The sequence below is a fragment of the Nicotiana tabacum genome, chromosome 9, assembly GCF_000715075.1.
Source record: "Nicotiana tabacum cultivar K326 chromosome 9, ASM71507v2, whole genome shotgun sequence".
NCBI lineage: Eukaryota > Viridiplantae > Streptophyta > Magnoliopsida > Solanales > Solanaceae > Nicotiana > Nicotiana tabacum.
The window spans coordinates 100614604-100686692 of NC_134088.1; the positions used below are offsets into that span (position 1 = coordinate 100614604).

The 72089-nt window shown below is 39.5% G+C and overlaps 2 protein-coding genes and 1 non-coding gene across 3 annotated transcripts; 1 reads left to right on the forward strand and 2 right to left on the reverse strand.

Moving 5' to 3' along the window:
- Window positions 1-649: 649 nt before the first annotated feature.
- On the reverse strand, window positions 650-756 carry LOC142164469 (small nucleolar RNA R71). The gene has a single exon (XR_012695237.1). It is a non-coding gene; the product is annotated as a small nucleolar RNA R71 (small nucleolar RNA).
- Window positions 757-45717: 44961 nt separating this feature from the next.
- On the forward strand, window positions 45718-52163 carry LOC107808427 (putative calcium-binding protein CML48). Its single transcript, XM_016632949.2, has 5 exons — window positions 45718-46217; window positions 47011-47057; window positions 47686-47861; window positions 47950-47968; window positions 51883-52163. The coding sequence occupies exons 1-5, from the start codon at window positions 45794-45796 to the stop codon at window positions 51988-51990; spliced, it is 774 nt and encodes a 257-aa protein (XP_016488435.1). The 5' UTR covers window positions 45718-45793; the 3' UTR covers window positions 51991-52163.
- A 407-nt stretch (window positions 52164-52570) lies between these two features.
- Window positions 52571-55013, reverse strand: LOC107808423 (biogenesis of lysosome-related organelles complex 1 subunit 1). The gene is made up of 3 exons (XM_016632944.2): window positions 54854-55013; window positions 54493-54698; window positions 52571-52779 (listed from the first exon to the last, which is right to left on the reverse strand). The coding sequence occupies exons 1-3, from the start codon at window positions 54957-54959 to the stop codon at window positions 52690-52692; spliced, it is 402 nt and encodes a 133-aa protein (XP_016488430.1). The 5' UTR covers window positions 54960-55013; the 3' UTR covers window positions 52571-52689.
- Between the last annotated feature and the right edge of the window lie 17076 nt (window positions 55014-72089).

A 72089-nucleotide genomic window follows, 5' to 3' on the forward strand; every position in this document is an offset into this window, starting at 1 on the left:
CGTAATTGGAAAAACACCTGCGGCAACTGAGGAAGGAGAAAGAGTTCACCTTAAAGTTCTCGGGGAAACCTTCAACCCAAGAACACATGGCTAATAATGGTAACGACGAGGTAGAGGCAGCTGCAAGAGAGGCAGCGCAACCTAGAGAAGAAGCTGCAAGGATAGCAACTGAGGCAGCCCGTAGAGCTGCTGAGGAAACTGTCGAAGACAATAGGGGTCAAAGATTCAATCTAAATCAACCCTTGATTGAAGACCAGTTCGAGAATGCGGTACCCAGGCCTGGTAGAGTATTAGGTGATTATGCCAGACCAGTCTACAATCAAGGATTGTCAAGTGTTAGACCACCTCCAATTGCAACGAATAATTTCGAGTTGAATCAAGGTTTGCTTCAAACCATTCAAAACAACTGCATTTTCATATGGAAGATGAACGAAGATCCAAACACGCATCTGATGGACTTCGAGGAGATTATGAATACCTTTCAATACAATGGGTGTCACAAGATGCAGTGTATTTAATGGCATTCCCCTTTTCACTTAAATATGATGCGAAGTAGTGGCTTCGAAGCTTGCCAAATGGGTCAATTAGAACATGGGAGGAAATGACTAGAAAATTTCTTGATAAATATTTCTCCTCAGCTAAGATGGGCAAGTTTATAAGAGAAATCCATAACTTCTGCCACAAAGAGAATGAAACTATTTTTGAAGCATGGGAGAGGTTTAAGGAGATAGTTAGAAGGTGTCAACATAGCGGAATTGAACTCTGGATGCAACTCCAGGATTTTTGGGATGGATTGACACCGACCTCGCGTAGAACATTGAGCAATGCAGTTGGAGGCCCCTTTATGAAGAAGACTCCAGAGGAGATAGTTACAATTCTTGATGAGTTAACCGAAGATGCTAATCAATGGCCCTCTGAGAGTGTGGAAAGAAGAAAATCAACTGGTGTTCACCAAATTGATGCTACTACATCTGCGCAAGTACAACTTGATGCTATGGCTAAAGAAATATGAAAACTAATTGTAGCTTCGATGCAAAATGTACACTGATCTCTTCCAAGTCACACCTCTATTTAAGGTTATGAAACAGTCGATGCAATAGTAATAACCAATAAGGAGTCGGGGTCGATTTTTCACAAGGAGTTATGAATGGGACTTAGGGGTATATATTATAGTGTATGAGCTTGAAATATCTCAAATTACATTTCCACAAACTTGGGTTGTTTCTAGGTTTAATTTAAACTAATATTACAAACTAAGAAAGTATTTTTGTTGTTTTTCAGTTGATGTAAAAGGCCTAGGGCTATGACCTTCACCTAGGTGTTTGCCTAACGGGTTATAAACTTTAAAGCTTATTTTATTGGTCGGGGTGTATTATAGATATCAACACTCGAGTACCCACTCAATACCTCTCGGTCAGAGAGTGATTTTGCCCAATTTGGCTTTCTCAAGTCCAAATGGGTATTGAACAAAACAGTTGATACAAAGCTCAAGTCGGGTTTTACTATCTCTAGGTTCAACCCTTTAATTGGGACTATCAATCTCTCGATTTATCCAATTTCTTGTTAGCCAAGTTTTCCTAGACTAAGTTTCTCTTTCTCAAGTAGAGACCAAGTCAAATAGGCATGAACTAATATTTGCAACCATTAATTCTACAATTAAAAGCAAGAACAAGGCTAAATAATAAACACACAACCATAAGCAAGCAATAAATCAAACACCCATTATAATTACACTCCAGGGTTTGGTCACAACCCTAGTGAAAATATAGCTACTCATGCTTAAGATAGAAGAGATAGAAGAACAAATGATAATTAAACCCATATTGATAATTAAAATGATGAAATCAATATTCAAAAAGCTCAAAATAGCAAAAACTACTAAAAAGAGTAAAAAAAACCGTCTACTGTAGCAGCTAATGTCAAAACTTAACCTAAAAAAGTAAAACTCTTCTATTTATATAGGGCTGAAATTTTCGGACAAAAATGCCCTTTCGGAGGTTCTGCGGCCGCACAATTCCATGTGCGGTCCGCACTTTGCTTCAGCCTGATAGGATTGGAAAACATGCGGCCACATAATTCTGAATTGCGGCCACACTTCTCTCTTTCTGCGGTCCGCACAAATGTGACTGCGACCGCTGTTCTTCTGCGGCCGCACAATAATTGTGCGGTCCGCACTTTTGTTGAACTTGAGATGCAAGTTCTCTGAACTTTTGCTCTTACCCAATTTCTGCGACCGCACATATCATGTGCGAACCACACTTTTCACACTTCTCTGATGGGCATTTCTTCACATCCTACGACCGCATATGATAATCTGCGGTCCGTATTTTTGAGCTTTTGTGCCTGTTTTTGTCCTTAAGTTCAGATCACTCCTTCTTGAGTTGGATTTCATCTTGGGAGCTCATCTTCCAATATTCCTGCAATTAAGCACATTTCATCAATTTACGGGAACACAATTAAGAGCTTTTGGACTAAAATGAAATAAAAAGACGCTAATAAGTAGTCAAAATCCCCACTTATCATACACCACGCAGCTTGCGATATATGTAGAAGAGGACACCCTACCTATGAATGTCAAGCCTCAACCGAGGAAGTGAATGTTGTAGGAAACTATAATGCAATAAGTCAGAGGCACCTCGACTTTTCGTGAAGTTCACTTGGGGTACTGCAAATGCATGACAACAAAACAACCCTAGATTCCATGAACAAGGAGCTATAGGTTTTCAAAATCAGTAGAGGCAGCAGTATCAATCTCCACAGTCGAATCAATCCAGCATGGAAGATCTTATGAATACCTTCATTATCAAGACAGGTGAGAGGCTTGATGCCCATGATGCAGCTATCAAAGAATTGAGTACATCTTTTTGAAGATTGGAAAAATAGGTTCGACACTTAGCTACTCTAATGTCGGAGAGATCCCTAGGAACACTTCCCACTGATACTGAGAGAAATCCCAAAGAAACAGTGAATAATGTAAATCTGAGAAGTGGGAAAATGTTGAAGGATCCCACCCCAATCCAAAATGATGTGAACCTTGAAAAAGAAAGTGGGAAGCAGTTGAAGGGTGATGTTGATAAAAAGAATAAAGGCCCGATGAAAACTGAGAATAAGAATGAAGAAATATCAAGAAGGGAGGAACATGATGAGAGCAATCATATGCATGCACTGCCTTTTCCCCAAAAGCGGAGTCGAGAAAAGCTGGACAAGCAGTTTGAGAGATTTTTAGATGTGCTGAAACAGGTTCATGTAAACCTATCATTCACAGAAGTGCTCTCACAAATACCGTCTTATGCCAAGTTCTTGAAGGAGATCCTGACAAAGAAAAGGAAAATAGAGGAACCCTCAGTGGTAAAGCTCACAGAGCATTGCAGTGCAATATTGCAAAACAAACTCTCACAAAAGTGTGGAGATCCAGGGAGTTTTACCATACCTTGCTCTTTAGGCACTACTAGTTTTGATAAGTCTCTATGTGATTCTGGTGCCTCAATTAATTTAATGCCACTATCTATTTACAGGAAACTGGAGAAGGAGATTGGAGAGATAAGGTCTGCACCAATATCTTTGCAGCTGGCAGACCAAACGACTCTAATACCCGAGAGAATAGTTGAAGATGTCTTAGTTCGGGTAGATAAGTTTGTGTTTCCTGTGGATTTCATAGTGGTTAATATGGAAGAGAACAAGGAGGCCCCCCTCATCCTAGGAAGACCATTCCTAGCAACAAGTAGAGCAATATTAGATATACATTAGAGAAAACTCATGCTTAGAGTGGGCGAAGAGACTGTGACTTTTGAGATGGATGTAGAAACGGGGGTAAAAAGTGAGAAGTTAGCTACTAGTATTATATGGAAAGTAAAGGGCGTGAAAGAGAAGGTTGCAGTGAGTGAAAAAGATAAGTGTGGGGTGTACCCCAAGAAGGCCGAGGAGAAGCTATCTGCATGTATGAGTGCTCTAGTTTGGGCGCGAGGGATGTAGCCCAACTTCGACTTAAACCCCGACTAGATGTTCAGGTAAGTTTTCTTTACCTCTTGCTTTTTATTTGTATGTCATGGGGACATGCCACAATTTAAAGTGTGGGGTGGGGATGTAATTATGTAAATAACTGTTTGTTTTCGTCTCCTATGTGTGTTTTTGTTTAGATTAAGTCAAAAGTAAAATAAGAAAAAAGATTTTCTTTTGTAGGTAGTGTACTAATTTCCCCTTGGTTTTTCTTTGTGCCGCGGTTCTTTTCCAAGGGTTTTATTTGAACCGGGTGTAGTTAGTTTTTAATTTTTTTAGGAGTAGGAGACCTTGTGCTGTGATCTTAAATAAAAGCAATATCTCTTGACTTCATTATGCCTTTAGAATGGTAAGTGCTTTAGTTGTGACGCTTAGGCTCAGTTTCTAACTCTTGTATAAGCACCTTAAAATGTATGATCTTAACTTTGCTTAACTGCTTTGACTAGAGTGTGGTGATAGTCCAATCTTGAGTGAGTTATGATCTTGTGCTTTGTGTTAAATTGTACGATCTTGTGCTTTGTGTTATTCTGTGCATTGCATTTGATGTCTAGAACTGGCCCCGTGTATTTACAAAGTGAAATAGTAGCTTAGTTTAGTCTTGGAAGTGATATAGGCATTTCTTTGTTGAGCCAGCTATATGCTTTTACCCACCAAATTGTTATGTATCTTAGTTAACCCCCTTGAGCCCATAATCTTATTTCTTTGGCAACCACATTACAAGCCTTACCCTCGTGTTTGAATTGACCATCTATTTGAACCATTTACCTCTCGTGAGCACTTGAATTGGGTATGAACTTTGTAAAAGTTGAAGTGTGGGGTGGTTGGTTTGGCTTTTGAGTGGAACTATTGAAATAAGAAGAAAGGTGCATTGTTATGAAAAAGTATGAGCCACTTGAATCGAAAAAGAAAATGAAGAAAAAAATAGTTTATATTCATTGATAGTGGTAACTCTTGATGTATTTGTGCTTAGAGAAGTTGGGAATTGACATATATTGATGTAAAGGTGGAGTTATGGTTTGACATAAGTGTGGTGTTTTGAACGATCAATTGTATGTATTAAAGTGTTTAGGGAGGTGTAGTTATCTTACCCGTCCCGCAGCCTACATTACAACCAAATAAAGTCCTATTTGATCCTTGACTGAATAAGCTCAATTAGTAGAGTAGTACACTACAGGCAAGCTTATGGTACATCTTTTGTTGCACATGAATGTTGTTCTGAGAGTGAGTGAATTCTTCCTATCTTGAGCTCTTAATTGTTCTTAAACTTTATTGCTTGTGGAACTACTCTCTATTCTTGTGTGAGGGCATTTGATTCATGAAGGAATGGTAATTCCATTGACATCTATGTTAGAGTAAGTGAGCGAGTTGTGAAAAATGCGTGGTGCTGTAAAGTCAACTCTTGAGGCAAGGATGTTACGAACTTGTGCTTAATCTATTCTATTATCCTTGGTGTGATGAGTTAGGAGAATTGTTTAAAAAGGTCATGGCTATGTGATGTGTAGTTTGATTGCTCGAGGACGAGCAATGGTTTAAGTATGGGGTGTTGATGGTAGGCTATAATCCCGTATTTTAATCGCTTGTTGCACTCTAATTCACTGCACTTATGTTGAGCTTTAATTAGGCGTGTTTTGCACTTATTATGTGTTTTATGTCATGTAGGAGTGATTCCGAGCTATGTAGATGTTGTGGCATGAGTTCATTCTATTTTGGAGCTTTGAAGTCTGAGTAAAAGCCCAAGGATTAATTTGGGATCGTGTTTGGTGATCAACAGATGATAGTGTACTTTAAGAACGAAACGAAGAATCGAGCAGGCATGCTGCGCATTGGCCAGTAAAATGCATATAACATTTCACTCATAAATCCGTTTGGAATTCACAATATATCGTTGGAAAGATATTTAAAAGGGCTACAACTTTCATGTTTTATGTTTGCCCAAATTCCCAACTGATACCACCCAGGTGCGCGACCAAGTGCGCGATTGCGCACTAGGCGCACACTTGGGGCAGAGCAATGTGTAAAATGCGCGACCAAGTGCGCGAACAGATCCCCATGTGCGAGACCACGCATGTCCTGTATGGAAAAGTCCTATTTCGCTAGGAAAAGGGTAGTTTCATCCGGGGTTTGTTTGGGGGCGGCTTAAATACACAAAAACACCTTTTTAGAGGATGTTTTGGACAAATTTGGACCTAGGAAGGCCAAGGAGGCTAAGGAGGAGTTGGAAGAACACAAGAACAAGGATTTCCTTCCTCACTCAAGATCCGTGTTTGGATTGAATTTATGTTTTCCTACACTTTAGTTTCATTTGTGAAGAACTTCTCCACGTCTATGGAGTAGAACCTTTTGGGTTTTGATGGATTTGGTGTATTGATGGTTGTTTGTGGATTATAACTCTATTTTTATGTATTTGAATCGTTTTGGGAAGATTAAATTGTTGCATTTATGTTCACTTATTCTTGTAATCGAGAGAGGCATAACTTATGATATATTTGCACTATATTGTTGGTTGAATTCATAGATTCTTTGAAGTAATCAAAAGAGGCTAGTTGAATCCTTGATTAAACCTAGTTAGGAGGATAATCGAAAGAGGTTCTCCTAAAGACCAATCCATTACAAATTCTTGCATATCTTTACCCAGCTTAAATTGGTTGATATTGTGAGGTTGAGACTTAATCGAGAGAGGCATTTCTACTAAACGAGTGTGCTGATAATTAAGTGAATTCGAGTGACGCACTTGAACATTAGAAGTGAATTATCTAGAGTTATATCCCGAACAGTTATCTTGCACCTATCCTATCAGCCCATATTTTATCCCATTGATAACTTCCTTGCTTACCTTTGTTGCGATTGTCATTTGTCAATAAATTTAGATTCTTAAGTTAATTATAGTTAGAATTCATATAGATCTCCATTGTTGATCTTTCTGGATAGCAATCTAGCAACAAACTACGATAATACTGTTTAACTCCAATCCATGTGGATACGATAATTATACTATACTATCTTTGACTAGCGAGCTTAATTTAAGTGTGTGTTTTGTGCTCGTCAGAGTCCGGGACGGTAGTGCAACTGATAAACTTAGTCCTGCATACTGATGGTTACTATGAGGTAAATTCGACTAGTCTGGTTTGGGACTGGAGAAATGAAATAATCGACTATCTCAAGCACGGGAAGTTGCCCGAAGACCCCAAAGCTTCACGGGCGTTACGCGCCAAAGCTGCATGTTAAAGCTTCAAGTGAGGCCAATTGTATAGAAAATCTTTCCAAAGCACGCTTGCTCGGTGCTTAGGAGCATCAGAAGCTAATTATGTCATGAGAGAAATCCACGAAGGGATATGCGGCAATCACTCGGGTGCATATTCTTTGGTGCTCAACTTGGTACAGGCAGGATATTACTGGCCTCGCATGGAACAAGACGCCAAATACTTCGTACGGAAATGTGATAAGTGCCAACGCTACACACCACTAGTACACCAACCGGAAGAACCCTTACATTCGGTTCTGTCCCCATGGTAGTTTATGAAATGGGGGATGGACATCGTCGGACCATTGCCACCGGCTCCCAGAAAGGTAAGGTTTCTTTTAATTTTGACTGACTATTTTTCTAAATGGGTGGAACCAGGTCCTTATCAGAAGATCGGAGAACTCAAAGTGGTGGATTTCCTGTGGGAAAATATAATTTGCAGGTTCGGAATACCAAAAGAGATAGCATGCGACAATAGGCCACAGTTTATCAGTGCAAAAGTTACAAAGTTCCTTGAAGAGTTGAAGATAAAGAGGACCACATCTTCTCCTTATCATTCGAGCGCAAACGATCAAGCGGAGTCAACAAACAAAGTGATTATTCCAAACCTCAAGAAATGGTTGGAAGCAGCAAAAGGCAAATGGACTGAAGAATTGCCCGGAGTTCTATGGGCCTACCGAACAATGGCCAAATCGATCAAAGGAGAAACTCATATTTCCCTTGTGTACGATGCTAAAGCCCTAATCTCGGTGGAAGTGGGCGAACCCGCTTTGAGATATTTTCGGGCAGATGAGGAATCGAACAACAAAGCAATGTTAATCAACTTGGAACTGCTCGAGGAGCGCAGGGACTTGGTGCATGTAAGAATGGCAGCTCAAAAGCAGAGAATGAAGTGATATTATAATCGAAGAGCCAACCTCTTTTATTTCAAAGTAGGATATTTGGTATGAGGAAAGTAACCCAAAATACTCGGGAGCTCAATGCGGGGAAGCTAGGTCTAACGTGGGAAGGTCCCTATCAGATTTCAGCTATCACTCGGAAAGGTTCATACGAGTTGGAGAACCAGAATGGAGACAAGTTGCCTAGCAACTGGAACGTGGCACACCTCAAAAGATATTATTGCTGATGAACATTACTCAAGCGGAAAGTTTGTGCTACACTCTTTTTTCCTTCGTTCAGTTTTTGTCCCAATTGGGTTTTTCTGGCAAAGTTTTTAATGAGGCAGCGATAGAAAGCATACTACGAAGACAACAGTAATAAGACCTTTGATAGCAAGGCAAACAAATAAGTTTTCACTTGGGGACGATTAGATAATATTTGGTTCGATAGCAAATTTTCACTGAGAAGTTAAGTTTGCTACCAAACAGAGGTTACCTGACCGTTCACGAGCACAAACCGCTAGAGGATTGTTAGATATTCTTTCGCACAATAACATGGATTCCTAAGGGGAAGTAAGGTATGTTGCCGAGTTAAGGATTATCTAGCAATTCATTGGTGGGATCTTTGAAGACACAAGACTTCCAGTGTTCCAATTCGCATTCTTCGCATTCGAACACTGGGGGGAGGGGGAATGATATGAGGATACGACAACATTGACTTCCACGTCAACCAGGAAACGAAAATTCAAAAACCAAATGCATCATCGAGACCGGAGACTGCGCAACCAGCCTCGTAGAAACAAGTTGTACAAGATAGCCACATGTAATGGCAATTTATTTTTAGCATAATAAATGCTAGCCACAAGTAATGGCAATTTCTTAGCATAATAAATGCTTGTGTACTTTTGAAAATAGAAGGAATTATATGAAAAGAAATCCTTTTATTTTTATCTTGTTTCTTGTCTGAATGATGAACTAACTTTGTCATTTGAAAGTTAAATAAGTACTTCAAATGTTAGTGCCGTAATGAACAGGAGACGCCCTCTTCAAGATCACCGTAAACATAAGAGGGACCTCTCTTATGATAACTCTCACGTTAAAGGGTTGGTTTCAGAAGAAATTATGCCCGAAATCAAAATGCCTTCGAGGAAAAATGCACCAGAAGACATACACGGAAGGACGCAAAAAGTAAACTTGCGCAAATACTTATAGAAACCCTCACGTAAAAGGGATAATGCTCGAAACCAAATTGCTTCGAGGAAAATGCATCCGAGACTACACATAGTAAAGAGCGAACAGAAAAACGTGCGCATAATTCTTAAGCAAATACAAAGGTTAAAGACCTGCATGGATATTCAAACAAAAGTAAGACTCAAACAATACTTGAGCAAAAACATGTCTTTACTTACTAGGATGTTCCAAAACGGTAAAAGTACAAAATGGGAAAAAGAAAAGAAAAGCTAAACTGCAGTGCCTACAGAACCAGGAGGAAGAGAAGTGTCCGCATCCCCGAGAGAAGTAGGTGAGTCCACCGGTGGCTCAATATTTTCCTCAGTTTGGCCTTCAGCATCGTCATCTTCTGATTCTTCTTCAGTTCCCGAAAACTCGAAATCAGAACCAGAAGGGCCAAGTACATCAGGCCTCGATGGGAGTCCACTTTTAGCAGCAAACTCAAGCTCGTGTGCCTTAACAATTTCGGCATCAAAGTCAATGACACCAGCTTTGGCCTCTTACAAGGTTTTTCACCTCATGTTGTACATGGCATAAGTTTTTTCAACAACGAGGGAAGCCTCTTGGCATTTGAGTTCTTCTTTGAGTTGGTTACCTCGGCAGAAAGGTTTTCCCATGCGGACCTAGCAGATTTGAGGCTGATATCAAGGTCGCGGGCAATTGAACTAAAGAGCCTATTATGCTCGATAGTTTTCCTGTACTTCTCTTCTAGCTGGGTGTGTTTTGACCCCACAACACCAAGCTCTTTAATTTGGAGTTCAAGGCTTCCTCTAAGTTAATCACTCTTTCAGCGGAGGCAGCCTCACGCTCGGTTGCAGCAAGAACGACGTCCTGGACTTTAGCCCATTTGGCCTTGGCTTCATTAAGTCTAACCCTTAGCAAGCCAATTTCTTGGCTAAGGGTTACCACTTCTTGCTCGCTTTGCTGTAAACGAGCCTCCAAAATAACGACCTCAGTTGCTTTGGTTTCCAGTTCCGAGAGGCTTAGAACAGTTTGGTCACGTTCCACCAAAAGCTGATTCCGTTCAGAAGTAAGTTCCTCCTTCTCATGAATCAACCTCTAAAGGCCCTCAAAGGTTTATGCATGGTGTTGTTCAACAAACACTCTCCCGAGAGTGCCTAGATCTTTTCCTAGTCTTTCTTTAAAGCCAAAGGCTTCAGATAATTAGCAAGCTCCACCGGCTGGGATAACAAGTTGCATCCGGTAGAGACCGAAAGAGTAACGTTCCTCCTCCTTTTTGGATCTTCAGATGGGGCAGCATAGTTTTACCCAAAATTCCCATGAACTAGGGACTGTGGAATAGGAACACCCTCTTCATGGTCAGGTACGACCGGTGGAGGCGATGTAGCAACTGCTGGTGGAAGAGTGGATGAAGATGGAAGTGATGTAGAAGTTGCTGGTATTGGTAAAGATGGAGATGAAGCTGATGAAGTTGAAGAGAGAGAAGCAGCTACATCAAATGAAGTGCTAGTTGTTGGATTCTTGCCAACCAAAGACGGCAAGGACCCGGTACTCAGCCTCGTAGTACCGGGCACAACAATTGGGGTCCGAAAATAGGAGTTGACATTATCTACCAAATCAAACTCTCCCCAAAGTGCTGAGGCATCGTCCTTGGTTGGTATAACTCTCTCAATAGGTCGAGCATCATGTTGAGATGATGAGGATCGCTGTCTTCTTTTTCATCATCATCAATCATCACAGTGTCTATAACCGGCCCGGAAGGAGGACCAATCACCATCAGAAATGACTCGGGGACATCAATCTTTGTCCTCTTATTCTTTTTCCCGGCCGCGGAGGAACATTTTCTCTTTGGTTGTTTATCTTCCAGCCGAGGACTCCGTAAAAAAGTGTTTGCGCTCGAAACAGGCTCAGAGATACCTGTTCGAGTAAGTGCCTCCTGAAGCAGCCTCGCTGCATTAGTAGGATCGGCCAAGACGTCCTCCTCGGGGACATCAACAGAGCCTGCAGGTAGACCTAATTTTGTGAACAAATCAGAAGGTTTTAACCAAGTTCTCCAGATATAAAAAAACATGGAAGCAAGATAAGTTAAAATTACCATGATTTTTGGCCTTCCACCCATATTTAAGGGCCAGTTCTTCCCACAAATGAGTTTCGGGCGTCGTGACATCCAAGATCTTTTTAACCCACCGGTCCAAGCCTTCCATCACCGGTGGGATCCATCGAGTTGCTGAAATAAATGAAGGATCAATACGGTTATAGAAAAATATTTAGTAAAAGGAACTACTAAACAAAGAGCTTATGAGTGCGGTTCCAAGTGACCAGAAAGGATGAAGCCGTTGCCGGAATGATGTCGTTGGTGGCGACTGCAATGAACTGTTCCATTCACCCACGGTCTTTGTCATCATCCATGCTAGACAGAAAGCATGATGGCCACGCTTGTAGAGATTTTTCATTAACCCACATAAGATTTTGGGAGAATAAAGATTCTTCATATGAGCTAAGGTTAGCTCCTCTCCAATCTCCTAGCACAAGCGTCGAATTCAGGCGACCGTCCTCTACACTGAAGGACTTACCTGTGCCAAACACACTTGGTAGCGAAGGAAAAACTCCGCAATCACGAAATCAATCTCTCCACTCAAAGAAAATGCACCCAAAGTAAAGGGATACGTGTAAAAGTATGTAAAACCTTCCTTGTGAAGGGCCACTCGATCCGATAGATCAGGAGCAATGATATCCAACTCATAGCAGCGACAGTCTTTCTTCACAGCAGGAATACTGGAAGGACGAATAGAAGAAGGGTACCTACTAACAGCCCATGTGCGAGGGTTAGCAGTAGGGAATTTCTCTTCTAAGTCCTTTGTGGTACTGAGTCTCCTTGGGATGATGGAACCCATCGTTGGAGGAGCAGAGTCCTTGGCTTTGTTCTTGTTCTTTGAAGAACCGACACGCTTGGAGGAAGAAACCATTGAATAAGAAGAATGAAAAGGTTTTTGTTTGAAGAGAATTAGAGAAAGGATGGAGAACAAAGATGCAAATCAGAAGTTCGAGAAATTATGAAGTGCAAAGGAAAAGAATGATGCGTATAAGTAAAATTTTGGCGGCAAAATTCATGGCCATGATTACCTCGATAATTTGTAAAAGTTGTGATGAATCTTGGGATGACGCGTGTTTGGGGCATTAAATGCGGAGAGACGTGCGTCTAATCAACCATCAGAAGCCTTGAGAGGGAGTTATAGTAATTCCCGCCAAAAGAGTGTTTCTACCAATTTCCCGGTAACACAAAGTTATATCACCGAAAAGCAGGGGAACTGTCTGTATAGGGTGAAATATGATATGACACGTGGTCATCTAAAGGAAAGATACGTGGAACCCTAGACGGGGATGGCCGAAGACCGAGCACAGTCATTTCGCTTGTCACCGAAAAGGATAACGTTCATAAAGGTGTATTAAATGCTTTGCGCCCTGTAGCATTTAATAAGAAATTTTCTGAAGCATTTAGAGCAATGGCCCGTTACAGAGAATTTGGTATTAATATTCACCGTTACATCTTCAGCAATGACCTTCATAATTGACATTAAAGTAGGACACGATCCTAGGACCTCCCTCCCTAGACACAGGCACACGACTATAAATAGTGATCCTAATTATCATTGTAAAGGACACGAATTTACTGGCTAAACCTATACTACATTCTATATAAATCTTAATACAATATTACTTTCTTGCTTTTTGATCTCATCATTGCTATGTCAGGAAACCTTGTTCTCGGAACCGTCACCTCTGTTGTTTCATCTATATTTTAAGGCTAAGTATTGTACATTTCTTCAATTATTGCATTATTTCAGGATCAAATTATTTCACTTGGGTAGAAATCACGTATAAATTCAATTATACCATTTTACGGGTAAACAGTCTGATGGTCAAGCGCCTCACTTGCAACGCGAGGTCTGCGGTTCGATTACTTCGCATGGGTTTCTTTTGCATGTTTTTTTTCCTTTTAAGCCTCTTTTGTTTAAAAAAATAGAACTGTGTCCTCTTCTGTGACACCGTAAGTGATAATGAAGGACTATTTAACTTCTAAAAAGTAATTATTTTAGAATAAGATAAACGAATTCAAAACCGTAACTACGAAAAAGTTCTCATCCTCTATAACTTGTAATTTGTAAGTGACATGGTTTGGTGGTGTTGCTATTCTCTATTTCTTTTCTCCTATATTTATTGTAGTAATTTGTTCACCACTTTAAATTTTGACACCGCATACAAAAAGTCCTACGTATGTCTCTGGATGGATAAATTGACACGACATATCAAGGGACGGTGCCTTGGTTCATGTTATTTGCGGATGACATAGTACTGATTAATGAGACGCGATGTAATATCAATGGTAGGCTGAAGGTTTGGAGACAAAACCTTGAGTCTAAAGGTTTTAGGTTGAGCATGACTAAAACAGAATACTTGGATTACAAGTTCCGTGACGTGACTCGTGAGACTGACGTGGAAGTGAGGCTTGATACACAAGTCATCCTCAAAAGATCATCTCAGATAATGGGGAGATGAGCAATGATGTCATACATCATATTGGAGTAGGGTGGATGAAATGGAGGCTCGCATCCAGTGTCTTGTGTGATAAGAATGTGCCACCAAGTATTAAAGGTAAGTTCTATATAGTGGTAGTTAGACCGACTATGTTGTATGTGGCAGAGTGTTGGCCAACCAAAAACTTTCATGTCTAGAAAATGAAAGTAGCGGAAATGAGGATGTTGAGATGGATGTGCAAGCATACTAGGGGAAACAAGATTAGGAATGAAAATATTTGGGATAAGGTGGGAATGGCCTCCAAGACGAAAAAGATGAAAGAAGCTAGTTGAGATGGTTCAGGCATGTGAAGAGGAGATGCATATATGCCTTAGTGAGGAGGTGTGAGAGGTTTGACAATAGTAGGTCTAATGAGAGGTAGAGGTAGGCCGAAGAAATATTGAGAAGAGGTGATTAGGTGTTACATGAGACATAGTCGAGTGTATTTCTTTTCCAATATTAGTATTATTCTCGTATTTTCTTATTCTTAGATTTATATTAGTACCAATTGTTTCTCTTGCTTCTGCTAGTTGTAACGACCTGACTTGTCGTTTTGAGAATTTACGTTCCGTTCAGTGACTTAAGGTCCCAAGCATCGTAATATGTATTATGACTTGCGTGTGTGGTTGAGTTTGGTTTTCGGAAGATTCGGAATTTAATTGAAAGAACAATTCTTATTTTTTAAAGCTTAAATGAAAAGAGTTTACCGGAGTTTGACTTTTGAGCAAATGACTCCGGAATAGAAATTTGATGATGTGAATAGCTTCGTATGGTGATTTTGGACTTAGGCGTATGTCCGAATTTGGATTTGGAAGTCCGTAAGACAATTCGACGCATTTTGGCAAAAATTGGAAAATGGAAGATTTTTAGAAAGTTTGACCGGGGAGTTGACTTTTCGATATCGGAGTCGGAATCCAGTTCTAAAAATTTTCATAGGTCCGTTATATCATTTATGACTTGCATGAAAATTTTGAAGTCATTCCGGATTTATTTGATACGTTTCGACACAAGATATAGAATTTGAAAATTTTCATAAACTCATAAGTTCGATTCGAGGTGCGATTCGTTGTTTCGGTGTTGTTTGATGTGATTTGAGGCCTCGACTAAGTCCGCAATATGTTTTGAGGCTTGTTGGTATGTTCGGACAGGGTCCCGGGGGGCTCAAGTGAGTTTCGGAGTAGTTTCGGACCATTTCTAGACCATTTTTAACTGCTGATTTTTTGCTACAGCAGTGTGCATCGCAGAAATTTCTGCTCATAGGCTAACTTTGGAAGCTTATATCTCGTAATCTGTAAGAAATTTGAAGATGATCAAAAAATAAATGTTTTAGCCCTCCGATCTAGTTTCCAGAAATGTAAACCATTCATCATTTGGACATTTGTACAGAAAGTTATAATTGATTAACCGAAGTCTGATACTGTAGTTGTTTTGCTTGGAAATGTGCATCGCAGAAATTTCTGTTGCACTGTGATGACCTAAAAAATTATCTTATATTTTAGAACTTGATTTCGTGCTCTTAAGCCTTAAAAATATCATTTTTACCCTCCTCTATTTGTGTGCACAGTCCGGGTATTGGCCCGAAAGGATTATTTGTTAAAAACTGAAACCAATAAGAATGTTTGTCTTAATACTTCAGTTGAGTTGACTTCGATCAACATTTTTGGTAAACATGCCCGGATCCGTGTTTTGACGGTCCTGGTGGGTCCGTATCGAATTATGGGACCTGGGCGTATGCCCGGAATCGAATTCGGAGGTCCCTAGCTCGAGTTATGAATTTTTGATGAAAATTAAAAGTCTGAAAATTAATTATTTTTAAGAATTGGTTAATGTTTGGCCTTGTTGATACCGGATCCGTATTTTGGTTCCGGAGCCCGTATAGGTCCAAAATAATATTTATGACTTATCTGTGAAAATTGGTGAGAAACGGAGTTGGTTTGACGTGATTCGGACGTCCAGTGGTGAAGATAGAAATTTTAAAGTATTCTTGAGAATTTTATTTGATTTGGTGCTAAATTCGTAGTTCTAGGTGTTATTTTGGCGATTTAATCGTGCGAGTAAGTTCTTATGATGTTTTTAGACTTGCGTGCATGTTTGGTTTGGAGCTCCGAGGGCTCGGGTGAGTTTCGGATAGGCTACAGGATGTTTTAGACTTAGAAAATCTGGTATTTTGCTGCAGCAGGTGTTCTGGCATGTCCTTCTTCGCGTTCGCGAAGGTACTCTCGCGAACGCGAAGGGTAAGTTGGGATGGCTGAACTTTTACTCTTCGCGAACGCGAAGGCCTGGTCACGAACGCGAAGTAATGGGGGATTTACAGTTCGCGAACGTGACCGGCTCATCGCGAACGCGAGGCATATGGGACGTGGGGGAGGGTTGGTCTTTCCTTCATCGCGAACGCGAGCAATGTCTCACGAACGCGAAGGTCAGGGGGAGTAGCCTTCGCAAACGCGAGCAAGGTCTCGCGAACACGAAGGTTTGGCAGCCTATACTCTTCGCGAACGCGATAGTGTTCTCGCGAACGCGATAGTGTTCTCGCGAACGCGATGAACACTGTCTCCCAGTACTTAAAACATAATCAAAAAACGGGAAATAGCCATTAATTCATTTTCTCAAAAAACATACGGGCTAGAGGCGATTTTCAAGAGGTATTTTCTTCCCCAAAGTGTTGGTAAGTGATTCTAAACCATTTTCTTTCAATTATCCATTTCATTTCATAAATTTTCAACCTAAAATCTAGTGTTTTCATGGTAGAATTAGGGGTTTGGGTAGAAACTAGGAATTTCGAAAATTTGGAGATTTAGACCTCAAATTGAGGTCGGATTCTAAAACCAATTATATATCCGGGCTCGCGGATGAATGTGTAAATGGATTTTGGTCCAAATCTCGAGTTTTGACCAAGCGGGCCCGGAATCGATTTTTGACCTTTTGGAGGAAAATTTGGGAAATCTAAATTTATGAAATGTAATTGATTCCTTTAGCAATATGTGATATTATTAAGTCATTTTTGAATAGATACGAGTGGTTTGGAGGAGGATTTTAGAGGAAAAGGTGTGATTGAGTATTGAGTGGCCTTCGGAGCGAGGTAAGTGTTGTGTCTAACTTTGACTTGAGGGAATTAGGAACCTCAGACTATTTGTTATGTGAAATTCATGTGAGCGGTATATATGTGAGGTGACGAGAACTTATGCGCCGCCAATTTACCTGTTTTCCCTGTTTCTCCCACTTTTCTTATATTGTATCTTTCCTATGCCTAATTGCTACGTGTTTATACTAGTGTTGTTAAATTGATCGTTCTTATCATGTTTACGGATTTTCTGGTGATAATTGAGTATTTATTTCAAAGTTGAGATTGATATTGTGGAACCAAATGTTGAAGTAAGGTTTGTACTTATGGTAAGGGAGAGTGTTAAAGCACGAAGGGTGATGTCGTGCCATATTATGAGTGTAAAAGCACGAAGGGTGATGTCGTGCCATATTGTGAGTGTAAAAGCACGAAGGGTGATGTCGTGCCATATTGTGAGTGTTAATGCACGAAGGGTGATGTCATGCCATGATATGAGAGTTAATGCACGAAGGGTGATGCCGTGCCGTTTCCATTGATTTTATGGTGAGATTGAAAGTAAAAGCACGAAGGGTGATGCCGTGCATTTTTCCTTTACTGTATTCGTTGTTTCTATTGATTCATAGTATATTGGTTGTTCTAGTTATCATCCTGCTGTAGTTCCTTATCTCGTATTTCCCCCATCATGTTTCCCCCTCCCGATATTTCCTGTCTAGATCTTCATTACTGTTATTTGTATGTACACTGTTAAATTGTACAACTTGATTTGTAGGTGCCTTGCCTTAGCCTCGTCACTTCTTCGTCGAGGTTAGGCTCGACACTTACCAGTATGTTGTACTGATATTGCACTCTGCACTTTCTGTGCAGATTTTGGTACCTGCTCGGGTTGATCGAGATTTTTGTATTGGACTGCTATCCGGAGACTCAAGGTAGATCCGTCGGCGTTCACAGACCTTGAAGTTCCCGTCTATCTTTTCTGTTCTACTGTTTTGTTCATTCAAATAATTGTATTTCTTTCAGACTATTACTTGTAGTGAATTCTAGAATGCTCGTGAATTGTGACTCCAGATCCGGGTGGTAGTAATTAATGCAGTTTTTATATTATTCCGTACTAATTATATTTCACCTTAGTTAATTTGTTGTTATTTATTGAATGAAATATGAATTGGTTTAATGATTCTCTAATGTTGGCTTGCCTAGCAAGTGAAATGTTAGGCGCCATCACGGTCCCGACGGTGGGAATTTTGGGTCGTGACAAGTTAGTATCAGAGCACTAGGTTGCCTAGGTCTCACGATTCACGAGCAAGCTTAGTAGAGTCTGGAGGATCAGTACGGAGAGGTATGTGCTTATCTTCAGAGGCTATGAAGTTTAGGAACAAATTTCACTTCTATTCTCCTATGTCGTGCAATTTTGTTTTCTTTATACTGATTGAACTCTTCTACTATTATTCACTCGCAGATTGCGAGAACACGTACCGCTTCCTCAGCTGAGCAACAGCTATAGCCTCCAGTGGCAGCTCCTACGAGGGGTAGAGGTCGAGGCCGAGTCCGTGCCAGAGGCCGAGGCAGAGGCAAGGCTGAGCCTAGAGCCCGAGCAGCAGCCCTATCATCAAATAGATCTTGACGAGAAGGTTCCAGCCCAGACTGTTCCTGCCGGACCAGCTCAGGTTCCGGAGGGGTTCATTGCCACCCTAGTACTTCAGGACGCTTTGGTCCGTTTGGTGGGCCTTATGGAGAGTGTGGCCCAGACTGGCGCATTTCCCATGGCACCAGCCGTCTCTCAGGCTGGAGGAGGAGCCTAGACTCCCATTACTCCCGCTCCGGAGCAGATAGCTCCCCAGTATCAGGCTCCAGCTGCTCAGCCAGTCGGAGTAGTTAGCCGGTTATTGCGGCACAGGCCGGAGATGGGCTAGCTATGTCTTGTGAGGGTTTATGGAGATTGGAGAGGTTTACCAAGCTCTTCCCAAATCATTTCAGTGGTGCTGCTTCAGAGGATCCCCAAGAGTATCTTGACAACTATCACGAGGTTCTACGGAACATGGGTATAGTGGAGACCAATAGGGTCGATTTTGCTGCATTTCGGATGACTGGTTCCGCCAAGAAATGGTGGATAGATTATTTGTTGACCAGACCAGCTGGGTCGCCTGCTCTTACTTGGGACCATTTCTCTCAGCTGTTCCTAGAGAAGTTTCTGCCTATCACCTTGAGAGAGGAGCATCGCCGTCAGTTTGAGCGTCTCCAGTAAGGCAGTATGACTGTTACTCAGTATGAGACCCATTTTGTGGATTTTGACCATCATGCCATTCTCCTGCTTCCTACCAAGAGAGAGAGAGAGAGAGAGAGAGAGAGAGAGAGAGAGAGAGAGAGAGAGAGAGAGAGAGAGAGAGAGAGAGAGGAGGTTTATTGATGGACTTGCTCAGCCTATCAGATTGTAGATGGCTAAGGAGACTAGGAGTGAGATTTCTTTTCAGGCGGCTGCTAATGTCGCCAGATGAGTCGAGATGGTTCTTGCTCAGGGAGGTCAGGGGTCTGACAAGAGACCTCATTATTCCGGCGAGTTCAGCGACGCCTCACCTAGAGGCAGGGGTACCTTTGGTAGAGGCCATCCCCATATGCCGTTTCATTCAGCACTTCAGGCATCCCACGGTGCCTCAGGTGGTTGTGGTCCTCATATGCCTTATTCTGACCAGCTAGCTGATCATGGCCAAACCTACACCACTATATAGTAGCAAGGAGTGGTTGATGCAGTTTTCCCGATGAGGTCGGGATCAATTTCCACAGGGAGTTAATTTGGTTTGGAGTCGGGTATCTAACTAATCTAGATGTGCGTGTTGTTTCTAATTGCACTTTCAAACATTGTTGTGATTGATTCTATTCTAATTTTTATACTATTGTATGCCAAGTGTAAGCTAAGTACAATATTTTTGGTGAACGTTTTCAAGTGTTAAAAGGTACTAGGGTAGTGACTTTCGCCTATGTGAGTATCTAATGGGTGTCAAGAATTTAGGACAAGCTTGTTATGATTGGGGTCGTGATATAACCATCACACATAAGTGCTCACTCTAGACCTCTCGGTAGTTTGAGTCAATTTTCCTGATTTGTCTTTCTCAAGCCCAAAAGGGTGTTCATACAATCCAAATAAAATTGGCTCAAGTCGGGTATTACTATCTCTAGGTTTAACCCTTTAATCGGGGCTATCAATCTCTTGAAGTCACCCCAATTCCTTGTTAGCCTAATTTTCCTAGACTTAGTCTCTCTTTCTCAAGAAGAGCCTAAGTCATAAAGGCATGAATCAGTGTTTGCAACCACTAATTCTAAACAATTAAGCCCTAAAATTCAAGACCCATTAAATACCCACACTAGGATTGGGTCACCACCCTAGCTATGGGGTCTAGCTACTCATGAATACAGCAGAAATCAAAGGTAAAGATGAAATATAAGCCATAATATTAAAGTACAAGATGAAAATCTAAAGTTTGAAGGTAAATCTAATATAAAATTGCCCAAAAGGGGAAAAACCAGCCGTTCACGTGCTCTGCTCTACAAAACTTGACCTAAAAATGTCAGAAAGATCTATTTATACACAGTTAAAATTTTTGGACAAAAATGCCCCTGCGGAGGATTCGCGGACGCGTAATTCTAACCACGTCCGCGCTTGAGCTTTCGCGACTGCATAATAATAAGCGCGGTCCGTGTTTCTTCAATACTGGGCTTGGATTGGACTAGGTTTCGCGGACAGTGTAAATACATTCGCGTCTGCGTTAGCTTTAATCGCGATCGCGTATTATGTTCGCGGACTGCGTTCTTCATTTAGGTTTCACTTGCCAAGTCTCTGAACCTTTTATCACGCTCCCAGTGGAATTTCCACCACGTCCGCGTCTGATAACTTTGCGGCCGTGTAATGTAGACGCGGGCTGCGTTCTTCGTTTGAGCCAAGATTTCAAGGCCTCTAAACCTCGATCCTTGCTGTCGGCGTAATTTCCCTCACGGCCGTGCCACTGGTTTCGCGGTCGCGCTTTTGTAGTGTGGTCAGCGGTAGTGTTTTCTTTGGATTGCAGCTTCTCTGAACCTCTATCTCGCCGATCGCAGAATATTATCCGCCTCAGCGGTGAACCCTACGTGGCCGCGCCTTTCCATCGCGGTCCGCGGTTTAGTTTCAGCCTTTGGCTTGTGCAAGTTTGACTCCTTCATGAGCTTATTTTGGCTTCTTTGCCTCATTTTGACCAAACCCTGCAAGCAAGCACATTATGTTAGTTTTTGGGACTACCTTTAGCATATTTTTTACCCAAAACCTAAGCAAAAGAGAGCAAATAATATGCTAAAATCCCTAGTTGTCAACTAAACTTAAGCTTTTGCTTGTCCTCAAGCGAACAAGGTAATTCCCACCTCCGTAAGAAAAAGAAAGGAAAATCTCAGTTGTCCTAAGTTGACTTCATCAAACATCAATTGGAACTAACAATTACCCTCAACACAAATGCATTATCAACAACATTATGCTATGACTTTTTGAGTTTCATAGGTCTAATGTGATACAAGAGCATCAAGATTTGACTCAATTCATCAAGGAACCCCTCTCTCACGTATGTCGTTGTGGATCCCAGACTTCTTCTCCTCTACTCTCCATGAGCTCATCTCACCTTATAGAATGTGACACTCAAAACCAGGATTGTAAAGAAGTGCGCTCATCACTCTTAAAAGAATGCCACAAGTCTGACTCTAAGTATCATAGGCTTTCCCCTCATGTAAATCACCACTAATGTAAGCTCACTCAACTTGAAATCCTATAGGGCTTTAGCGGGATGTAATGAAGGCTTTTTGGATCCAGGTCGGACCTAATGAACTACGATGGTATCATCTTTCCTTAAGCACTCCATTTTCTCAATTCGGCTCATGCTTTCTTGACTCTTTGAGTCATTTTCTTCTTCCTTGGGGGAACTAGAGAGACACTTTGTCACTCTTTCTTCTCTATGACGATCATTTTTCTCCTTTTTTCATCACTCTAAGCCTTTCAACATTGTTTTCTTGAATCCTTTCAACCTTTGCTTTTCTTTTGACATACTTCTTTTTTCTTCTTCTTTTTTTAACATCATTTTTATATCCTTTTCTTTGCCTTTCCTTTTCATCAATTCCTTTTGTTCTTTGCATCATTCATCACTTTGAAATTCCTCATCTCTCCCCAAAACTTATTGTTTTGATTGTTGTTCATCATGAATGCTAAGGAAAGATTGGGTGCCAAGAGAGGGTCATTATAGAACGGATGAAGGCTTGTAATGTAGTTATTGAATGAAAAAGGCTTAGGCTCAAAGGGGTTGACTAAGGAAATCATAGTGTTAGGCTATGAAAGTTTTCAAATTCACATGTAACCAAGGAGAGCCTATAATCACTTCTCAAGTCGAGCTACACTTAGAATTTCGTCTAGAAAAATATTCGGGGCAAGTTCTAGATTGTTGGCACCGGACTTGGACTTGCAATGCAATACCTCACCTCTCAAGCTAATGGATTGTTAAAGAGAATAGAGTCGAGGGCCCACAACAACCTTAGCTAAGATTGAAGATCACAGATGGCTCACAAAAACCACTTGATGATAGTTTTAGTCAACTCAAGAGTCTAAAGGTCACTACTAGAGCTAATCTCTTCAACCAAACTTGTCTCTAACCATGAGGTCGAAGGTAAATGTGTTGGTACCAAGTGAAGCCTGTTTGAAACACTTTTATTCATTACTACTATATATCAAAACAGAAAGAAAAACAGACTCAATCCTTTATGAAGGTTGTCACGCCATCCATCGTTGGGAAGAGCCACCCGGTTCACACAAATTCCACCTTTAGAAAGAACCATGGCATTAAGAAAATCAAAGGCTTATTGATCACAAAAAATTGTAAAAAGAAGCTACAAATTCAAAAAGAAACTACTAAATGAAATAAGAAGCTAAGCTACTAAGGATAATTACAAAAGAAGTTATAAAGTAAAATACGAAAAGTAAACTGAATATGTACAATAGGGGATTGAAACGAATATACACAAAATGGGGATGAATATATACATGGAATGATAATTTTATATACATACCAAAAGTGAAAAGTACGAAAATGAAAGTACAATAAGTAGAGAATAAAGAAAAATAGCATCAAAGTTATTACAGACTAATAATCAAAATCATCATATCAAAATAAAGCCACCCCCCCCCCCTCCCAAATAAAAATTAGCATTGTCCTCAATGCTAAAAGCAAAAATAGAATAGGGGATGGATAGAGAGTAAAGAGAACTCCCTATGAGGCCTCTGTCTGCATGGGGTCACTGGTGGGGTCCTGTGGCTGGCCAGACTCATCACCTCCCTCAGGGTCCTCCAACTCAATCTCCAAGTCCTCCGTTTGGGGTATCACCACTCTCCTCACCGGCTCTCTGTCAGCCTCCTGCTCTGGTACCTATACTGGCTGAGCTGTCTGTGCTGCAGGGGCAGTCTCTCCCATAAGGAGATCTAGAGGAATATCGCCGGTGGAAGTGAGCTTCGCCACTTCCTTCTTCAACTCTTCTTGACCCTTCTTCACTTTCCTCACCTGTTTACCCAGCTCCTTGATTACCTTTTCATACGCACCCAGAGACTCCAAAATCTTCTTTTGGTTTTCAAGAATACTTTCAATGACTCCTCCACTGATGGAGGCATCTGGAGCTGTGCTGGAACTGCCTAAGCCGCTACTGCGCTGGATAAGGCAGATAGCTTTGATGTAGCTACCTGCATCCAGTTGTTGATGCCGGCCAAAGTCTGATTTACCCTCAGTGCAGTCTGAGGGTAAGCTGATGAAGAAGGCACTGATGGTGGGATAGAAGTGGATGGCCCAAAGGATGGATGTGGCATGGCAGCAGATGACCCCTCGGTTGTGGAAGGCACGGACCCAGTGGCCACTACCCCTGGCTCTTCATACTGGCCAGTGGAGGTGGTGGCTTTGCCCTTGGACTTGGGGTTGTCTGGACCCTGAAGGTTGTACCAGGAGAAGGGCCTTTTCGGCTTCACCTTCATGTCAAAGTGTCTCCCCTCAACCCTCTGGTCCTCTAGGTACATAGTGATGAAATTGGGGTAAGGGTAATACCATTCTTCCTTCCCGGTTGCCTTGGATATGTTCTGGGCCATGAGGTTCCCCGCATTTATCGGGTACCCAGCCATGATGGACGCTATGAGGATCGCTCGGGAAAGTGGAATGTCACTGTCATGCCGGCACAGATCAAGGCGACTGCAGACGAAGGTGCACCACCCTTTTGCTTCAAAGCTAAGGGTGTTTCTGGCAATTGAGATTCCCAGTGTAAGCCAGGGCGGTGTTGTCCCTGGTATGGCTATCACCTCTCCAACCATGGACGGGCTGTTTCATCTAATGCCAACTTCTGTATGTATAGAGCAGCGTCTACATCATCAAACCCGTCATATATATTCAAAGTTTTGCCATCGAACCGGATCTTCTTGTTTCATACCTTAGTCACATGGGTGCCCTTTTTTATGTGGGCAACATTGGCGTAAAATTCCTTGACTAGGTACTCATTTGCTTCCGGCAACTTGCTAGTGAAGAATTTTCATCCTACTCTTTCATTAAATTGTCTCTTCACATTCGGGTTGTGAGGGAGAAGATCTCTTTCTATGAAATGACGCTCAAGGTTGAGCGTCTTTTGTGGCCACCATTCCCAAAATTTGTGGTAGGCCTTCTCACTCACAAACCGATCTTGCCACACTACCGGCTTCCTTGATTTACTCAACCCCCCCCCCCCCATGTGTATCACCTCCTCTCCCGTCATCCGGAACCTCTTTTTCATCATCAATATCAATAAGAGCAATTGTTGAGGCCGGAGTTGCAGCAGGTGGGGGGGAGGTGCTGAAGTCTCACTATCTCCTTCTGAGCTATCATCCGGCTCAGATGCGAAGGTGTGTTGATCGATGAGACGGAAAGGTTGAGATTGCACCTCGGGTTGTTGTTCAGATTCTCCCTTGGAAATCTCCCGGGAAGGGAGGTATTCACTAATGTCCGAGGAGTCACCCTGAGGTCTCACAGGTGGTGCCTTTTTGCCAATAGTCTTCTGAGGTGCTAAGGATGCAATCTGCTTCCCTTTGGATTTTTTGGGACCACCACGAGATCGCACCACTATCTGCACATACATTTAGTGAAAGATCATTAGTATTGTGGTTCAATGAATTGGGAGAGGACAGCAGATGAAATGATCAAAGTGTTTCTCAAAATAGGGTTCCGCTGATAGCGTAAAAGAGGCGCAGCCGTGGAAGGGTCAGCGCGGTCCGCATAAAAATTAGTGCGGTCTGCGAAAGAGTTGGGATCAGACTACTAACTCTCTGAACATTGGATTCCGCTGACTGCGAAAAAAAGGGCGCGGCCGCGGAAAGGTCACCGCGGTCCGCGTAAAAATAAGCGCGGTCGCGAATGAGTTGGGATCAGACTACCAACTCTCTGAACATTGGTTTCCAATGACAGCATAATTTGGGACGCGGCCGCGAAAGATCAAACGCGGATAACATAAAACTGGACGCGGCCGCAAAAGCAATTTCCAAACTCTCTGCAACTCTTGAGCGCGGACCTCGAATTTTTGGACGCGGCCGTGTAAGTTCAAACACAGACCGCTAAAAAATCACCGCGTCCGCGAACATGCGACCGTACTCAGCTTCTCACAAATTAGAGAATGCAGACCGCATAAAAATGGACCGCGGTCTGCAAAGTTCAAACAACACTGGCTCTAGCACATTTGAAACCTAGGGCTTTCACTAAGTGCAAAAATTAATGCAATTAACATGCATAGTTAATAACCCTACCCCCTATTAGGTATGGAAAACAATTACCCACATGGATATATAAGCATCAATTAAGCATGATTTTGAGATTGTGGCATGTATTAAACCCTAACCTAAAAGAAAAATTAAAAGTAGAAGAAAAGAAAATCAAAAGATGAAATTAATATAAAGATTTGAGCATACCAGATGTGGATTTGTAGTAGGAAATAGCTTATTGACTAATGAGATATGAAATTGAAATTTTAAGAAGTGGAAGATGAACAATGGCCTATTTCGCTGAGAGCGTGGGTTCGAAAAAGTGTAAAAAGACCTAAGGAATTCCTATTTATACCAACCCTAGAGGTCACCTGAGCGCGTTCCGCGTAATTCCACCGCATTTTTTATCTTTCGAAGAACCTTTTCAGTAACAGGTCCGCTGAGAGCAGAATAACAGGCGCGACTGTATAATATCAATGCGGACCGTAAAATTACAAACGCGGATGCGAATACAACTTCAGAGAGTTGATATTCTAGACTTTTCAAATCTGCGTCCGCTGACAATAAACGCTCCCCGCGAAAAGCTCTTGCTGACCGCAAAATTTTGAGTGCGGTCCGCGTAATTCCCCACTCTTAGGCAAATTTTTCCAGCAATAGTCCTGTAATGCATAAACAATTCCTACACAAAGCTCACAACCAGTTAGTTCAAAATAAAGCCTCATCTAAGAAGGAAATCAAAGAAGAAAGAAAAACACATAGGTTGCCTCCTAAGAAGCGCCTGATTTAACGCCGCGGCACGATACATGTTACCAACATCATTGGAAATTGATCAAGGCTACCACATGGCTGTCATCAAACTTGCTGAGGTAATGCTTCACTCGGTGCCCATTAACTCTGAAGATTTCACCATTTTTGTTTTTTAAGTCAAGAGCACCAAACGTAGTCACGTGTACCACCTCAAAGGGGGCACTCCATTTTGACTTGAGCTTTCCCGGAAACAGTCGTAACCGGGAGTTGAATAGAAGAACCAAGTCACCCTCCTTGAATTCTTTGTTCCGGGCATATTTGTCATGTAAGTACTTCATCTTGTCCTTATACAAGGACGAGCCGGAATAAGCATGAAACCGGAATTCATCAAGTTCATTGAGTTGCTCTACCAGGAGGTTGGCTGCTGCATCCCATTCAAGGTTTAACTTCTTGAGCGCCCACATGGCCTTGTGATCTAACTCAACTGGAAGATGGCATGCTTTCCCAAATACCAACCAGTACGGAGACATACCAATTGGAGTCTTGTACGCAGTTCTATAGGCCCACAAAGCATAGTCAAGTTTCTTTGACCAATCCGTCTGGTTTGCATTGACAGTTTTTGATAATATGCTCTTTATCTCCCTGTTGAAGACCTCAACTTGTCCACTAGCCTGGGGATGATAAGGGGTTGACACCTTATGATTGACACCATACTTGGAAAGCAAAGTGTCGAAAGCCTTATTGCAGAAATGAGAACCCCCATCACTGATGATTGCTCGAGGGGTGCCAAACCGTGTAAAGATATTTTTCTTTAGGAATGCCACCACACTCCATGCCGTATTGATGGGCAAAGCTACAGCTTCAACCCACCAGGAAACATAATCAACAACAACCAGAATATAAGTGTTACCACATGAACTCACAAATGGCCCCATGAAATCTATCCCTCACATGTCAAAAATATCGATCTCAAGAATAGTGGTGATAGGCATTTCATCCTTCTTGAAAATTCCACCAGCTCTTTGGCATTCATCACACCTCTTAACAAGCTCACTTGCATCTTTATACAGGATGGGCCAATAAAATCCATAGCTAATAACTTTTGAAGCAGTTCTCGCCCCACCATGATGACCACCGTAGGGCGAGGAATGGCAAGCATCAAGAATATTCATTTGCTCCTCTTCCGGGACACATCTCCGGATCACACCATCATTGCAAATCTTGAAAAGATAGGGCTCTTCCCAATAATAATCCAAGTTGTCCCGTTTGAGTTTCTTCCGTTGGTTAGAAGAGAGATTACTCGAGACAATGTCGGTCACAAGAAAGTTAGCCACATCGGCGAACCAAGTCATACCATTCAAAGACACGGAGAGGAGTTGTTCATCCGGGAACAAATCATTGATTTCGAGGCCATTGTGGGGCCTTCCCTCCTCTTCTAAGCGGGACAAGTGGTCCGCCACTTGATTATCACTTCCTTTTTTATCAATGATTTCAAGGTCAAAATCTTGAAGCAGAAGAACCCATCTCATCAACCTAGCCTTCGAGTCCTTCTTGATCATCAAGTAACGGAGTGCCGCATGATCGGTGTGCACAATCACTTTGGCACCCATGAGATATGGCCTGAACTTTTCCATGGCGAAGACAATGGCTAATAACTCTTTCTCGGTCACCGTATAATTGACTTGGGTGCCATTCATCATTTTGCTTGCATAATAGACCAGCTGAAGTATCTTGTTGACCCTTTGCCCAAAAACTGCTCCTACCGCAATGTCACTAGCATCGCACATGAGCTCAAATGGTAAGTTCCAATTGGGTGCCGTGATGATGGGAGTGGTTGTCAATTTATACTTTAGAATCTCAAAAGATTTCATGCAATCTTCATTGAATACAAACTTTGCATCCTTTTCTAGCAGCTTGCACAAGGAGTTCACCACTTTTGAGAAATCCTTAATGAACCTTCGGTAGAACCCCGCGTGCCCAAGAAAGCTCCTATATCCCTTAACGGAAGTAGGAGGAGGGAGTTTTGAAATAACTTCAATCTTTGCTTTGTCCACTTCAATACCGTTCTTTGAGATCTTATGGCCGAGGACAATGCCCTCCTCAACCATAAAGTGGCATTTTTTTCCAATTAAGCACTAGGTTGGTCTCTTCACATCGGGCCAATACTTTGTCAAGATTATCCAAGAATTCTTCAAATGAGTCGCCCACAACACTAAAATCATCCATGAACACTTCGAGGACATCCTCCACCATATCCGTAAATATTGCCATCATACACCACTGAAAGGTAGCCGGTGCATTACAAAAACCAAACGGCATCAGTGAGAATGCAAATGTGCCATACGGACATGTGAATGTGGTTTTCACTTGGTCCTCCGGTACAATGAGAATCTGGTTGTATCCTGAGTACCCATCCAAAAAGCAATAGTAGGAACGCCCGGCAAGTCTGTCCAATATTTGATCGAGAAAGGGCAATGGAAAGTGGTCTTTGCGGGTCACTTTGTTCAGCTTTCTGTAGTCCATACATACCCTCCATCCGGTGACAGTACGAGTGGGGATCAACTCATTTTTCTCATTTGTGACCACATTCATACCCCCCTTCTTTGGCACACATTGTACCAGTGAAGTCCATGAGCTATCCGAAATAGGGTACATAACCCCTGCATCAAGCTACTTGACAATTTCCTTCTTGACGACCTCTTGCATAGCCTCATTCAACCTTCTTTGATGTTCCATGGAGGGTTTGGCATCATTTTCTAGTATAATTATGTGCATGCAAAAGGCGGGGCTTATACCTCGAATGTTAGCTAAAGTCCATCCAATTGCCTTTTTCCTTCTTTGAAGCACCGCAAGGGTGGAGTCTACCTGCACGTTAGTTAGGCAAGCAAAGAATAACAGGTAATGTGGAAGAAGGGCCTAAGAATTCATACCTGAGGTGTGAAGGCAAAGGTTTCAACTCCAATGTTGGTGGCTCCTCGATTGAGGGCTTTGTTGGTGGAGTCTTCCGGTTTTCCAAGTCCAATGAAAGTTTACGGGGACCATATGAGTAGGATCACATTCCTTGCAATGCATTTGCACATTCAACCAAGCACTCCTTTTCATCATCCTCATGGTTTAGCAACACAGCTTCCAAAGGGTCTTCCACATTGATCATGGCACTCGTGTCATCAACTATCCCCTCCTTCATTGCTATTTGGTTGCCTCATTGATTTGCACACGTGGAATATAACTTTTTCATCGCCCATTCGGAAGGTGAGATCCCCTGCTTCCACATCTACCAATGCCTTCCCTGTTGCTAGGAAAGGTCTCCCTAATATTATAGGCACCTCTTAGTCGACTTCGCAGTCGAGAATCACAAAATCAACAGGCAAAATAAACTTGTCGACCCGGACTAGAACATCATCAATAATACCAAGCGGCCTTTTCATTGTACGATCTGCCATTTGTAATCTCATGGAAGTAGATCTTGGTTGCCCAATACCTAGTGTCTTGAACACAGAATATGGAATCAAATTAATACTTGCTCCTAGATCACACAAGGCTTTTGCAAAATCGGCTCAACCAATGGTGCATGGAATTGTAAAGGCACTGGGATCTTTAAGCTTTGGAGCCATCGAGTGTACAATGACACTCACTTGATGAGTCATTTTGATGGTCTCACAATTCATAGATTTCTTCTTAGTTACCAAGTCCTTCATGAACTTGGCATATCCCGGCATTTGTTCGAGAGCTTCCACCAAGGGCACATTGATTGACAAACTTTTCACCATCTCAATAAACTTCTTGAATTGGTTTTCATTATTTTGCTTTGCAAGTCTTTGAGGATACGGTGGAGGAGGCCTTGGCAAAGGGGCCTTGGCTTTAGACACTACCATTTCCGGTATGTCTATCACGTGTTCCCTAGACGGGTTCACATCATTTTGAGTCTCCTCCATGTTGTCATTGCTATCGATCCTCATTTCATCATTCACATTCTCATCATTGTCTTGAACCTCATCATCTTCTTGTAACACAACATCTTCACTCACAATCTTCTTTGGATCAGAAGTACTTGCATCTCCACCTCTACCGCTTCTTGTGGTCACCGCCATAGCATGGCATGTATGGTTCCCATCCTTCGGGTTTACTACCGTATCACTTGGTAGTGCCCTCTTAGGGCGAGTATTTAATGCTTGAGAAATTTGACCCATTTGTACTTCCAAGTTGCGAATAGAGGTAGTATGGGAGGCTATTTGGGCATCGGAGTCAACATTCCTTTCCAGCATTTGTTTGAACATATTCTCTATTTGCCCCATCTCATTATTTGAAAAACTTTCCCCTTGAGACGAATATGGAGGCGAATTTTTTGGTTGTTGATACATCGGGGGGCTTTGGATGCCCGACCCCCGGTTGCCTTGATTATTATTATTCCAACCCCCTTGGTTTCCATTTTCGCCCCAATTGTTATTGTTGTTCCCCCAATTCTGATTATTGTTATTGCCATTGTTCCAATTCCCTTGGACTTGGTTGCCCCAATTTTGATAGTTCCCTTGCAATATCCATTGTTGATTTGGAGCATTGCTACGTTGACCTTGGTAGTTATTAGCATATAACAATTCCTCACTTTGATCATCATAAGAATTGTCTTGATTGTCACCACTACCACTTTGCTCATATTGATCTTGATTGTTTTGCACTTGTTGACCACGTTGTTTCCTCTTGTTGACTATGACATTTACCCCTTCCATGGCATTTACTTGCTTTGTCCCTTGAACTTGCTGAAGGTGGCCTTTGCTAACTGATTCATATTAATTGTCAACTCGGCTATGGATTGTCCATGATCATGAAGTTCCTTGTGAAGATGGATGACATTAGGGTCACCCTGAGGAACATTTGCCCGACTCTGCCAAGCTGAAGATGTGTCAGCCATCTTATCAAGTATGTCACAAGCATCGGCATAAGGCGTCTTCATAAAATTTCCCCCAGCTAGCTGATTCACCATATACTGGTTGGTCGTGTTGATGCCCCTATAGAATGTCTGCTTAATCATTGCTTCAGTCATATCATTATTTGGGCATTCCTTGACCATTGTCCGGTATCTCTCCCAGATTTTATGTAGGGGTTCATTAGGTTCTTGTTTAAAGGCTAAGATCTCATCCCTCAATGTTGCCATATGACCCGGTGATAAAAACTTTGCTGTAAACTTTTCTGCCAACTCATCCCATATGTGTATAGAGTGGTTGGCTAGCCTCTCTAGCCAGTCCAAAGCTTTCCCTCTAAGTGAAAATGGGAAAAGTCTCAATCTCAGAGCATCCTACGACACATTCGTCTGCTTGCTCCCCCAGCATGTGTCTACAAAACCCTTTAGATGCTTGTATGTGTTCTGATGAGGAGCTCTAGTGAAGAAGCCCCTTTTCTCCAATAGGGTCAGCATGACATTTGTAATTTGAAAATTGCCCGCCCAAATCCGGGGCGGGACAATTGCACTTGCGTAACCTTCGTTGGGTAGCACCCGGTGTGCTACCCGTGGAGGAGGTGGGGGAGGGTTTAGAATGTTGTCATTAGCCTGGCGGCCTCTTCTTTGGACTTGAGGTTCTAGATTAACTTCATTCTCACCATTGTCATCTACCTCCTCCCCCGGAAGAATATGTCCGAGAGCATCATTATGAGCCATTTGGTACCTAAAGCGTAGATACACAAAAGTTAGAAAAATAGAAGGAAAGAAAAAAAACAAGACACACAAATAGTTAGATAGATAGTCAACACTGTCTAACTCCCCGGCAACGGTGCCAAAAAGTGATTGTGGCCAAACCTACACCACTATATAGTAGCAAGGAGTGGTCGATGCAGTTTTACCCGATGAGGTCGGGATCGATTTCCACAGGGAGTTAATTTGGTTTGGAGTCGGGTATCTAACTAATCTAGATGTGCGTGTTGTTTCTAATTGCACTTCCAAACATTATTGTGATTGATTCTATTCTAATTTTTATACTATTGTATGCCAAGTGTAAGCTAAGTACAATATTTTTCGTGAAAGTTTTCAAGTGTTAAAAGGCACGTAATTCTGACCGCGTCCGTGCTTGAGCTTTTGCGGCCGCATAATAATAAGCGCGGTCCGTGTTTCTTCAATACTAGGCTTGGACTGGACTAGGTTTCGTGGACAACATAAATACATTCGCATCCACGTTAGCTTCAATCGCGTCCGCGTATTATGTTCGCGGACCGCGTTCTTCAGGTAGGTTTCACTTGCCAAGTCTCTGAACCTTTTATCATGCTCCCAGCGGAATTTCCACCGCGTCCGTGTCTAATAACTTTGCGGCCGCGTAATGTAGATGCGGGCTGCGTTCTTTGTTTGAGCTAAGATTTTAAGGCCTCTGAACCTCAATCCTTGTTGTCAGCGTAATTTCCCTCGCGGCCGCGCTGCAGTGGTGTTTTCTCTGGATTGCAGCTTCTCTGAACCTCTATCTCGCTGACCGCGGAATATTATCCACCTCAGCGGTGAACCCTACGCGGCCACGCTTTTCCATCGCGGTCCGTGGTTCAGTTTCAGCCTTTGGCTTGTGCAAGTTTGACTCCTTCATGAGCTTATTTTGGCTTCTTTGCCTCATTTTGACCAAACCCTGCAAGCAAGCACATTATGTTAGTTTTCAGGACTACCTTTAGCATTCTTTTTTACCCAAAACCCAAGCAAAAGAGAGCAAATAATAGGCTAAAATCCCTAGTTGTCACTAGCCTACAGTGCACCACCAGCTCCTATTAGTGCACCTCTACTCCAGAGTTATCAGTGTGGTTACTCAGGTCGACAGGGTCAGTTTCAGGGTCAGCAGTCACATCAGCCGAGGTCATGTTATATTTGTGGTGATCTGAGGCACATTGCTAGACTTTGCCCTTAGGCAACGAGCAGGTCACAGCATCAGAGTTCTCGTGCCATGGTTCCGACACCAGTTGCTGCACCACCTGCTTAGCCAGCCAGAGGTAGGGGTCAGGCAGCCAAAGGTAGAGGCCAAACTATTAGATGTGGATGTCAGGTTGTTAGAGGTGGAGACCAGCCAGTTAGAGGCCGTCCCAGGGACGTAGTTCAGAGTGGTGGGGCCCAACCCCGGTGTTATGCTTTCCCAGCCAGGCCTGAGGCTGAGTCATCTGACGATGTTATCATAGGTACTGTTTAAGTTTGCAGTAGAGATGCTTCAGTTCTATTAGATCCGAGATCTACTTACTCCTATATGTCATCCTATTTTGCTTCATAGTTGGTTGTGCCACATGATTCTTTGAGTGCTCCTGTGTATGTGTCCACACTAGTGGGAGATAATATTGTTGTAGATCGTGTTTATCATTCGTGTGTGGTCACCATTGAGAGTCTTGAGACTCGTGTAGATCTTCTACTTCTCGATATGGTTGATTTTGATGTCATACTGGGTATGGATTGGATGTCACCTTATCATGCTATATTAGATTGTCACGCCAAGACGGTGACCTTAGCCTTCCAGGGGTTGCCTCGAAGATTGAGGCAGTTCAGAACTGGCCTAGACCCACATCAGCTATAGAGATCCGTAGTTTCTTGGAATTGGCAGGTTATTACCGTCAGTTTGTGGATGAGTTTTCGTCCATAGCAGCCCCGTTGACCAGGTTGACCCAGAAGGGTGCTCCGTTCAGATGGTCAGACGAGTGTGAGGCGAGCTTCCAGAAGCTCAAGGTAACTTTGAATACGACACCGGTATTGGTGTTACCCACAGGTTCAGGATCTTATATAGTATATTGTGATGCATCTCGTATTGTTCTGGGTGCAGTATTGATGCAGGGTGGCAAGGTTGTTGCATATGCTTCGCGGCAGCTGAAGTTTCACGAGAAGAATTACCCTGTTCATGATCTAGAGCTGGCAGCCATTGTTCACGCGCTGAAAATTTGGAGGCACTATCTTTACGGAGTGTCATGTGAGGTATTCACGGATCATCGAAGCTTGCAGTATTTGTTCAAGCAAAAGTAGATCAATTTGAGGCAGATGAGGTAGTTAGAGCTATTGAAAGATTATGATATCACTATCTTGTATCATCCAAGGAAAGCCAATGTGGTGGCCGATGCTTTGAGTAGAAAGTCAGCTAGTACGGGTAGCCTTGCATATATTCCAATTGGGGAGAGAGCGTTTGCATTAGATGTTCAGGCCTTGGCCAATCAACTCGTGAGGTTGGATGTTTCTAAACCCAGCCGTGTTCTACCTTGTACAATTTCTCAGTCTTCTTTCTTTGAGCGCATAAGAGATCGACAGTATGGCGATCCTCATTTGCTTGTCCTTAGAGACACAGTGCGGCACGGTGGTGCTAAGCAGGTTACTATTGGAGATGATGGAAATTTGAGGATGCATGGTCGTATTTGTGTGCCTAATGTGGATGGACTTCGTGAGTTGATTCTTGAGGAGTGCCACAGTTCCCGGTACTCTATTCATCCGGGCGCCGCCAAGATGTATCAGAACTTGCGGCAGCATTATTGGTGGAGGAGGATGAAGAAAGACATAGTTGTGTATGTAGCTCGATGTCTAAATTTCCAGCAAGTAAAGTATGAGCATCAGAGACCTGGTGGTTTGCTTCAGAAAATAGAGATTCCTGAGTGGAAGTGGGAGCGTATCACTATGGATTTTATTGTTGGACTCCCATAGACTCAAATGAAGTTCGATACAGTTTGGGTCATTGTGGACAGGCTGACCAAGTCAGCGAACTTCATTTATGTCACAGTTACCTATTCTTCGGAGCGGTTAGCAGAGATTTACATTCGTGAGATCATCCGTCTTCACGGTGTGCCCGTGTCTATCATTTCTGATCGAGGTATGCAATTTACCTCGCACTTCTGGAGGGCAGTAAAGCGTGAGTTGGGCATGCGGGTTGAGTTGAGCACAATGTTTCATCCTCAGTCGGACGGACAATCCGAGCGCACTATTCAGATCTTGGAGGATATGCTTCGCGCATGTGTCATAGACTTCGGAGGATCGTGGGATCAGTTCTTACCCCTTGTAGAGTTCGCCTACAACAACAGCTACCAGTCAAGCATTCAGATGGCTCCATATGAGGCACTATATGGTAGGCGGTGCCAGTTGCCAGTTGGGTGGTTCGAGCTGGTGGAGGCTCGGTTGTTGGGCACAGACTTAGTACAGGATGTCTTGGATAAGGTCAAGATTATTCAGGATCGACTTCGCACAGCTCAGTCCAGGAAGAAGAGTTATGCCGACCGCAGAGTTCGTGATGTTGCATTCATGGTCGGGGAGAGAGTGTTGCTTTGGGTATCACCCATGAATGGTGTAATGAGGTTCAGAAAGAAGGGCAAGTTGAGCACTAGGTATATCGGGCCTTTTGAGATTCTGGAGAGAGTGGGAGAGGTGGCTTACATGCTTGCATTGGCACCGGGGTTATCATCAATTTATCCGGTATTCCATGTGTCCATGCTTCGAAAGTATCACGGTGATCCGTCCCATATGTTAGATTTCAACTCTGTCCAGTTGGACAAGGATTTGACTTACGAGGAGGAGACAGTGGCTATTCTAGCCCGGCAAGTTCGCCAATTGAGATCAAAGAGTTACCCTTCAGTTCGAGTACAGTGGAAGGGTCATCCTGTTGAGGTAGCTACTTGGGAGTCCGCGTCCGATATGCGGAGTAGATATCCCCACCTTTTCACTAGCTCAGGTACTTTTCTATGTTCGTTCGAGGGCGAACGGTTATTTTATAGGTGGAGAATGTGATGACCCAAAAAGTTATCTTATATTTTAGAACTCGACTCTGCGCTCTTAAGCCTTAAAAATCTCATCTTTACCCTCCTCGATTTGCGTGCACAGTCCAGGTATTGACCCGAAAGGCTTATTAGTTAAAACTGAAAAAAATAAGAATTTTTGCCTAAATACTTCAGTTGAGTTGACTTCGGTCAACTTTTTTGGTAAACAGTACCGGATCTGTGTTTTGACGATCCTGGTGGGTCCTTATCGAATTATGGGACCTGGGCGTATGCTCGGAATTGAATTCGGAGGTCCCTAGCTCGAGTTATGAATTTTTTATGAAAATTAAAAGTCTGAAAATTAATTATTTTTAAGAATTGGTTGATATTTGGCCTTGTTAATACCGGGTCCGTATTTTAGTTTCAGAGTCCGGTATAGGTCCAATATAATATTTATGACTTATTTGTGAAAATTGGTGAGAAACAGAGTTGGTTTGACGTGATTCGGACGTCCGGTAGTGAAGATAAAAATTTTAAAGTGTTCTTGAGAATTTTATTTGATTTGGTGCTAAATTCGTAGTTCTAGGTGTTATTTTGGCGATTTGATCGCGCGAGCAAGTTCGTATGATATTTTTAGACTTGTGTGCATGTTTGGTTTGGAGCCCCAAGGGCTCGGGTGAGTTTCGAATAGGCCACGAGATATTTTGGACTTAGAAAATCTGGTATTTTGCTGCAGCACGTGTTCTGGCATGTCCTTCTTTGCGTTTGCGAAGGTACTCTCGCGAACGCGAAGGATAGGTTGGGATGGCTGAACTTTTACTCTTCGCGAATGTGAAGGCCTGGTCGTGAACGCGAAGTGATGGGGGATTTACCCTTCGCGAACGCGACCGGCTTATCATGAACGCGTAGCATATGGGACCTGGGGGAGGGTTGGTCTTTCCTTCATCGCGAACGCGAGCAATGTCTCGCGAACGTGAAGGCTAGGGGGAGTAGCCTTCGCGAACGCGAAGGTTTGGCAGCCTATACTCTTCGCGAACGTGACAGTGTTCTCGCGAACGCGACAGTGTTCTCGCGAACGCAATGAACACTGTCGCCCAATACTTAAAACAGAATTAAAAAATGGGAATTAGCCATTAATTCATTTTCTCAAAAAACAAACGGGCTATAGGCGATTTTCAAGAGGTATTTTCTTCCCCAAAGTGTTTGTAAGTGATTCTAAACCATTTTCTTTCAATTATCCATTTTATTTCATAAAATTTCAACCTAAAATCTAGAGTTTTCATGGTAGAATTAGGGGTTTGGGTAGAACTAGGGATTTTGGAAATTTGGGGATTTAGACATCAAATTGAGGTCGGATTCCAAAACCAATTATATATCCGGGCTCAGGGGTGAATGGGTAAATGAATTTTGGTCCAAACCTCGGGTTTTGACCAAGCGGGCCCGGGGTCGATTTTTGACCTTTTGGATAAAAATTTGGAAAATCTAAATTTGTGCAATGTAATTGATTCCTTTAGCAATATTTGATATTATTGAGTATTTTTGAATAGATACGAGTGGTTTGGAGGAGGATTCTAGAGGAAAAGCTGTGATTGAGTATTGAGTGGCCTTCAGAGCGAGGTAAATGTTGTGTCTAACTTTGACTTGAGGGAATTAGGAACCTCAGACTATTTGTTATGTGAAATTCATGTGAGCGGCGTATATGTAAGGTGACGAGTACTTATGCGCCGCCAATTTACCTGTTTTCCCTGTTTCTCCCGCTTTTCTTATATTGTCTCTTTCCTATGCCTAATTGCTACGTGTTTATACTAGTGTTGTTAAATTGATCGTTCTTATCATGTTTACGGATTTTCTGATGATAGTTGAGTATTTATTTCAAAGTTGAGATTGATATTGTGGAATCAAATGTTGAAGTAAGGCTTGTACTTGCTATTCTATCTCCTTGTTGTTATTTATGCATTGTATTATGGTAAGGGAGAGTGTTAAAGTACGAAGGGTGATGTCGTGCCATATTGTGTGTGTTAATGCACGAAGGGTAATGTCCTGCCATATTGTGAGTGTTAAAGCACGAAGGGTGATGCCGTGCCATATTGTGAGTGTAAAAGCACGAAGGGTGATGTCGTGCCATATTGTGAGTGTTAATGCACGAAGGGTGATGTCATGCCATGATATGAGAGTTAATGCACGAAGGGTGATGCCGTGTTGTTTCCATTGGTTTTATGGTGAGATTGAGAGTAAAAGTACGAAGGGTGATGTCATTCACTTTTCCTTTACTGTATTCGTTGTTTTTGTTGATTCATAGTATATTGGTTGTTCCAGTTATCATCCTGCTGTAGTTCCTTATCTCGTATTTCCCCCCATCATGTTTCCCCATCCCGATATTTCCTGTCTAGCTCTTCATTACTGTTATTTGTATATACACTGTTAAATTATACAGGTTGATTTGTAGGTGACTTGCCTTAGCCTCGTCACTACTTCATCGAGGTCAGGCTCGACACTTACCAGTACATGGGGTCGGTTGTACTGATACTGTATTTTGTACTTTCTGTGCACATTTGGTACCCGCTCGGGTTGATCGAGATTTTTGCTATTGGACTGCTATCCGGAGATTCAAGGTAGATCTGTCAGCGTTCACATACCTTAAAGTCCCCGTCTATCTTTTCTGTTCTACTGTTTCTTTCATTCAAATAGTTGTTTTTCTTTCAGACTATTACTTGTAGTGAATTCTAGAATGCTCGTGAATTGTCACTCCATATTCGGGTGGTAGTAATTAATGCAGTTTTTATATTATTCTGCACTAATTATATTTCACCTTAGTTAATTTGTTATTATTTATTGAATGGAATATGAATTGGTTTAATGATTCTCTAACGTTGGCTTGCCTAGCAAGTGAAATGTTAGGCGCCATCACGATCCCGACGGTGGGAATTCCGGGTCGTGACATGCACATGACTAACTTTGGAAGCTTATATCTCGTAATTTATAAGGAATTTGGCGATGATCCAACAATAAAAATTGTAGCCCTTTGTATTTAGTTTTCAGAAATTTAAACCGTTTGGAAGTTGAAGTTGGGTACAAAAAGATATGGTTGATACACTACATGCTGTCTAGGAAGAGTTTTGAAAAAGTTTGGTGTTTTAAGCATAAGCATGTAATGATCCAAAGGTCCATTTTTAGTTCTAGAGATCGAAATTCGATTTCGAGACTTCCGAGAGTTCGATAATGAATTATAAGAATGATCTGGAATGTTTGGTCTAATTTCATCAAGTCGCGATTGAATTTTTAGCACGAAATATGAGTTAATTGTTTAACGAGCGAAATTGGTATCGTCTTAAGAAAATGAGCTCCGAATTGAGTTTCGATTAAACAACTAATTTTGTATTATTATTTGTGACTCATAGAAATAAGAATCGTCGAATTTCGAGTTCGTATGATGGAGGTAGAGCCTTTTTAGTGAAAAATATATGTGGAAATTGTGTAATTGAAAACCATGTACGCGAGGTGACGAGTACGTACTTGGTTTATATGTGCAAATTGCATTGATTGAAATTCGTAGACGCCCTTATGTATTAAATTAGAAAATTATTGGAACATAGTAAATCCTTTATTTGTCATGCCTCATTCCTTGTTTGCCGAGGTTATTTTTATATGATAATTTGGTGTGATTTCCACTTTGATTTTTATGTGAAATACCGTGGTTAGTTGGGTTGACATTTCTTGAAAATAATTTCATTATGGATTCCTTATCTACAAATAATTATTAAATAAGTTTAAAATGAGGCATTAATCTATTTGCCAAAAATTTGGATTAAAGAAGGTGTTGTTCCTTGATGAATTATTTTACAATTCATGTTGTTGAAATTGGTATTGAGTTATAAAGGCCGTAAATCATATTGAGGCAAAGTGTTAATGTAATGACCCGACTTGTCATTTTGTGAATTAGCGTCCCGTTCAGCGACTTAAGGTCCCAAGCAGCTTTGTGATGTATATTATGACTTGCGTGTATGGTCGAGTTTGATTTTCGGATGATTCGGGATCAAATTGGAAGAACAATTCTTATTTAAGAAGCTTAAAAGAAAAGAGTTGGCCGAAGAGTTGACTTTTGAGCAAACGACTCCGGAATAGAATTTTGATGATTCCAACAGCTCCGTATGGAACTTGTTGGTATATTTGAACGGGATCCTGAGTGGCTCGGTGAGTTTCGGGGTGAGTTTTGAGCGATGTCCGGGTATTTCGACACTCTAATATTGTTCTGGAACTTTTGGAAAAGTGCGGACCGCAGAGGAAAAGTGTGTACAACACAATTTTGAGTGCGGCCGCACTTCGGAGGAAAAGTGTGGACCGCGGAAGACAAGTGCGGACCGCACAATTTTATGTGCGGCCGCACTCCAGAGGAAAAGTGCGGACCGCACAATTTTGTGTGCGGCTGCACATCAGGGGTTCTACGAGTTCGATGGTCCGACTTCGGAGGCTTATATCTTTTAATCTACAACGAATTTGGAGATGATTCAAAAATGAAAGTTGTATCTCTTTGAATCTAGTTTTTAGAAAGGTTTAGAATTAATTATTTGGACATTTATATAGAAAGTTATAGGTAATTTACCGAAGCCTGGTAAGCTATCACAGTAAAATGCGACCGCACTCAAAATTATGCGGCCGCAGAACTTGGAAATGCGGACCGCACATTTGGAAAGCAGACTTGGTACTATATAACCGAGGGTTAGGTTATTATTTCATATTTGGACTTTGGGAGCTCGGTTTGTGGTAATATTTCGTGGGATTTTCAAGAAATTCATCGGAGTAAGTGATTCTAACTCGGATTTGGTTAACATACATGAATATATCATTGCTTTCATCATTTAATCAGTATTTTGAGATGAAAATTTTGGGAAAATTGTAGAAATTTCATAAAAATAAATTTTTGGGATTTGAATACCGATTCAGAGTCGGATTTGGATAAAATTAGTATGGTTGAACTTGTATCGGAATGGGTGTTCATATTTTCATGGAAATTATGTCGGATTCCGAGAGGCGAGCCCCGTGTTGACTTTTATTGACTTTTTAGATTAAATTTTTAAGTCGACGTTTTATTATCCGGAATTGTTTCCGATGAATTCTAATAAAGTTATACAATTAGTTTGGTTAGATTTGAGCTGTTCGGAGGTCAATTCAAGCAAGAAGGCATTGAGTCTTATTTAATTGAAAATCATGTACGCGAGGTGACGAGTACGTACTTGGTTTATATGTGCAAATTATATTGGTTAAAATTCGTAGACGCCTGTATGTATTACATTGGAAAATTGTTGGAACTTAGTAAATCCTTGATTTGAAATGCCTCATTCCTTGTTTGTTGAATTTGTTTTTATATGATAATTTGGTGTGATTGCCACTTTGATTTTTATGTGAATCCCGTATTTTTGTTGAGTTGTTATTTCCTGGAGATAACTTTATTATAGATTTTTCATCTGCAAATAATTAATGAAATACGTTTAAACCGAGGCGTTATATAATTATCAAGAAATTGAATTGTAAAGGCCGTGAATCATATTGAGGCAAAGTGCCAAATTGTGAAATATTATTCGGTTGAGTTGTTTACTTCTGAACATTTTGTTAAGATGTTGTGCTCATTATGGCCGAGCCGTGTGCTTCTTATTGTGGAAAAAAAAAATAATATATTAAAATTTATGATATGTTGTAATATTTGAGCACTTGATGAGCCATTTGTGATATTTTGTAATATATGAGCACTTGATGAGCCATTTGTGATATGTGAGCACTTGATGTGCAGTTGTTGAAATCATATTTACTTTGGGACAACGGAACGGTATTCCGGGAGATCCCCCCTGTCTTGCATATTTACTATGGGACTACGGATCAGTATTCCGGGATACTCCCCTGCATATTTACTTTGGGACTACGGAACAGTATTCCGCGAGATCCCCTTGCCCTGCATATTTACTTTGGGACTACGAAACGGTATTCCGGGAGACCCCCCTGTCTTGCATATTTACTTTTGGGACTACGAGGCGGTACTTCGGGAGATCCCCCTGTCTTACATATTTACTCTTGGGACTATGAGGCGGTACCTCGGGAGTGCCCTTTTTGTTGATATTTTTCTATAGATGCACTTGCCTTTGGTTATTTTATTTTTTCGTGATATGTAAATTCTTGTCTTCTTCGGTGATGTATTAGTTGACTTTATTATTTTATGTTTTGTGATCCTTGTTGTATTGTGTTGGCTTTGGCTTTTTAGTACGAGACTCTGAAGATTTATATTTCTGATTTTTACTGATTTTTGATGACTGGATTGTTTTAAATAAAAAAAAAATTCTATTATGTTTTAAATTAATAAGTATTATATCCAAATTGGTAGTTTATCTGATGCTTTAATTTAAGTGCAAATGTCATTTTCTTCACTCAAACTATTTCTAAAGTAAATTGATCGTGTAGATTCTTTTATATATTGATATTTTTGGCACGTGAGTTGTCCATGCAGTTGTGATAGAAACATGGGCACGAGGTGCCGTAGAAATATGAAAGTGAGTTGAGACCCATATTTTTATGAATATGAAATGAGGTGTCACAAGGTGACTTTTATTTGAAGGAATTATATTCCAAAATTTTATTTGAAAGAATTATATTTGAAAGATATTTATTCGAAGAAAGTATATTTGAAATAAAATTATCGGAAAATATTATATCCTGTAGATTATTATTTGAAAGATTTATAGGTGAAAGAATTATATTTGAAGGACTTGATTAATTAGTTATACTTGTATTCATTATTTGTTTAGCAATATTTATGGTGTTCTTGCCGCACTGCTGTTTATATCACTGGTTGATTATTATTGTCATAATTGTTATTTATTTCCTATTATTTTTGTATGTTATATTGCACAGGTTATTAGGCTAGTGAATGTTTTGACTGTACCTCGTCACTACTCCACTTAGGTTAGTCTTGATACTTACTGGGTACCAACTGCGATGTACTCATACTACACTTCTGCACATTTTTGTGCAGAGCCAGGTATTGGAGATATCAGACTCAGACAGAGTTAGAGTGTGATCACAAGGATTCAAGGTAGAGTTGTTTGATCGTCGCAGTCCCTTGGAGTCTTTCCATTTTATTGTACTGTTAATTATTAATCAAACAGTATTGAGTATTCGATCCTTGAGATCATTTCATGTATTCAGTTAGAGTTTGTGACTCAGTATTACCAGTCTTGGGAAGGTGTTATAATTATTTTCGCTGTTTGTTTCGAAAAAAAATGGCTTGAATTGTAATTAAAATCGACTTACTTAGTCTTAGAGACTAAGTTTCATCACGACGCATGTGGTGGGATTTTGGATCGTGACAGTTAAATTGTAAAATATTATTCCGTTGAGTTGTTCACTCCCTGATATTTTGTTAAGATTTTATGCACATTATGGTCGAGCCATGGGCTCCTTATTGTTAAAATTAATGTATTGTTGATTTCTGTGATATTGGCGCGTGATATTGTTGAAAGATTTGTTCGGGGTGTTTGCACAAGGTTTCTATCGTGCTATTGTTACTATTGATATATGCACATGCGGCGTGACAAGGTGGGCTAGATATGTGGGTTTGCGCATGTGGCGAGACAATGTGAGAATAGTATTATGCGCGTGCGGTGAGACAAGGCAGGCATTTACTTTATTATTGCGCACGTGCAGAGACAAGGTGGGCTATATCGGAGATTGATTTGTGATGACTTGTGATGGCCTGAGGGCATTGTTGTTGTTGATATTTATGATTTGGGACTACGGGGCGGTACCTCGGGAGTGCCCTTCTGTTGATATTTCTCTATGGTTGCACTTGCCTTTGGTTATTTTATTTTTCCGTAATAAGTAAATTCATGTGTTCTCCGTGATGTATTAATTGACTTAATATTAAGTGTTTTGTATTTCTTGTTGTATTGTGTTGGCTTTGGCTCTTTGTACAAGACTCTGATGATTTGTGTTTCTGGTTTTTACTGGTTTTCGATGTTTGAGTTGTTTTGAATAAAAAAAATTGCTATTATATTTTAATTTAATTAATTTTACATCCAAATCAGTAGCTATCAGATGCTTCATTTTAATTGAAATGTCATTTTCTTCACTCAAACGCGTTAAAAAATAAACTCATTTCTTTGTTGATTTCTTACTTGGTTTAAAAATTGTAAACCTATTTTATTGAAAATAAATTGATCCTATGGATCTTATAGACATTGATATTTTAGTACGTGAGTTGTCCGTGCGGTTGTAATAGAGACATGGGCACGAGGTGCCGTGAAAATATAAAAGTGGGTTGAGACTCGTGTTTTATGATTATGAAATGAGGTGTCACAAAGTGACTTTTATTTGAAAGAATTATATTCGAAAGATTTTTATTTGAAGAACTTATATGTGAAAGATTTATATTTGAAGGACTTACATTTGCAAGATGTATATTTTGAAGGACTTAATTAATTGGTTGTACTAGTGTTCATTATTCGCTTGATCAATATTTATGGTGTTCTTGCTGTCTTGCTGTTTACATCACTAGTTAATTATTATTGCCATCATTGTTATTTGTTTTCTATTATTTTTGTATACTATATTGCACAGGTTATTATACTAGTGAGTGTCTTGACTGTACCTCGTCACTACTCCACCGAGATTAGTCTTGATACTTACTGGGTAACGACTGTGGTGTACTCTTGCTACACTTATGCATATTTTTGTGCAGAGCCAGGTACTGGAGATATTGGACTCGAGCAGAGTTAGTGTGTTGATCGCAAGGATACAAGGTAGAGCTACTTCGTCGTCGCAGTCCCTTGGAGTCTTCCCATTTTATTGTACTGTTAATTATTATTCGAATAGTATTGCATATTCAGTTCTCGATATCATTTCATGTATACAGTTAGAGTTCGTGACTCAGTATTACCAGTCTTGGGAGATTGTTTGAATATTTTCGTCGTTGGTTTTGACACTTATATTAAAAATAAATGCTTGAATTGTTATTATAATCGGTTTACCTAGTCTTAGAGACTAAGTGTCATCACGACACCTGTGGTGGGATTTTGGGTCGTGACACTACTTTATTATCTTGATGTTGTTACACGGCTTGTCCACTACTATATGTTTCTTCAATACTACTGTGATTATACTTTTTTTGAGTCGATTATCTATCGGAAACAATATTTACCTTCACAAGATAGAGATAAGATCAATGATTTAAATTTAATGACTTTAATTTTTAAGATTCTCAACATTGAATTTATTAGACCGTTAAAATTACGGTTTAGATCTAATATTTATTGAGATTTAGAAGATAAATTTATGCTACGTGTCGAAAGTTTTAGGTTCAGTTGAACCCGTAGCTTAAAGGGTATATCCGCTTTTGTTAAGGTCTACGTCTATACTAACATTAAAAATCTCACTTGTAGGATTACACTGATTATATTGTTATTGTTATTGTAATATAAAGTGCAGGAAATGAGATGCGCTTGGCTAAGGCATGTAATTTGTGTCGTAATTAAACCCAAACGTTGACGGACCATGTCAAGTTGTCAAGACAGCGACACACGCTTATACTGTATCCGCTGTTCAAATCCACAACAATAAAAAACCCTTCGTTTTCAATTTAAACCACCATTATTCTGACGTTACGAGTCAAAATCCATTTCTCAATCAACACAACAATGTCATCTTACGGCAACAGAGCAACTTATTCTCCTTCAGCACCACCTCTCTCCGACCCGAATGAGCCCCCAGTAGCCCATCCCTATCATCCTCCTCCTCCTCCTTCGGGAAATTACTCAAATTACCCAAATTACCCTCAGTCTCAACAGCCACAGAGTAGTGGTTACGGATATGGGCCTAGTTCTTCTTCTTCTTATGGGTATAATTACCAGCAGCCTACTCCAAATTATGCAACTTTTCCTCCTGGGACTGACCCACAAATTATTCAGAGCTTCCAGATGGTGGACAGGGACCAAAGTGGGTTTGTTGAAGAGAAGGAGTTACAAGAGGCTCTTTCTTCGGGTTACCAAAGGTTTAGTCTTAGGACTATTCGTTTGCTCATTTTTCTCTTCAAAAATCCCTCTGACCAGTTCCCACGCATTGGTAAGCTTTTTTTTTTTTTTCCTACTTGGGTTTCTTATTTGGCCATCTTTTTAAAATAAGTTTGCCTTTTTGCCATGCTTTTAGTTGTGGGGTTCTTTATCCAGATATATTTAGCTATGTTTTATGCACAATTTCTCCAAATATGCATTTGGATTACCCCTCCTTTCCAATTTGTTCGGTATAGTTTGATTCAGCACTAAGTTCTTAGTGTGACTAGAAAAGCTTCTCATTGTATCAATCTTTTGGTACAGACGCATAGGGAAATAGTGCCAACAAATTGGAGTAGAGGGAGTAGTTATCCTTTTAAAGAAGGTTGTTTTTGCACATTAATTTTCCAAAAATACAATCATTTAGCTGAAGAAATGGTTGGAGGATTTTCTTTCAAAGAAAAGCTCTTTTTCTACCCACTAAGAAGTCAGAAATCTTTAAAAAGCTACAGCTGCACAAATATATTTCTTTTTGGAAGTATACAAAAAGTTTCTCAAAAAGTTGTCCAAACGGCTTTGCAAGAGTTTTACTCATATTTTTTTGAATTTAGGTCTTTGCTTTTTGCTATTAGTCTAATCACTCCATATATAGCTTTTCCTTTCTATCAATGTAGTTCAAATTGACAATGGTGATTTTTCTTGTTCTGATAAGAATTAATGAGTAGAATATATATGGCCTGTATTTTGCTTTGCTTCTAAAAAATTGTGGATGTTAGCTATATGACATTGCTGTCTACTTTTGTTGCGCCAAATATTGTTTTTGCGATATCTTATTTAATTGAGCTTTGCCATGTATTGCTGAACAGGACCAAAAGAATTTGCTGCACTATGGAGTTGTCTTGGTCAATGGAGGGTACGCAGTTCAATTGCTTTGTACTTTAGTTCTTTATTTAAGTATATTAACAGTCAAGAAATTAGAGTATTAAAACCTCTATCAGGAAAAGAATGATAGTAAATAAATTAGATATCAGAAATGGAGGTTGACATAAGGAGTAGCAGGCTGTAGATGATTTTGGGGGGGGGGGGGGGGGGCGATGATACTAAATAACTTATATGCAGCTCACTATGTCCCTGTCCTGGGTAATTTTCTAGGTTTTCAGCGCCTATGGAACATTAGGAAGAGAAGCTAATGCAGTGTAGAAAGTGATTGGTAAACATTTTGGACAATTTGGAAGAAAGAAATAATACATGTTTTGAGAACAGATATTCATCTTTACCATGCGAAAAATTTAAAGCTTTACTGTTCTTATACTCATAGTGTAACTTGAAAGATGCTCCTAATGTGGATATTTTTGTGGACTTATTACTAAACTCTTCATGGATGTCTGAGTTTAGGAATCCATTTTGCTGACATAGTGGCTGATATACCATTGTGCCTCACTCTCACCCTACCACTTTGTTCCGTATTTTGTTTCCAAAATCATCTTTATCGCTTTGCAAATTTTGATTAATGCCTCTGACATTGATCCTCTTGTTTGTAGGCAATATTTGAGAGATTTGATAGAGATCGAAGTGGGAAGATTGATGCGACAGAACTAAGGGATGCTCTCTACAGTCTTGGATACATGGTGCCACCGTCTGTTCTTGAAGTTTTGGTCTCCAGATATACTGATGGAAGCGGTCGGAGGCCTGAGCTATGTTTTGATAGTTTTGTCGAGTAAGCCCCATACTGCAATAAACCTTTTCATTGAATAGATAGGTTCTCAAGTTGGCTATGCTCTGAACTTTATGTTTTAATGATGCAGATGTGGGATGATTGTGAAGGTACAATAACTGATCTCTTTCTTTAAATACTTTCTTACTTGATATCTCAATTTCTGTAATACATCTGCCTGGCTTGTATATATTTCTTTCCTCATGTTAGTCATTGGTCTGACATTACCCTCATTAGCTAGGGGGTGCTAGAACATCCGAATCTTAAGCTACTGTTTTTTTTTGATAAAGATGAATCTTAAGCTACTATATGAGTTGCATACACTAAAATTGCTACACCCCTATGTGTACTGTTCTTTGAAATTGCCCCTTTGCAGGAAGTGATACCAACTTCGCCCTATTAGAGCTTCCTCGAGAAACACAAATTTACTTCAGGCATGTAAACAACATATAAGGAAGTATAATGTGTCCCAAAATATCTAGAACATATTTGAAAAGTTTATAAGTAAACACATGTAACTTGAACTATACTTTGTTAAGAACCGAAATAAACACATGATGCAATCATCAAATATAGTATCAATCAAGCTACTCAATTTGTTAGCCGAAACTTAAAATACACCAATACAAGCATCAAGTTGTCCTTGCACGTGCAGGTTGGAAAGCACATACATAAAACTTACTTAAAATCTGAGATCTTATCATTTTGTCCAAAAACATACATACTTTTGGAGAAATCATGCTAGTAATGAGAAATCAATTAAAGATAGGTTTCTACTCATCTCTAAGCTCGAATAGTTGCTGGTATTTACTACAACTAGTCAATCCAATCACTTCCTTGCGTTATCTAGTGAAAAGCATGAGGAATTAACATGTTCCCATCATTGGGGTTGATAATCATGTTTAACCCTTGCTTTTAATTTTAACCCTATTTTACTGAATTGAAGAATACCCGTCGCTTAATTTCCTAAAAAAAGAAATCAAATTTTAGGAGTTCAATCCTACGTCTGACTTGAAAATCCTTGATCAACATTGGGTCAACTGAAATTCTACTCTCCAATATTCCCTTGGCTGCTTACGTTTGAAAGGGATATAATGTGATTTCTAATTAAGCTTTTATAGCTACATGGTTAAATATGAGAAAGCTGTATATCCTGGGCTACATCCATCTTCAGCGTCTCAGAAGAACCTTTGAGGATCAGATTCTGCCTCTTTTTGCATGTCAAGTTACTCCTTGTCTACGAAGCAGTAGCCCTTATCTGCCTTTCAGCCTTCGGACTAACGTTGTATGGTAAATCTTTGTAACTGTCTTGTGTTAGCTGACAAGAGTAGGTTGCTCTAGTGGTGAGCACCCTCCACTTCCAACCAAGAGGTTGTGAGTTCAAGCCACCCCAAGAGCAAGGTGGGGAGTTCTTGGAGGGAGGGAACCGAGGGTCTATCGGAAACAACCTCTCTACCCTATGATAGGGGTAAGGTCTGCGTACACACTACCCTCCCCAGACCCCACTAGTGGGATTATACTGGCTTGTTGTTGTTGTTGTTGTCATCTTGTGTTAGCTAGCCTTTTCTAAAAGCATTAGCTACTAGAACTCTTTTCATTTCAAGTAGAGAAAGGTGGAAAATAAATTCTAGGAGGGTGATCACTGAATGAAAAAGCGTGTAACGTCTATATAATATGTTAATCTATATTATTATAAAATTGGGAACCCCTAAATTAAAAAGTTGAATTACCTAAATACCCTTCTTAATAATCTGAATTATTTTAAATAAATAAATAAAAACATCAAATGCACCTATCATGCTACTTGATATATGCACCTATCATGCTACTTGAAAATTTGAACCTTAAACATGATAGTTTTGAAAGAAAATGCACCTATCATGCTACTTGAAAATTTGAACCTTCAAATTGGATTATGCAACGGTACGAAGATGATTTGTAAAGCAATAGCGAAATCGAAAATTTCGCTAAAGGTGTTCAAGATTTTTTATTACCGATATACTCAATATAATTTTATATATACATTATAATTTTTTTGGTAAAGGGTGTTTAATTGACCACCCTTCACTATGCGTGGTTACACCAATAACACCATTGCTTTAGAGGATTAGGCAACAATGATATACATGCATATTTTAAAATGAATCAATCTGTTGGGAAAATATATTTATCCCAAGAATTCAACTATCTTCCCTTAAAAAAGAAGGATATCTTTTTAGATTCGTCCAAAAAATATTTCGCAAGGACAATAAATAAAGCACATGACTAAACAATCCACAATGTTGGACTTTACAACCGCAACATATTTTCTCACATGGCCTCAAAAAATAAGTTATCATACAACTATATCGCCACATTGATCATTCACAAAAACTTGTATATATTTTTTAATATATAATTATTTATTCAATATTTTTTAATATAATTAATATTATTTCATGAATGGTGCGTGTGCTACATAACTCGGCATACACATGCAACGCACGTGCCGAGAAACTAGTGTAAATAATAATGTATATATCAACTAGCATAGAAGAGGATTCTGCAGTATGGTATTTCACTAGGAGGGTGGTTAATGGAACTTCTAAAAATAGTTTGGAGTTGTCCAGAAGTATGTTGTCCATCTAAGAGGCAAGTTAATGAAGCTGTGGTATTGAATTTTGTCCAATCATACTTAGTCCACCCCTAGATCTTCTCTTCTGTTAAGTAACCCTCTTCAGTTATGTAAAGCTTCTCAATATGCTTTCAGGCCTTTCCACCTTGCTGTGGAGGAACGAACCTATGAATGAGAATTCACTAGTATAACCTTATCTTCTGCCATGGCTACCAATCCTTAACAACTAACATGATACTGTTACTGCTTAAGATCGGCTATGAAGTCGAAAATTCAGTTTATCAATTCAAATACTTCTCAAGATTTTCACCTTGTTCCTTTGCCCACACACCATCACCTTAGCCTCTCCATTTTGCAATTATTAGTCTTCTTAGTACCGAAACTTCTCAAATCCACTTTTGGAAAACTGAATCATGGTGAATTCATGTTTTGGGAAAGGAGAAAAAGGGAGAAAAAAAGAAGAAAAAGCAGAACAAAACAAAAGAGAAACAACAGAAAAAAGAGGAATCTCTGAGGACATTCAAGAAATGGTTCTCCTTTTATTTCCTACCTCACAAACCAAATTTGACAACAAATCTGTGGACTAGTTAGATTACCTTGCATTTTCTGAAGAAAGTAAATTCAGGATTGCTTGTTAGGTCAGTCAATTATAGGCTTTTACCAGGCCTTATGTTATCAGATGTGAAGCTTGATCCTCGATGCAGACCAGCATAAGTGAATGGTAATGGTAGAAAGTGCTATAGAGTAGGAACAAAAAGGTGTAGCATGTTGTGGTTTATTAGAAGTAAATTAATGGCTATTGGGCTAGTAGTGGTGGTCTTGTTGGTCAGTATGATTAGGTTCGCTGACAGTGAGTGATGACAATTGAGATGTTGGGTTATCAAGAAACTAGCACTATAGTTTGCTGAACACCGAGTAATGAGCAGATGGTTGTTGTTGAGAGGAGGGAGTTGGTTAATGTAGGCTATGCAGAGAAATATTTTTGTGGTTAATAGGTCAAAGAAGGTGATGGTTTAATAAGTATTCTAATGGTTTAATAAGTATTCTAAGGTGATTGTACCATTGGAGGCAATGTATTGCCATTACGCTTGGTCCTTAAGGCAGGCCCTAAGCTCTAGGGTCGGGATTCTTTGTTATTTGGCTGAGAATAAAAATAATAGTGGAAGGTGCAATGGAGTAGAAACAATAGGATGTAGCATGGAATTGTGTATTAGAAGTAAATTAATTTTCTTATTAGAACAATAGGAACAATGTTTTGGTGCATTATTTGGATGCAGTAGGAACAACATATTGTGCATTTTTTGAGCAAATATGTAGTAAACTGTATTACTCTTTTTAGATTTGTCACCAGTAAGTACTATTTTGCCTTAATGTTACTGTCTCTGAATCCTTCTGCTTTTGCATTTTCAGGGCTTGACTGAAAAGTTCAAGGAGAAAGACACACGTTATACCGGCTCGGCAAAACTGACTTATGATGAGTTCATGTCCATGATCCTACCTTTTATTGTGTCATACTAGGATGTTAGAGATTCAGTTTTTATTTAATTTAATTTATTTATTTGACACGTTTTGCGGTTTTGGAGGGAATGTCTAGAGTTGGTTGTGTACTATATTGTGATCTTGGCATTGTATATGTACAATCGTCTGTACAAGTTTTTTCATGTCAATTCATCTTCAATGTATTTTTGTCATCTCTTTATTCTTCGACTGGTATATTAGAAGGTGTGTTGTTTAAGTATGGTTGTGTAAAGTTTCTAGTATATGTAGCGCGCTAGATTGTTAGGATATTATCCCTTCTATCATTTTGGATTTAGGGAATGCAAAAGAACTTCGTGATCTCCTCGTTTGCAAAAACGTTGAAAAATTATTTTAGTGCAGGCTGCAGATGCCTCGAGAGGAATTGAAGAGAATAACGAAATTTTTTAGCATTAGAAATTTTGTATGTATTACTGCAAAACTTATAGTATACTATATGGGTGTAAGTTCTATCATTTTGGATTTCCCAGCGCTCCTTTCCTCTACTGTAATCTGATCTCACTATCTAATGGAACATTTTGGGTGGCCAAAAAGATTATAATCATGTTGCCATATACAGTTATTGTCCAGAAATCAACACAATCTGTTATCACTGATGCAAAAAGAATATTCTGTACAGAGTGCCAAAGAGTTGAGTAATTTGATACAAATCACAGGCCTTTGATAACTCAGGTCCAAATGTCATTCCTGGTGAATATTGCAGATTGCAGCATTAATACTTTTACAATCAAACTCCATTGTCTTCATCCAATTCTCAAAATCTCCAATTTCCTGCGCCAAAACAGAGTACATTGAAGCTACTGATATCAACAAATATATATAAAGAACTTGCATCAGTATCCCAATTTCAATTCAAACATGGGTTTGATTGTTCTGAGAAAGATTTATCATCCGAAAAGAGGAAAAAACGCAGTCTGTCTAAAGAAGTGCGTTGAGAAAGGGCATATGTATAGAACCTTTCAACGAGATAGTGCTTTTTCAACTCTCAAAAGGAATCTATTCCAAACATATATGCCATGGATCCTTACTTCGACAGGTTACAAATATCTAAATTTGATATTTTTAGATACTTTTTCAGACCTATAGCCACATACATACAGCATGTACCTGCGAGATTGGCTAATACCAACATACAACATGTCAATACAAAAAATGAACACACTTTCCACTGTATAGAAGCATCTCATTTTGCTACACTCACCAACATTCAGTCAAAAGGAGAATCTAATAGCCAGGTATTTCACATAATAAAAGGTTCATAATGTTGGACCAAAAAGGAAAACTAAAGTATCAACAGGATCTGGATTAATCATGAAAAATAGGAAATTGTCGGAGTTAAATTGGGGTTTCTAACAACCATGGCTATGACAATTTAGCTGAGCGAAGAGCAACTAACAAATATGCTTCTACTATTACATAATTAAATTTCCGTAATATATGAACATATGCAAGGATTGTGAACTTCTCAATAAGTGAAGATCAAGATTGATAAAGCTAGAAGTCAACCAAATAGAAGATCACGAATGAATCATTGAGGTTTTATTTGATTCTAATTTTCCATCTTGAAGTTATACCAGTGGAATGGAACTTTAGCAAAGTAAACGTGACTACCAATTCGAATTGTACCCACAAAAGTAAATGTGACTACAAATTCGACTTCCAGCATGTATAACCACAAAATTATAGGCTTCTTATTCGGATTTCCCATTTTTTCCTTTTTCTATTTTGATGTGACCATGAGGTCACGGGTTCAGGCCGTGGAAATAGCCTCTTGCAAAAATGCAGGGTAAGGCTGCGTACAATAGACCCTTGTGGTCCGACCTTTCCCCGGACCCTGCGCATAGCGGGAGCTTAGTGCACCAGGCTGCCCTTTTTACTTCACTCTTCCAAAAGCAGTCCAAAATAACTGCTGTGCTCAAGCCTCAAACAGTTTCATAATTATAAGTGAAAATACTAAGTTCTACTAAAACAAGGTGACATTTATTTTGGTTGAGCGTTAGGGCTTAGAAGTTACATATTCATTAGAAATATTCAATCTTTTCTTTTTTTGATAATGGTGGTATCCGGGCTAGCTTGCTCACTGGATATCTACTAACTCCCGCAACAAACCCAATGAAATCCCACATGTGGGGTATGTGTAAGTTAGTGTGTACGCAGTCCTTGTGGGGTATGTGTAAGTTAGTGTGTACGCAGTCCTTACCCCTGTCTTGAGAAAGTAGATAGACTATTTCCGGTAGACCCTCGGCTCAGAAAAGTAAGTGAACATACTAGTTCTACTAAAACAAGGTGCCATTTATTTTGTCTGGCTGTTATAGCCTAGAAGCTACATTTTTTATTTCTTTTTCCAATACTGAGTACTTGTCGCTTTCCACTAGAAGCTACCTATTCATCAGAAAATTCAATCTTGAAAACTATAAACACAAATAAAATGAAAAAAAATGCAATTGGAAGCTAAGACTACACACAATAGCAATATAGACTGACCTTAATTGCAGTATTAATGGAGTGAGAAGCAGCAAGCCACTGATCAGTTTGCTTCCCAAATTGCAAAATAGTTGCAGCCAAAGCTCGAATTTCCATTTCAATTCTCTTTTGCATTACAAAAGACTCTTGCACTTCTCCATTAACTGAGTCCACCAACAGCTCTGAAACACGTCTCGCACTTCGAATTGCATTCTTCTTCGCCTTCTCTGTACCAAAAATTCAAGAAAACCATAACCCAATTCATAAAATCCGAACTTTCAATTACCCAATTGAGAAAAAAAATCCAAAATACCCATAACCAAAAAATGCCCCAAAAATAATTAAAAAAATTGGAACCGATATGTGTGTTTGTGTGACTGACCGGTGAAATCACGGAGCTTGAGAGAGGAAGAATGGTGAAGGTTAATGAATTGAATGAGTGAAGCTTCTAAGCCATGAGCAGAATCTCCTTGTTTTGACCGATCCATCTCCTAAGCACACTGCAATTGCAGCTCTAGATTGTATATGCTTTAAATTCTTAGAAGTTTGCTAAACTCCGAATTGAGTCTTATAGTTTACAGAATGTGAACATGTAGCCCAAAGTTATTTAAGGAGCAATTTGGACAAATCCTCGAAACAAAAAAATTTTTTGGTGTTATAAAATAAAGACTATAAAGTAAAGACAAGTAGAGAGAAAAACTGATATATTATTCAAACTTCAAATTTATGTACATAATGAACTGAAAACTCCTCTATTTATAGAAGAAAGGAAGCAATTGCAAGGCTTTTCAGGAAGCAGATGCAAGGCTTTTCTTTAGCTGCTTGTAAGCTGTCTGCATGAGCTGCTTGCAACCTGCCTGTTTAATAAGAAGCTGCTGCAAATTATTTCATTGACTTGCTTGCAACGTGCCTGCATCAGCTGCTTGTAGATAAATTTCAACAGAATACTAAATGGATAATCTTCTTCAAGAAGATTATCTATAGCGGAGTAATAAATGGACATCCACAATATAATTATTTTCATAACACTCCCCCTTGGATGTTCATTAAAAGGTATTGTGCCTCGTTAAAACCTTACTAGGAAAAACCCAGTGGGAAAAATCCTAGTAAAGGAAAAAGAGTACACATATTTAGTAATACGTATTTCTAGCTGCCTCATTAAAAACCTTATACGGAAAACCCTGTGGGAAAAAAATCTTAGTAAGAAAAAAAGAGTACATCGCGTATTTTACTTCCCCTGATGAAAACCTTGTTTCAAATATTTGAGTCTCCGCATTCCAATCTTGTATACCATCTTCTCAAAAGATGAAGTTGGCAAAAATTTAGTGAATAAATCTGTCGGATTGTCACTTGAACGGATTTGTTGCACATCAATGTCACCAATTTTCTGAAGATCGTGTGTGTAGAATAATTTGGTGAAACGTGCTTCATTCTATCTCCTTTTATAAATCCTCCATTCAATTGGGTTATGCATGCATCATTGTCTTCGTATAAAATTGTAGGTCTTTTCTCACATTCCAAACCACATTTTTCTCGAATAAAATAAATTATTTATCTCAACCATACGTATTCCCTACTTGCTTCATGAATAGATATTATTTCAGCATGATTTGAAGAAGTAGCAACAATAGATTGCTTTGTGGAGCGCCATGATATGATAGTACCTCCACATGTAAACACGTACCCGGTTTGAGATCTAGCTTTATGGGGATAAGATAAATAACCTGCATCTGCATAACCAACAAGATCTGCACTATTTTTGTTAGCATAAAACAAACCCATATCAAGAGTTCCCTTTAAATATCGTAATACATGCTTAATCCTGTTCCAATGTCTCCGTGTAGGAGAAGAACTATATCTTGCTAGTAAATTAACAGAAAATGCTATGTCAGGCCTTGAATTAACAAGATACATTAGTGCACCAATTGCACTGAGATAGGGTACTTCGGGACCAAGGAGTTCCTCATTCTCTTCTGGAGGCCGGAACAAATCTTTATTCACTTCAAGTGATCGAACAACCATTGGTGTACTCAATGGGTGTGCTTTGTCCATGTAAAAGCGTTTTAAGACCCTTTTTGTATAGGCAGATTGATGGATAAAGATACCGTCTGCTAAATGTTTAATTTGCAGACCAAGACAAAGTTTCGTCTTTCCAAGATCTTTCATCTCAAATTCTTTCTTAAGATATTCAATTGCCTTTTGTAGCTCTTCTAGAGTTCCAACAAGATTTATGTCATCAACATAAACAACAAGTATAACAAATTCTGAAGCCATTTTCTTTATAAAAGTACATTGAAAAATAACATCATTTATGTAACCCTCTTTCAGCAAATATTCACTGAGGCGATTATACCACATGGACCCAGATTGCTTTAAACCGTACAAAGGTCTTTGTAATCTGATTGAGTATATTTTCCGAGATTTTGAATATGCTTCAGGGATTTTCATGTATATTTCATTATCAAGTTACCCGTACAGATAAGCTGTAACCACATCCATTAGATGTATTTCAAGCCTTTCACGTAAGGCTAAACTGATGAGATATCGAAATGTTATGGCATCCATAACATGTGAATATGTTTCTTCATAATCGACTCCAGGTCGTTGTGAGAATCCTTGTGCAACAAGGCGAGCCTTGTATCTTTCAACTTCATTTTTATCATTCCTTTTTCGCACAAAAACTCATTTATGACCAACTAGCTTTATACCGGCAGGTGTTTGGACTACTGGTCCAAAGACCTCTCTTTTAGCAAGTGACTTCAATTCCGATTGAATTGACTCTTGCCATTTTGGCCAATCAGATCTTTGTCAACATTCTTTGACAGATCGTGCTTCAACATTCTTACTATCTTGCATAAAGTTAAGTGCAACATTATATGCAAAAATATTATTCACCACTATTTCAGATCGATTTAAATTAATCCTATCACCGGTAGAACTTATTAAAAGTTCCTCACTCACTTGAGTCTCGGGTTCATTGATTTCTTCAAGAATCTCAGAACTAATAAGATCTTGAGTCTCTTCAGGAGATCCCTTCATAATATCATTTTGATCATTTGTCGATTTTCTTTTTCTAGGATTTCGATCCTTAGGACCCAAAGGCCTACCACGCTTCAGGCGTGATTTAGGTTCACCAGCTCTCATGCTAGTAGATGGTCCTGCTGGGACATCAGTTCTGTCACGACCCCAAATTCCCTCCGTAGGATGTTGTGATGGCACCTAGTCTCTAAGACTAGGTAAGCCTATCAATGCGGAATAATAATAAATATCTGAAATAAATAAACTACAATTCAAACAATTTCAACTCCCAAAACCCGGTAGAAATAAGTCACAAGCTTCTAAGAATTTATTCTCAATGTCTCTATATGTCAAGGTCTAAATAAAATATAAGTAAGCAACATAAAATGATAGAAGGGGACTCCGGAGTCTGCGGACGTTGGCAGATATACCTCGAAGTCTCCGTGCGCAGGTAACTCACTGACGTCTAGGCTGGTAAAATGTACCTGGATCTGCACAAAAAGATGTGCAGAAGCGTAGTATGAGTACACCACAGCGGTACCCAGTAAGTGCCAAGCCTAACCTCGGTAGAGTAGTGACGAGGTCAGGTAAGGCCCTACTGGAATATAATAATGGCATGGTAAAATGTTTATCAATGTAGTAAAATAAAATGACATTGGAAATGAATCAAATAGTATGTCACATTTAATGACACCAAATAATTGCAAATAATATCTCGTGGAATCAAAACAGAATTTTCTTCAACTTTATGAAAATCACAACAATTAATCGAAAGCAACTATGGCCATAAATCAATATCAACAAGGGCACTCCCGAGGTACCGCCTCGTAATCCCAAATCATAAATAAATTCACAATATCTTATTTTCTTATATCACCGCGGGAGTCTTCACAATTTATTTAAAGAAAATATTTTTTTCCGAAATAGCATCCCGCGTTTTAGCCACCCTTATCACACCGCATGACTTCTAGTAGTTTTCCTACTAGCCACGCGTATCAAGCCACCCTTATCTCACCGCATGCGTTTCAACACTCAGACCTTATACCACTGCATGTGTATCAATATCACAATATATCATAATTTGCACCTCAAGTGCTCAAATAATTTAACTTGCCAAAATAATTCAACAACAATATTTTTCCACAATAAAGAGCTCACGGCTCATGCCAAAATAAATCATCAATAATAATTTGCCACAATAAATAGCTCACGGCTCATGTCAAAATAATTCAACAATAATATTTTTTTCACAATAAAGAGCTCACGGCTCATGTCAAAATAATTCAACAATAATATTCTTCCACAATAAAGAGCTCATGGCTCCCTCACAATGAGTATAAAAATATTCAGGAGTAAATAATTTAGGAAAATAATATTTCAAAATCTTTACTACGTTGCTTCAATATCAAGTTTAAAAACGTCAAATACTTCATATTAATAATATTTAATTTAAAAAAAAATCAACCTTCAAATAATGCACAGAATAAAAGAAACTAAGTTTCAACTAAACATGTAAAATAATTAGTAAGAAAAGATCAAACAAATTTGAAGTATATATCTCAGATCAATGATGAAGAATATAACAAGATAAAATAATTTAATAAATGCGCAACAGTGATCTACACAATTTAAAAATATAATTTTTCGCAATTTATCCCGTGTACACACTCGTCACCTCGTGCACACGACTTTCAACACATTTTAATAATCACATCAACACCAGGAGAAATTTTCCCCACACAAGGTTAGACAAGTCACTTACCTCGACTTGCTCCAATTTAACCAAGTATTATATTTTTTCCTCGATTTTTTGACTCCGATCGACTCGTATCTAGTCATAATTAATTCGATACAGTCAACAAAAATTATAGTAATCAATTTCATAAGAAAATATTATATTTTCATTAAAATCCGAAATTAGCTCAAAATTTGCCCGTGGGGCCCACATCTCGGAATCCGGCAAAACTTATAAAATCCGACAACCCATTCAATTAGGAGTCCACCCACACCAATTTTATCAAAATTCGATAACAAATCGACCTCCAAATCTTAAATTTTCGTTTTTGGAAGATTTTGCAAAAATCTTGATTTTTCTTCCATAAAATCACGGATTCATGATATAAATGAGTATGGAATCATGAAATATAATCAATATAGGATAAGGAACACTTACCCCAATGTTTTCCCGTGAAAATCACCCAAAAATCGCCCAAGAACCGTGCTCCAAAAATTCAAAACGAAATGAATGAAATGACCATTTTTGGTCCTTAAGTTTCTGCCAATCCGTCACTAAAAGTCCATTTTTCGTCACTAAAAGTCCACCAGAAACAGCTCTACCAGTCTTACTTAAATTGATCATAACTTTATGTACAAATGTCCAAATGATAAATGGTTTAACTTTCTGGAAACTAGAATTCACCGAATACAACTTTCATGTTTTGTAATTATTCTGATTCCTTATGCATTGCGAGATATAAGCTCCCAAAGTCGGCTGCATGCATCAGAATTTCTGGCGAAATTTCTGATGAAACTGCTCTACCAGCCTTCATTCAATCCATCATAACTTTCTGTACAAATTTCCAAATAATGCATAGTTTAACTTTCTGGAACCTATAATCAAACGACTACAACTTTCATGTTTTGCATAATTTCTGATTCCTTATGAATTGCGAGATATAAGCGTCCAAATATTGGCTCCACGCACGAAATTTCTGCAACAGAAATTTCCAGCACTCTTTGTCCGAAATCCATTCCGTTTACCTTCCGATATCCACCCGAGACCCTCGGGACCTTAACCAATTATTCCAACATGTCCCAAAATACCATACAAACTTACTCGAGGCTTCAAACTACATCAAACAACATCAAAACGACGAATCGCACCTCAAATCAAAATCTATGAACTTTGAACTTTCAAATTCTATATCTTGTGTCGAAACACATCAAATCAATTCGGAATGACTTCAATTTTTGCACACAAGTCATAAATGACATAACTGAGCTATGAAAATTTTCAAAATCAAATTTCGACCCCGATATCAAAAAGTCAACCCCTCGATCAAACTTCCCAAAAATTTAACTTTCGGCATTTCAAGCCTAATTCCACTACGGACTTCCAAATAAAATTCCGATCACGCTCCTAAGTCCAAAATCACCATACGGAGCTGTTGGAATCATCAAAATTCTATTCCGGGGTCATTTGCACATAATTCGACATCCGATCACTATTTGAACTTAAACTTTAAATTTTTCATCAAAATTCCATATCTCGGGTTAGGGACCTCGGAATTTGATTCCGGGCATACGCCCAAGTCCCAATTCACGATACGGACCTACTGAAACTGTCAAAACACCGATCCGAGTCCTTTTGCTCAAAATATTGACCAAAGTCAATTCAGTTGTGTTTTAAACATCTAATTCACATTTTAATTCATTTTTCACCTGAAAACTTTCCGAAATATTTTTACGGACTGCACGCTCAAGTCGAGTAATGGTAAATAGTGCTTAGATCACATAATTAATCATTAAATTTAAAGATGACATTTTGGGTCATCACATTCTCCACCTCTAAAACAAACGTTCGTCCTCGAACGGAGTTAGAAAAAGTACCTAAGCTGGTGAATAAGTGTGGATAATAGCTACGCATATCATGCTTGGTCTCCTAAGTCGCCTCCTCGACCGGATGACCCCTCCACTGAACCTTCACGGAAGCAATGTTCTTTGACCTTAGCTTTCGAACATGCCTATCCAAAATAGCCATTGGTTCCTCAACATAAGATAGATTCTTGTCCAACTGAACCGAACTGAAGTCTAACACATGAGACGAATCGCCGTGATATTTTTGAAGCATGGAAATATGGAATACCGGATGACCGGCAAAGAGACTAGGTGGTAGTGGAAGTTTGTAAGCCACCTCTCCAACTCTCTCAAGAATCTCAAAAGGCCCAATATACCTAGGGCTCAAATTGCTCACCAACCATGAATGCAACATCACGAACCTTCCGATTCGCATAACTCTTTTGTCTAGATTGGGCTGTACGAAGTCAATCCTGAATCAACTTAACCTTTTCCAAGGCATCCTGAACCAAGTCTGTACCCAATAGCCTAGCCTTGCCCGGTTCAAACCAACCCACTGGGGACTGGTACCACCTACCATACAAGGCCTCATACGGAGCCATCTGAATGCTTGACTGACAACTGTTGTTGTAAGCAAACTACGCAAGTGGTAAGAACTGATCCCAAGCACCCCAAAAATCCATCACACACGCACGAAACATATCCTCCAGTATCTGAATAGTGCGTTCGGACTGCCCGTCCGTCTGAGGGTGAAATGTTATACTCAACTCTACCCAAGTACCCAACTCACGTTGTACTACCCTCCAGAACCGTAATGTAAACTGCGTACCCCGGTCAGAGATGATAGATACCGGTATGCCGTGAAATGTGACAATCTCGCGAATATAGATTCGAGCCAACTGCTCGAAAGAGTAGGTAGTCATCATAGGATTGCAATAAGCTGACTTGGTCAATCTATCCACAATCACCCAAGCTGCATGGAACTTCCTCTGAGTCCGTGAGAGCCCAACAACGAAATCCATAGTAATCCTCTCCCATTTCTATTCTAGAATCACTAACTTCTGAAGCAATCCACTTGGTCGTTAATGCTCATATTTCACTTGTTGACAATTTAGATACCGAGCTACATACTCCACTATGTCTTTCTTCATCTTCCTCCACCAATAATGTTGCCTCAAATCCTGCTACATCTTCGCAGCACCCGGATATATGGAGTACCGCGAACTGTGAGCCTCATGGAGAATCAATTCACGAAAACCATCTACATTAGGCACACATAGCCTGCCCTGCATCCGTAATACACCGTCATCTCCAATTGCGACTTCTTTGGCATCACCGTGTTGAACTGTATCCTTAAGGACAAGAAAATGGGGGTCATCATACTGACGCTCCCTGATACGATCATAAAGAGAAGACTGAGAAACCACACAAGCCAAAACTCGACTCTGTTCGGAAACATCCAATCTGACAAACTAGTTGGCCAAGGCCTGAATATCCAAGGCCAAAGGCCTCTCTGCTACCAGTAAATATGCTAAGCTGCCCAAACTTTCTGCCTTACGACTCAAGGCATCGTCCACTACATTGGCCTTCCCAAGATGATAGAGAATGGTGATATCATAATCCTTAAGCAACTCCAACCATCTTCGCTGCCGCAAATTAAGATCCTTCTGTTTAAACAGATGTTGTAGACTTCAGTGATCGATGTAGACCTCACAATGGACACCGTACAAATAATGCCGCCAAATTCTTCAAGGCACGAACAATAGCTGCTAACTTAAGGCCGTGGACCAAATTTTTTTTTTCATGTACCTTTAACTGTCTGGACGCGTAGGCAATCACCCTACCGTCTTGCATCAACATCGCGCCGAGACCAATACGCGACACGTCACAATACATAGTATAAGACCTTGAATATGTAAGTAATACCAACGCTTGTGTCGGAGTCAAAGTGATCTTGAGCTTCTGAAAGCTTAACTCACACTCGTCTGACCCTATAAATGGGGCACCCTCTTGGATCAATTTGGTCTTAATAGTTGTTCATAATCAATTACAGAATCGTCATTTAACCTCATGTTAACAAAAATCTCGTTGCAAACCTTCACAATACTGATAACTAGATGCGAGGCATGAAGACTTCATAATTATTTACCCGAATTAACGAGTCACATTTAACGCCACCTAGGCGGGCACCTACCTCATAGGTTAAAAATTAATAATTACAACACGAATTTGACAACTATGCATAGAGAATTTCATATAAGAATTTTCAAATAAGCCTAACAGGCATGACTCCCTATTAGTACTATAGTATAAATTTAATTTCACAAGGGAGAACTTAAACACAAGAATTTTTCTCACAAGGATCTCATCCTTATATAACTTCCACCGCAGCTCGTAGCCCTGTTTAAACATATCAATTTACATAAAAATGTGAGGATCTCGTCCTCAGTTCTGAATCACATGTAATATGCACATCGTGCCAATTGAAATTTTCTATTTTCTCCTTTTAAATAATTTCGGTTACACCAAATCTCAACACATAATGAACCCCACACCGGTATGGAATATAATTCATAATTTGCAATTAATTATTCGGAATTTACATCAAAATTTACCGAAATAAGTAACAGAAAGCCACATTTAGCCTCGCAGCTCTTATTAGTGACCAACACGAAATGATAGGCATAGTTATCTCCATAAAATCTCCCAACAGGGGTAAACACATAAGTAGATTATATAATTATGAAGCTCACTCATAAGTGGAGCACAATAGAAAGACTCGTTTCGATATTAAGAACCGAATCAACTTAAGGAAATTATTCCTTTATATTAAATCGAGGTCGTACCTGTAACGACACCATCTAATGTAGCGACCTTCGCCATACCGTAAAATAAATATATCAACGGCTGGGTCTCTACCTCTAGGACGCTTTTTACCCGTCTGTCCTTCACCCCTAACTGGTCGTGTGGGTGGTGTAGTAACTGCAATGGGGCATGTAGCCTGAGTGCTTTGATGAAATAAGTCTCTCCCAAGTTTTTGACAATTTCTCTCATGATGTGCCTAGCATCACTGTATTCATAACAACTCCTTTGCGGGTTAGGCTGCTCATATTGAGTCTGTGCCAGATAACTGGAATAACCATTGTAGGAACTCATGTCGGTAGTGCATTAAAAGAACTTACTGGAGCACCCCGAGTAATCCGATGTGCGGACTGGGCTGGACGACTGCCTGAGCCCCCGCCATAATGATTTATACTTGCAGAGTAGAATCCACTGAATCCCCCAGAACCTCGAGACGTCTTGGTCTCCTTAGTTTCTTTTTCCTTACCCCGAACACGTTTTAATATCTTGGCAATTTGTACAACTAGCATAAATGAAGTATTAGCTTGTAGCTCCCGAGTCATACAAAAATTTACAATTATAATTAAGTCCTTTAATGAGTCTGTGGACTCGCCCTCTGTCTATAGGAAGCAAAGTAGGAGTATGACAGGCTAACTTATTAAACTTGATGGCATATTCTGACATCGTCAATGGTGACATGACGCAACCGTTCAAACCCTATGCGCCACGCATTACGGAGAGTCCGGGAAACAAACTCTTTCAAAAGCATTTCTGAGAACTAAGCCAAGTGGGCGGTGTTGCATTGGCTGGTCTGCCCTCTTCATAGGCTTACCACGAACACCGGTGGTGAATTATCTCTCCCAAGGCAAATTTCTTCTTTTGTTATGCTGACTCAACACTGTTGAACTGACCCATTTCTTAACATACTCTTCGACTCTTCTTTGGGGTAACTCTTACCCCTATTTATACACAACGATCATAAAAGTAAAGCTCCATACATACAAATCTTGTCATGAACCACATAGTCCAGACTCTCGTCAACAAGTGTACTTACTCCGAAGCACCCCAAAATCCGCAACAGTGACGTCCACGCTGAGTAGACCTTCTACAAATTTAGAGTTGTTTCTATAACTCCTTTGATATTGAAGTATAGGATTATTAAGGAGGCGTACATACCGCAAGTCCTAACCTTATCCTCCACAAAATCTCAGGTCTTAAACATGTGTAAATTTTAGGGAACCTTTCAGTACCACATATATACATTTCAGGCCAAAACTGATATAATACATGACTCCGCAATCCACCCATTGGTAGTGGACTCCCCCCACTCGGCGCGAAGTCATAGGTCACAACGTCCAATGATCCTCAATAATAACCTTTACAGCTTGTATAAATCAACCAGATGCCAACGTCTGTTGCACCCCCACATGATTCACTAGGTGATCTCTCAATACGTCCGCATCTTCAGTCGAAACCACACGTTGAGGCAATATTTGAGCATCTCTGGCTCCCTCATAGTCCATATACGGCATTATAACCGTCGACGCACAACTGATACCGAGTGCGCAATGTCATACACGAATGGATATAAAGGAATATAAGATATATGTTTCAAGCTAAATCAATGTCGCACGATAAGGAGTCAAAAAAGTGAATATTTCCTAACAGTTCCATAGCCTCTCGAAGATAAGTACAGACGTCTCCGTACCGATCCGCAAGACTCTACTAAACCTGCTTGTGACTCATAACACCTATGAACCTAGTGCTCTGATACCAACTTGTCACGACCCCAAATTCCCTCCGTAGGATGTCGTGATGGCACCTAGTCTCTAAGACTAGGTAAGCCTATCAATGCGGAATAATAATAAATATCTGAAATAAATAAACTACAATTCAAACAATTTCAACTCCCAAAACCCGGTAGAAATAAGTCACAAGCTTCTAAGAATTTATTCTCAATGTCTCTATATGTCAAGGTCTAAATAAAATATAAGGAAGCAACATAAAATGATAGAAGGGGACTCCGGAGTCTGCGGACGTTGGCAGATATACCTCGAAGTCTCCGTGCGCAGGTAACTCACTGACGTCTAGGCTGGTAAAATATACCTGGATCTGCACAAAAAGATGTGCAGAAGCATAGTATGAGTACACCATAGCGGTACCCAGTAAGTACCAAGTCTAACCTCGGTAGAGTAGTGACGAGGTCAGGTAAGGCCCTACTGGAATATAATAATGGCATGATAAAATATTTATCAATGTAGTAAAATAAAATGACATTGGAAATGAATCAAATAGTATGTCACATTTAATGACACCAAATAATTGTAAATAATATCTCGTGGAATCAAAACAGAATTTCCTTCAACTTTGAAAGATTTTGCAAAAATCTTGATTTTTCTTCCATAAAATTACGGATTCATGATGTAAATGAGTATGGAATCATGAAATATAATCAATATAGGATAAGGAACACTTACCCCAATGTTTTCTCGTGAAAATCACCCAAAAATCGCCCAAGAACCGTGCTCCAAAAATCCAAAATGAAATGAATGAAATGACCATTTTTGGTCCTTAAGTTTCTGTCAATCCGTCACTAAAAGTCCATTTTTCGTCACTAAAAGTCCACCAGAAACAGCTCTACCAGTCTTACTTAAATTAAACATAACTTTATGTACAAATGTCCAAATGATAAATGGTTTAACTTTCTGGAAATTAGAATCCATCAAATACAACTTTCATGTTTTGTAATTATTCTGATTCCTTATGCATTGCGAGATATAAGCTCCCAAAGTCGGCTACATGCATCAGAATTTCTAGCGAAACTGCTCTACCAGCCTTCATTCAATCTATCATAACTTTCTGTACAAATTTCCAAATAATGCATAGTTTAACTTTCTGGAACCTATAATCAAATGACTACAACTTTCATGTTTTGCATAATTTCTGATTCCTTATGAATTGCGAGATATAAGTATCCAAAAATTGGCTCCACGCACGAAATTTCTGCAACAGAAATTTCCAGCACTCGTTGTCCGAAATCCATTCCGTTTACCTTCCGAAATCCACCCGAGACCCTCGGAACCTTAACCAATTATTCCAACATGTCCCAAAATACCATACGAACTTACTCGAGGCTTCAAACTACATCAAACAGCATCAAAACGACGAATCGCACCTCAAATCAAAATCTATGAACTTTGAACTTTCAAATTCTATATCTTGTGTCGAAACATATCAAATCAATTCGGAATGACTTCAATTTTTGCACACGAGTCATAAATGACATAAATGAGCTATGAAAATTTTCAGAATCAGATTTCGACTCCGATATCAAAAAGTCAACCCCTCGGTCAAACTTCTCAAAAATTCAACTTTCGGCATTTCAAACCTAATTCCACTACGGACTTTCAAATAAAATTCTGATCACGCTCCTAAGTCCAAAATTACCATACGGAACTGTTGGAAGCATCAAAATTCTATTCCGGGGTCATTTGCACATAATTCGACATCCGGTCACTATTTGAACTTAAACTTTAAATTTTTCATCAAAATTCCATATCTCGGGCTAGGGACCTCGGAATTTGATTCCGGGCATACGCCCAGGTCCCAATTCACGATACGGACCTACCGAAACTGTCAAAATACCGATCCGAGTCCTTTTGCTCAAAATATTGACCAAAGTCAACTCAGTTGTGTTTTAAACATCTAATTCACATTTTAATTTATTTTTCACCTGAAAACTTTCTGAAATATTTTTACGGACTGCATGCTCAAGTCGAGTAATGGTAAATAGTGCTTAGATCACATAATTAATCATTAAATTTAAAGATGACATTTTGGGTCATCACATGTTCGGATAGGCATATTCTCTGCAGGGATATGTGACTTAGTTATCCTGTTCAAATCAGTAAATACGTTTGGCATTTGATTTGCTATATTCTGTAAATGGATGATCTTCTGGACCTCCTGATTACATATAGGGGTACGTGGATCAAAGTGAGATAATAATGAAACTTTTCACACAATTTCTCTTTCGATTTCCTTTTTCTCTCTCCCTAATTGTGGGAAATTTATTTCATCAAATCGACAATCTGCAAATCGAGCAGTAAATAAATCTCCCGTCAATAGTTCAAGATAGCGAATAATAGAGGGTGATTCAAATCCAATATATTCCTAACTTTCTTTGGGGGCCCATCTTACTGCGATGTGGTGGTGCTACTGGCACATATATAGCACATCCAAAAATTCGTAGATGGGCAATATTTGGTTCATGACCAAAAACTAATTGTGACAGAGAATATTTATTATAATGTGTCGGTCTGAGACAAATAAGTGATGCTGCATGCAAGATAGCATGGCCCTAAACAGTAGTGGGCGATTGTGTTTTCATAAGTAGCAGTCTTGCTATCAATTGTAGGCGTTTAATAAATGACTCTGCAAGGCCATTTTGAGTATGAACATAAGCTGCAGGATGTTCAACTTTTATCCCAACTGATAGAGAATAATCATCAAAATCTTGAGATGAGAATTCTCCAGCATTATCAAGGCGAATAGCCTTTATAGGATAATCTGGGAATTGTGCCCTTAATCGAATTATTTAGGCTAATAGCTTTGCAAACGTCAGGTTGCGAGATGATAGTAGGCACACATGATACCATCTTGAAGATGCATCTATTAGGACCATAAAATATATAAACAACCCACTTGGTGGGTGAATAGGTTCACATATATCCCCATGTATACGTTCTAAAAAGGCAGGGGATTCAACGCCAACCTTCATTGGTGATGGTCTAGTGATCATTTTGCCTTGATAACAAGCATCACAAGAAAATTCATTATTTGTAAGAATCTTCAGGTTCTTTAATGAATGCCCACTCGAATTTTCAGAAATTCGTCTCATCATTATTGATCCAAGATGGCCCAAACGGCCATGCCAAATCACAAAAGTATTTGAATCCGCAAACTTCTAGTTTACGATAGTGTGCTTCAACTGTACTAATTTTTGAATAGTATAAACCAAAAGATAAAGTTGGTAACTTTTCTACAATGCATTTTTGGCCAGAAATATTCTTTGTAATACAAAGATATTCCACGTTTATTTCATCTATAGTCTCAACATGATACCTATTTCGGCGGATATCCATAAAACTCAACAAGTTTCTTCGGGACTTGGAGGAGAATAATGTATTGTCTATAATAAGTTTTGTTCCCTTAGACAGAAATACAGTAGCTTTTCTGGATCCTTCAATCAAACTTATATTAGCAGAAATTGTAGAAACATTTGCTTTTTCCTTATGTAAATAAAAAAAGTATTTCTGATCTTTAAATATGGCATGAGTTATTCCACTATCAATTGCACAAATATCTTCATGATAGGTCTTTGATCCAAACATAATTTGAGAATTATCCATATTCTTCAAAATGACATAAACAAAATAAATATGATACTAAACATCATTATCAAAGCATAACTTTTATTTATGTACAACAATTACATAACCATACTATCTACTACAAATAACAAAAAATAAAATATTTACATTTCTACAGATTCATCACCGATCACATGACTTGTTTCTCCATCCGGAAGTGCAAAGTAACCAGTTACATCCAAATGCATGAAGTCAAAATTATCTTCAGAAATTAAATTTGCTTCAACATTTTTCTCTGTCTTCTTCAGGGAGGCTTGATACAGCTCAACCAGGTGCTTTGGCATACGACATGTACGTGACCAGTGCCCTTTTCCTCCACATCTATAGCATGCATTTTATGGCTTTGCTGCTTGCACCACTTCATGCTTTTGTTACTTCCTTTTCCACTGCTGGTGATTATGAGGGTTCTTTGGTGCATTATTATTACCATGATTAGAGTTTTCTCCCCGACCACGGCCATGACCATGACTGGAGCCACGACCTCTTCCATGCTTAGCTTGGTGGAAGTTCGTCTCATTCACTTCAGGGAATGGACAAGAACTAGTAGGACGACTTTCATGATTTTTCATTAATAGCCCATTATATTGCTCGGCTACAAGAAGATGTGAGATAAGTTTAGAATACGTTTTGAATCCTATCTCTCGATATTGCTGCTGCAGGAGTATATTCGAGGCATGAAAAGTGGTGAAAGTTTTCTCCAACATGTCATGATCAGTAATATTATCACCACATAGTTTTAATTGGAAAATAATTCTGAACATAGCAGAATTATACTCACTAATAGATTTAAAATCTTGTAGCCTTAGATGAGTCCAATCATAACGTGCCTGTGGAAGAACGACCATCTTCAGGTGGTCATATCTATCTTTCAAATTATTCCATAGTAAGATATTTCATTTTTAGGCCCTCATTAAGGTGATGGCGTAGGAATATCATTGCTTTGGCACGGTCTTGGTTTGATGCCTGATTTTTGTCTTTGATGGTGCATGCCAGACCCATCGCATCAAGATGAATTTCAGCATCAAGCACCCAAGACATGTAGCTTTTGCCCGATATATCCAGGGCTACAAATTCAAGTTTAGAAAGATTTGACATTATTTAGAAAAAGAAAGTTCGTACCTCTGATACTTTCAAAGTATTTGCTCGAGATGGCAGAGTCTCATGCTGATAACGTGTTATAAAATAAAGATTGTAAAGTAAAGACAGATATAAAGAGAAACTGATATATTATTCGAACTTCAAACTTATGTGCATAATGAACTGAAAACTTCTCTATTTATAGAAGAAAGGAAGCAGCTGTGAGGCTTTTCAGGAAGCAGCTGCAAGGCTTTTCTTTAGCTGCTTGTAAGCTGTCTACATGAGCTGCTTGCAACCTGCCTGTTTAATAAGAAGCTGCTGCAAATCATATCATTGAGCTGCTTGCAACCTGCCTGCATCAGCTGCTTGTAGATAAAGTTCAACAGAGTACTAAATGGATAATCTTCTTCAGGAAGATTATCTATAGCGGAGTAATAAATGGGCATCCACAATATAATTATATTTATAACATTTGGAAAGAAAAATTGTTGAAAAGAAAAGCATATTAGAATAACTTTAGTTTTTATAGATTTGTTAGCATTTTGTGTGTAGCTGAATTTTTCTTTTAACAAAACGCCCTAAAAATTTCATCAAAAATGGTTTTTTTATTGAGAAAACCATTTGAAAAACTTACACAAACACATATTTGCAAAAACATTTATGCAATATAAAGAAATTTTTCACACAAAAAAAAAAAAACACCTTGTTTGGAGAAATTAAACACGTGGACTCTCATTTTAACGCTATATATATTTAAGCATACACTTTAAGAATTCTAATTTGATTGATGCTCAATTTGACAACTATTACGAGATATTTATCTCAATTCTTAGAAAAAATTCTGCCTTTTTAAAGATATATGTTTATGAAGATTGATGGACAAAGATGGTCTTAGTTTAGTGTTTTTAATTTGTGGAAGATTGTTGTAAACCAAATTGACTTCGTAAGGGCCTATGAGCTAAAAGAGATGAACCAGACTAGGTCAATTAGAATTATTGAGCTAAGTAAAATATTGAATAGTTTAATTTGGGATTCAAGCCCAATTAGCAAGTGGTTAAAAATGACTACGGGTTAGAAATAAGGGATTATAGAATTATATTGAAGCTTCGGCTCAAGTCTCTACTTCTCGCTTGTCTTCTGAATATGTATCTCATTCCCTTTTCTATCTAGTTCTCAGTCTTTCTGATTGCCTATCATATTTCTTCTAAGCTTTATCTTGCAATTTTCTTACAATCTTAGCTAGCGTTTGGTCATAGATTTCCAAATTTATTTTAAAATATCTGATTTGGGTAAAGTTTGGTTTGAAGATGAAAAGTTGATTAGACATCATTTTCAAAACATATTTCATTTTTTTTTTTAAAACGTGAAATGTTACTTATACCCATAAGTTCAAAAAACTATCAAAAATACCCAACAATACCAAACAAACAAACTTGCTAATCCTGTATATATAGAACCTTCATCGATGTCATTCATTATCATTATCACGTACCATAGTCCTGAACATAGATAAGTTTAGCACAAAATTATCATTTTTATAATGTACTATATAATACACTATTCTAAAACCATAACCTGATATTTTAATACCAACTGTTGCTAATACAATTACTAGCTACTATAATTTGTCAAATTGCAATAATATTACAAGATTCATCAGTCCAAAAAAATGAT

What these genes read in the sequence shown, in the direction of transcription:
- LOC107808427 (XM_016632949.2), top strand. Translation starts at nt 45,794, where the DNA reads ATGTCATCTTACGGCAACAGAGCAACTTATTCTCCTTCAGCACCACCT. An exon ending in TGACCAGTTCCCACGCATTG is followed by an intron (nt 46,218 to 47,010) that starts GTAAGCTTTTTT and finishes ATTGCTGAACAG; the next exon opens with GACCAAAAGAATTTGCTGCA. An exon ending in GTTGTCTTGGTCAATGGAGG is followed by an intron (nt 47,058 to 47,685) that starts GTACGCAGTTCA and finishes TCTTGTTTGTAG; the next exon opens with GCAATATTTGAGAGATTTGA.
- LOC107808423 (XM_016632944.2), bottom strand. Translation starts at nt 54,959, where the DNA reads ATGGATCGGTCAAAACAAGGAGATTCTGCTCATGGCTTAGAAGCTTCA. An exon ending in CAAGCTCCGTGATTTCACCG is followed by an intron (nt 54,699 to 54,853) that starts GTCAGTCACACA and finishes TTTTTGGTACAG; the next exon opens with AGAAGGCGAAGAAGAATGCA. An exon ending in CCATTAATACTGCAATTAAG is followed by an intron (nt 52,780 to 54,492) that starts GTCAGTCTATAT and finishes GTTTTGGCGCAG; the next exon opens with GAAATTGGAGATTTTGAGAA.